At 42.7% G+C, this 72,089-nt stretch overlaps 1 protein-coding gene across 1 annotated transcript; it reads left to right on the top strand.

The window, feature by feature from the left end:
• The first annotated feature begins 14,123 nt into the window (after positions 1–14,123).
• Positions 14,124–67,362, top strand: LOC126994186 (zwei Ig domain protein zig-8-like). Its single transcript, XM_050853442.1, has 6 exons — positions 14,124–15,121; positions 48,643–48,914; positions 52,477–52,681; positions 58,935–59,062; positions 60,130–60,298; positions 61,601–67,362. Exons 1-6 carry the CDS (start codon positions 15,097–15,099, stop codon positions 61,708–61,710), a joined length of 909 nt encoding a protein of 302 aa, XP_050709399.1. The 5' UTR covers positions 14,124–15,096; the 3' UTR covers positions 61,711–67,362.
• The last annotated feature ends 4,727 nt before the right edge of the window (positions 67,363–72,089 follow it).

The following is a 72,089-nucleotide window of genomic DNA, read 5'->3' as shown; positions in this document are numbered from 1 at the left end:
GCAAGAACGGAAATTTGGGTTTTGTACCCCGCGCAAGTCCTGTAGGATTAAGAGCTACTCACCGCGCCTCACCGGGAGCCCCGTCTCGGCAAACATACCTGAAAAGAAGATAACCAAATATAAACACACTTTCATGACACACAATCGTTAAAATAAATCGTCCTCATCCTTCATTATGCCGCAAGAGTTCAGTATTTTTACACTAAGTTATATGCACCTGTTTCCCGCGCATGGTTGAGGGTATGCATACATAATTCTCTTTTTTTTAGGTACGTGTCTTTGTTGATGCTATTTCCCCGCACCGCAACACTCTCCTTCCTTTTATGCAACACTCTACTATTTTCTCGCGGCATCTCCACTTTCCAAAAATCCTCTATTTTCCGGCGCCATCCATTCTCCACTTACCTCAGGCATCATTCTCCCTCGCGTACTCCATCCCGCGACCACCTCCGCCTCCCTCCTCTCCTGCCTCGGCCTCATAAAAAAGTCCTCCCCTTTTTCTTTGCTCTCATCTCCTCTTCCTCTTCCTCCTCCACCCACACACACACATTCTGGCGCTTCCTGCTCCGCCCTTCCTTGCACTTCCTCACCCCTGCACACGTCCCCATCTCACCTCGCACCGCACAGTTTAAAATCTTCGCCAATTAACACATTTCCCTCTTACAGCCCTCGCCCCGGCCCACTTACGACGTCCTGGGCGTGTCTAGCGAGGTGACGGAGACAAGGAGAGGGTGTGGCAATAAGTGTGTGTGCCTCATCTCTCTAAATACCCCCAATGAGTCACACTAACAAAGCCTCTACCTATTCCTTTATAAGTGTTCTTTATATCTCACTGAAACGACTGTACTTCATGAATTAAAATCTATAACCTTCTGAAGAGGGCGTGGCTATAGATATGTGTGTGTCTCTATTCTCTAAATAACCCCAATGAGTCACACAAGTAAGGCCTCTACCTCCTCCTGCTTCATTATTCTATCTCCTTCACACTATTGAACTTCTTGCATTAAAACCTATAACCTTTTGAAGAGGGCGTGGTTATAAGTGTGTGTGTCTTTCTTCTCTAAATACCCACAACAAATCACACTTATGAATCCCCTGCCTCTTTCTGACTCTCTGTTCTCATCTCACTCAAATCGCTGTACTTTTTGCATTAACAGATAAAACATTCTGAAGAGGGCGTGGTTATGAGTGTACGTGTCTTTCTTCTCTAAATACCCCCAACAAATCACACTATTGAATCACCTTCCTCTTTCTGACTCTCTGTTCTCATCTCACTGAAATCGCTATACTTTTTGCATTAACAGATAAAACATTCTGAAGAGGGCGTGGTTATGAGTGTACGTGTTTTTCTTCTCTAAATACCCCTAACAAATCACACTATTGAATCCCCTGCCTCTCTCTGACTCCCTGTTCTCATCTCACTCACATCGCTGTACTTTTTCCATTAAGAGCTTAAACATTCTGAAGAGGGCGTGGTTATGAGTGTACATGTTTTTCTTCCCTAAATTTCCCTAACAAATCAAACTAATGGATCCCTTGCCTCTCTCTGACTCCCTGTTCTCATCTCACTCACGTCGCTGTACTTTTTCCATTAAGAGCTAAAACATTCTGAAGAGGGCGTGGTTATGAGTGTACGTGTTTTTCTTCTCTAAATACCCCCAACAAATCACACTATTGAATCACCTTCCTCTCTCTGACTCCCTGTTCTCATATCACTCACATCGCTGTACTTCTTGCTCTAAGCCACATTACTACAACCTCCTCAGCAAGTTCAACCAGCAGTCGGGCTTCTGGCATCTTAACTGTTACCCCCTGCCGCCATCTGCTGTATTGGCTTAACGCGCACAATGAGATGGCTATTATCCTCCACGACAACAGCGGGGGATTAGTTATTCTCTAATCTAATCGTCAGTGGCTGGAAGTTAAGGCGGGGGAGGAGGAGGAGGAAGGGAAGGGACGGGGGATGAGATTAAGGACTATCTCTACAATTTCCTCGTTATTCAGGACCTTCCCCTTTGTGGTTTTCTCTCGTTGCTTCTCCTGTTGTGGTGTGTGGGTGTCTTTAGGTCTGTTTATGTGGTTGTCCTTATGCGGCCTCCCTTGTTGCTTTTCTTAATATGTATCTGTGTGTCTCCGAGTGTCTCTGTCCGTCTTTCTGTGTCCCTTTACGTCTGTTTCTCCTTTGATTGTGTACCTTTTTTTTTTTTTTTTGGGGGGGTTGTGTATTTTTGTTTATTTATTTATTTGTCTTTGTCTGATTCTTGGTTTCAATCTCTCTCTCTCTCTCTCTCTCCTCTCTCTCTCCTCTCTCTCTCTCTCTCCTCTCTCTCTCCTCTCTCTCTCTCTCTCTCTCTCTCTCTCTCTCTCTCTCTCTCTCTCTCTCTCTCTCTCTCTCTCTCTCTCTCTCTCTCATACAATTTTTTCCTCTTCCTCCATATTTCAACATTTCCAGCCGTGATTTAATGGTCACCGCAGAGCTAAAACATTTTTTTTTTATCTATCTTCTTTCTCTCAACCGGGGTTAAAAAAAGATGCTGGCGACACAGTATTTTTTTCCACCTCCTTTTCTCTTTTCTTTTCGCTTCTCCTTCGTATATTTACACTCATTAAAGCTGTAGAGTGATATATGTGGGTGGGTGTACGTACGTGTGCGTGTCTGCGTGTGTGTGTGTGTGTGTGTGTGTGTGTGTGTGTGTGTGTGTGTGTGTGTGTGTGTGTGCAGGATGTAGATCATTTCTCGGGGAAGGGATAAATTTTTCGTCCTTTGTGTGGTTGATTTGTAGTAGTAGTCGTAGTAGTAGTAGTAGTAGTGTAGTAGTGGGGCCAATGAATTGCTTTGTGAAAGGATATGAGAGAAAATATCGCTCACAACGCAACTCTAATAGATGGAGGCCCGTAGTAGTAGAAAAAAAAAGTAGTAGTAGTAGTAGTAGTAGTAGTAGTAGTAGTAGTAGTAGTAGTAGTAGTAGTAGTAGTAGTAGTAGTAGTAGTAGTAGTAGTAGTAGTAGTAGTAGTAGTAGTAGCAGTAGCAGTAGTAGTAGTAGTCAGGAACTTAACGACTCAAGGCTGGAGACTGCAGAACGCTTAGCCTCAGACCTTACTATTATTTCCGATTGGGGCAAGAAGAACCTGGTGTCCTTCAACGCCTCAAAAACACAGTTTCTCCACCTATCCACTCGACACAATCTTCCAAACAACTATCCCCTATTCTTTGACAACACCCAGCTATCACCTTCCTCAACACTAAACATTTTCGGTCTATCCTTAACTCAAAATCTCAACTGGAAACTTCATATCTCATCTCTTACTAAATCAGCTTCCTCGAGGCTGGGCGTTTTGTACCGTCTCCGCCAGTTCTTCTCCCCTGCACAGTTGCTGTCCATATACAGGGGCCTTGTCCGCCCTCGTATGGAGTATGCATCTCATGTGTGGGGGGGCTCCACTCACACAACTCTTCTGGACAGAGTGGAGGCTAAGGCTCTTCGTCTCATCAGCTCTCCTCCTCATACTGATAGTCTTCTACCTCTTAAATTCCGCCGCAATGTTGCCTCTTTCTATCTTCTATCGATATTTCCACGCTGACTGCTCTTCTGAACTTGCTAACTGCATGCCTCCCCCTTTCCCGCGGCCCCGCTGCACTCGACTTTCTACTCATGCTCATCCCTATACTGTCCAAACCCCTTATGCAAGAGTTAACCAGCATCTTCACTCTTTCATCCCTCACGCTGGTAAACTCTGGAACAATCTTCCTTCATCTGTATTTCCTCCTGCCTACGACTTAAACTCTTTCAAGAGGAGGGTATCAGGACACCTCTCCTCCCAAAACTGACCTATCTTTCGGCCACCTCTTTGGATTCTTTTTAGGAGCAGTGAGTAGCGGGCTTTTTTTTTCATTAATGTTTGCTTTTTGTGTGCCCTTGAACTGTCTCCTTTGCTGTAAAAAAAAAAAAAAAAAAAAAAAGTAGCAAAACTTGACATAATGATTAATATTGCGAATGAAAAACGCGAAGACAAGAAGAAGAAAAAGAGATTGGAAAATAAAAAGTAAAAGAAGATTAGGAAGAAGAAGAAAAGGCTGAATGCTTAAGAACACACAAGAAAGTCTGCGAGGAAGTTTAAGTAAACACCACCGTAATTAAGTCAATTATGCCTCACCATCACCACCACCACCACCACTAACACCACTAACACCACCGCTACCACCACTATCACCACCAACGTTACCACCATCACTACTGAGATGACTTACTCATTACTACCATCACCATCAACAACAACACCACAACCACCACCACCACCACTACCATCACAGTCTCCTCGCTCGGTCCAGAAACCATTACTCGCTATCCCTCTCCACCGCCCTCTCCCCTGCCGCCTCTCGTCCGTCCACTTCAACTCTTTCTCCACCGATAAAACCAGCAAATGAAAAATCTTCAGAGGCGAGGACTTAGAGAGAGCAGGGTCCAGGGGGTGAAACTTTCCCTATTGAATATCTTATGCACAAAGAAAGTGTCCTCCAAAGTTACGCTGGGCATTTTAATAAAGTTATTTTGTGTCCTCCCTCTCAGTGAAAGTTGTCAGAGCCATACGAGTTTTACCTCCACCAGTTTTTCCCTCCACCAGTTGAACTTTGGGGAGCTTATGAGGGAGGAGAGAGAGAGAGAGAGGGAGGGAGGAGGGAGAGAGATGGGGGGAATGCCTGTCTCTGCCTCTCCCTCTCCCTCTCTGTCGGGTGGTGTCAGTTTAAAGGTGCCTGACTCCCGTCTTCGCCGTGCCCGACCCAGGAATGTGGAGTGTCGTTTCTTGGCATTACTACAGAAGACAGCCACGGGGCTTTGGTGATGTACTTTGAGCATTATGACGAACAATAAAGAAGAATAACAGATAAGGAGTTTTTGTGCCTGCAGATGATTTAAAGAATAAAGACCCAGTGAAGAGTGAAATAGAGAGTAAATAAAGAGTTACAGTACTGTGCAGATATGATGAAAAATAGAAGGAATACATATGAGGGATTGTTTCAATTGATATGTATAAACGAAGGAGAGAGCATAGAGTAGAGTGGATAAATGGAAACAAGGGAAAAGCAGACTACTGAACTGAATTAAAGAAAAACGCGAATGATGAAGAAACATCGAAACACGAGAGGAGAATAGTAAACAGAGAAGCAGTTTTGGGAACGGATAGATTAGGTTAAAAGGTAAAACTATATAATACAACAGCCGGTATGAATGTGACAGATCCGATGAAATATTAATGACTCAGAAGAAAACAAAAATATACAGTAAACTATTGGAGATACACAATACTCCCGAACAGAAAATATAAAGAAAGATGGGAATACACGCAACGACGAAAGAAAGGCGACGCGAGGCGAGAAAATAAATAGACGGCGGAGGAACCAAGACAAGGAAAAAGAAATGGAGAATGGCAAAAACGAGAAGAATGCAGCGAAAGAGAGTAAAAGTTGGAATGGAGGACCGAGGGAGCACAACAAGGACGAAGAAGGAAAAGAACGAAGCGATGGCAAAAATAATAGCGAGAAAACAATATAGCAAAGTAAAACGAGAAATACAGGAAAGATATAAATACTCCCCACCCACGCAAGGGAAGGTGAAACTGAAGGAGGAAAGTGAATACATATTAAAACCTCACCTCCCATTACGCAAACGAGTTAAAACACTGATTCTCGCGTCTCTATACAAGATAACTACCACGAGACGGCTTTAACAGTCCCAAGGAAGAACAGAACTCCCTGGTAAGTCCTCTCACGCTCTGCCCTAACTAAAAAAAAAAAAACCTCACTACCAATCACGTAAACGAATTAAAATACTAAAAACTATTTCACGCGTCTCTATACAAGATAACCACCACGATACGGCTTTAACAGTCCCAAAGAAGAACATAACTCCTTGATAAGGCCTGTCACGCTCTGCCCCAACTGAAGAAACGTGAATACATGCTCAAAAATTCACTTCCAAACCCCCAAAACGATCTCAAACCCAAACTCACGCGTCTCTATACAAGATAACTAGCCACGAGACGGCTTCAACAGTCCCAAAGAAGAACAGAACTCCCTGGTAACTCCTCCCACGCTCTGCCCCAACTGAAGAAACGTGAACACATGTTAAGAAAAATCACTTCTAAGCCCCTAAACGAGCTAAAACACTAACTCACGCGTCTCTGTACAAGTTAACCACCATGAGACGGCTTTAACAGTGCCAAGGAAGAACAGAACTCCTTGGTAAGTCCTCGCGCGCTTTGCCTGCTATAGCACGGGGTCAAAAAACGTCTTGCATTCCGGCTGATTCAAGAACCTCGGCGCCAGTAACATCAACATCAGAGGCAGAGACAGAGGGAAAAAGTAAAGGTTAACAAAGCACGCACTCAGGGTAACTAGAAGCACGGTGAACATAAGGTTGGTGCTGATGAAGGAGGTCATGCGTTTCTGCGGAGGGAGTATTACGTTTGTTGTTGCGTTTTGTTATGGTAAGAGTGGCTTTGGTGTGTTAGTTAGTGTTGTTTTCTTCCTGTCATTACCGGTATTAATCATGTTTTCCTAATTTTCTTTTTATTTGTTTTGTTTTTGTTCTCTTGGTTGTTCTTCGTGTTGCTGATTTTGTTCTTGTTCTTCATGCTCTTGTTTTTGTTGTTCTTGTTCATATTCTTGTTCTTGTTAGCATTCCTGTTCAGTTTTTGTCCTTTACTTGTTCTTTTTCCCCTTGCTCTTGTTCTTGTTTTTTGTTTTTGTTATCCTTCTCGTTCTTCTTCTTCTTCATCACCAGCTTCGTCTTTCTTATTTTCCTTCTTCCTTTTTACGCTTTGTTATCATTTTTCATATTCTTAGTCATGTTTCTATTATCAGTTACTTTTCATCATTATTATCATTATTATAAGAGGGTACAAAGTTGAGAAGGACAAAGCTAAAAAGTAAATTACCCCAGAAGCTTACCCCCCCCCCCCTCCGTCTTTATCAGCGGGCGTCATTACCATTCATTTAGGCTTCGTTAAGGCACTAAGCGCTCGGAAAATGTTATGGATAAGTTTCGGGCCCTTTTTTTTTTTTACACCCCAAGACTCGGCCGTAAAGTTAGCCCGGAGGAGTCTGCGTTGCTAATGAGATTCACACTTAATGTCCCCGTTTGTGAGCGTGGGAGGCCTCAGGTAAGGTTCTTTTAATACTAACTTGATTGTAGTAAACGTGTGTCACTCCTGTCTTGGTTTAAATGTACAGTTTCGTTGACGGATTAAAAATGAGAGCGGTGTAAGTAGCTTAGTTTCCCTTTACAAAGAGATTCTAAGTGATATTGATACGATTCTTGCAGGTTTAAAGGTTGGCCAGTGTAATGAACATAGTTTCCTCCAGTACAAAGTTTTAGAGACACATTTGATTCGATTAGTAAAAGAGAGAATTAGTGAATAGTCGAATCTCTTCACGAAAGGATCAGATTTTGAAGTATCTCATCTCAGACTTATATGGCTTGCAAAACGTGACGGAGAGGTGTGATTTCCTCGTTACTGTCGTCACTCATCCCCTAAACGTCTATTCTCTTGTCCTGTTACCTCTCTTAGCATATTGTCCCTCTATTGTTACTTAAATTTGGGTTTTATTATTAACCAAAAAGACATTCGACCTCTACGAATTCCTAGGTTTTACTTCTCGTTCTTCTCTTTCTCATTGCTTCCTTGCAGCTTGTTTTATTTCTCCTCTCTCACCTTCTCTTCTCTCCTCCTCCTCCTTCCTTTACTTTTCCTTTTCCTCTTCCACCTTATCATCGTCTTGTATCAACGGTTCCTCTCTCCTCTAAATCCTTCTCAGACCACTTCCTCGTTGACAACAAGCTGACTGAATGAGAGGGAGATTTTCAGCAGATAAAGGCAAGATGCTACTGCTGTGTTAGGATTAGCAGAGAGGAAAAAGAGTGAAGGGGGGAAAGGAGGAAGGTGGGGCATAAGACGGAGACAAGGAGGAAAAATGAGGGGACGGGTGAGAAGCGTGATAAATGAGGGAGATGAGGAGGAAGAGGAGAGGAGAGGAGGGAAAAATGAGTGGAGATGAAGATAGTAGTGTGTGTCTCTAATCCTCTCATGCATAGGTAAGTGGGTCCCGAGAGTGTGTGTGTGTGTGTGTGTGTGTGTGTGTGTGTGTGTGTTTGTAGTAAGCTTGAAGATAAGAAGAATCCAAAAGAAGCTCAGAGGAGGAAGAACAAAGTTACCACCAATCTCACCACCACCACCACTACCACCACTATCATCACCACCACCACCACCACTACCACCACTATCATCACCACCACCACCACCACTACCACCACTATCATCACCACCACCAGCTAAAGAATCTCATCGCAAGGCCGCCAGATCCTCCACTTTAAGCATCTAAATTGCTGTAAATAAACGCGAGGTCAAATCAATCTTCGTGAGCCTCTCGGATAACCTTCAGCTTTACAACGGACGAGAACGAGAGCCACGATTACATCCTCCTTCGTGGCACTACCTGGGACTTTAACTTTTGACCTTCACGCCTTGAGGGTCATTTAATCCCCTGACAACACAATGGAAACAGGAATTATGAAGCTGAAATCAACCTTAACCTGTCTTGCCGCTAATATCTGTAGAACTTTAGGAGAATAGCGAAAGGAGAATAAGGAAGAGAAGTAGAGTATAAGGACAAGAATTCGCTTATGTTAGGACATATATTAAGATGCAGGAAAGACGATAAGGAATTAGATGAAGAAGAACTGAACCTTAACGTTGACTTTCTAGTAATACCTGTGGGACGTTGGAGACTAGCGACAGGAAGGCGAGAAAAGGAATTAGAAGATAGGTCTAATGACTCGTGAGGATAGTTATTAACAGGCAAGGAAAAGAGACTAGCAACAGGAGGATGAAGAAAGGAAAAAGATAGGACCAAGGACCCATAATAAAATGATAAGGGGAAAGGATAGCAGATTAGCGATGGGAGAATTAGGACGAGATGATTAAGAACCCAAGAACTCGTAAATGTAATAAGAGATATGATGAAGAAAGAAAGACAAATGTGGTGTCAAGGAAGATAAGGAAAGGAAGAAAATAAGACTAAGAACGAAGTATAAAACCAACTTGGTAATGCATGAGGCGAGAAGATTAGCTAGAAATCTCAGCCAAAAGAAAGAATGGAAGGAATGCAACTAGAATAGAAACACAGGACTTGCGACATTACAAAGACGAGGAGAGAGAAGAAAAAGAAGAACTGGCACATGACGAAGAAAAAAAAGCATTGAAAGTGAGAAATGAATAAATGAAAACTACAGAAGAAAAGAGGTGAAAAAATATTGAGAAGAAAAAGGAAAAAAATACCAAAAAATGAAACTACAAAACTGGAAAGAAAAAGAAGCAAAAAAACTAGAGAAATGAAAAAGAAAAACAAGAAAACTTCGAGGTAAGGAACAACCCAGCAAGGGAGAAAAAAAAAAAGAGAACAGGAAACAGAGAAAGAGAAGAAGGAAGGAACGAAAACAAAAGAAAACGAAAAGGAGAAACCAGCGATGGAATGAGAGAGAGAAAGAAAAAAAAGAGAGAATGCAGCACAAGACACGGACAGAGAGAGGAAACAGAAAGAAGTCAAGGAAGAACAGAGATTAGAGAAAGGGAGGAAGAGGCGAGACAGAGAAAAAAGAGAAGAGGAGGAGGAGAAGGACGAGGCGGTAAAGAAAGAGATGCCGAGGAGGAAAGAAGGTCCAGGGAACAGACAGGGAAGAGAAAGGAGAGAGACAGGGGAAATGAGAACGGCGGGGAGAGGGAGAGAGGCAAAGAAAATGAGAAAAACAGAGAAGGAAGCTGAAATAGGATGAGTGGCAGAAATAAAGATGAATGGTGAGAGTAAAAATATAATATGTTGAGGAAAAGATAAAAAATGAGAAGAGGAAGGAAGGAAGGAAGGGATTGGTTGAAGATAAAAAAAATTAAGAAAGGAAAAGAGAGAGAGAGGAAATAAAAATCAACAATAAAAGAATAAGTATATATAACAAATCAAGCACAAATATCGAAATCAAATAATTCAGTTCAGCGAAGGGTAATGTTCAGAAGCAAGGAGGGAACAGAACGTTTGATTAAAAAATTGCATAGAGAATTAATTTACAATATCAACACTGGAGCCTTTGACATGAAGAATTAAATAACATTTGAGCTTTAGATTAAAAAGAGTTAGCTCGCCCCGGAGACAGCGAGGGCGGCGGGAGGGAGGGAGAGGGAGGACGAGGGGACGAAAAAGAGCAAGAAAAAAACGATGACAAACGAGGACGAGCCTGCAAGAAAATGATGAAAGAAATGATGCTGAAGGCAAACATTAGACGAAGACACAAAGACAGTCTGCGACGAGAAGAAACGGGAAGGGATAAGGATTTATGATTACAATATTCAAAAGTTGCTTCATAAGATCATATCAAAGCATCAAACGAAGAAACTAATGAAAAGAAACAGGAGGAGACGAGGACTGAGGATTACAATATAGAAAATAGTTACCTCCCATAATAATACCAAAAAATGAAAAGAAGAAAGAAATCAGAAGTGACAGGAGATATATATAAGCATCCACGATCATAATACAGATAATAGTTATATCTCCTTACAATATTATCAAACCATAATTTTCTCATTCAATCGGTATTCTTAACCAGGAAGAATCTGCTGACATGTTAATATTGAATCTCCTACGACAAAGTTCCTCACCAACGAATGTTGCTTAAATTACAGGCTCACGGAGTAGAGGGTAAAGTTTTGAACTGGGTCAAGGCGTGGCTTAGCAAAAAGAAGCAAAGAGAGCAAATCAATGGTAAAATATCTGACTGGGGATGTGTTACGAGTGGGGTTCCACAAGGCTCGGTATTAGGTCTACTTTTGTTTATTATTTATATCAATGACTTAGACACAGGAATTAGTAGTGATGTCAGTAAGTTGGCAGATGATACCAAGATCGGTAGAGTAATTGAGTCGGATCAGGACGCTAGTATTCTCCAAGGTGAACTAAACAGATTGTATGACTGGGCGGATAGATGGCAGATGGAGTTCAATGTAGGGAAGTGCAGTATTCTGAGTGTAGGTAGGAACAACCCCTCTCATAACTATTGCTTAAATGACACTCACATAAGCAGGTCTGGGTGCGAGAGGGATTTAGGGGTCTTAGTGAGCTCTGATCTCCGTCCAAGGCCACAATGCATTCAAGCTAGAAATCAAGCAAATTGGGTACTGGGATTTATTTCAAGGAGCGTAAACAACAGATGCGCCGAGGTCTTCCTCAAACTATATTTAGCATTAGTTAGACTTCATCTTGACTATGCGGTTCAGTTCTGGTCACCTTACTATAGAATGGATATCAAAATGTTAGAATCGGTGCAGAGGAGGATGACTAAGATGATTCAGGGGTTGAGAAACTTGCCATGCGAGGAAAGACTCAAACAGTTAAACTTGCATTCTCTAGAAAGGCGAAGGGTGCGTGGAGACATGATCGAGGTTTATAAATGGATGAAGGGCTTTAATAAGGGAGATATTCATAACGTTTTGTTGGTAAGAGAACCGGGTAGGACACGAAATAATGAGTTTGAACTGGATAAATTCAGATTCAACAGGGACATAGGCAAAAATTGGTTTACTAACAGGGTGGTGGATGAGTGGAATAGGCTTGGCAGTCATGTGGTGAGTGCCTATACAACTTTCACATTCAAAAATAGATTAGATAAATTCATGGACAGCGATATTAGGTTCAAAGGAGCTGCCTTGTACAGGGCTACCGGCCTCTTGCAGACTCCTATGTTCTTATATCTGAGGCTCAAGAGGAAAGAAACACATTTTTCCTTTTTCTCTTCCTTAATCTCTGACTTTGAAACATAATACTTGTCTAGCACTCAAGAGCTTCCTTGGCGAGGTTTGATATTTTAGGAAAGTCTATATATCCATCAACGTGCCTCTATCTATTTCTTTCTCTATCTCTCAGTTTCTCTCTCAATGAAATGAATAACGACAAATCGACAGAAGAATATATTGTACAAAGTCGTAAACAACAAACAACAGAGAAATCAAAACAATAAACAAAACGGGGAGTGTGACGCGGCTCCTTCCTTACTTTCTTTCCGTCAGAGAGAAAGGAAAGGAAGGGAAACAACGAGGCAAGAAGGAGGAAGACAAGCAGGAAGAGCGGCTGCCAGACACCCAGATGGCGTCAGCTCCGCACCGCCACTTCCAGGAAAGATGCACGCTTGGAATTACGGCCAGAGACGCAAAGCCAGGGCCGTGAGGCAGGCAAGGGCAGCGTAGGTCAGGTCTTTGTCAGCATAAACCTTGGAGTGTTTTGAGAGTGTCTTGGATGAATAGTTTTTTTTTTTTTTACAGCAGAGGAGACAGTGCAAGGGCGTAAAAAAAAAAAAAAAAAACAATAAAGGATCAGTTGATATCCAAACAACTGGCTAGGGAAGTTGAGGAAGATAATTTGATGCCTTTCTTTTTTTTATTTATGTTAACAAAGTAAATGTTGGTTGTCGTGGGTAACTTATTTTGCTCCTGGAAAGTTCGTAAAGTATATAACATCAGCGTTCGTGGAGAGGACACTTTTTTTTCTTTACGTCACATCATAGTTTATCTGTCTAATTTATAATAGAAGTACACAACACTAAAACTAATATGTAACTGGTAGCTCAAAGGGACGGAGATGCACACCGCCGTCACGGGCAGCTGCGGCGTAATTGACCCCTCTTTCGGCCACCTCTTCGGATTCTTTACAGGAGCAGCGAGTAGCGGGCTTTTTTTTATTATTGTTTCCTTTTTTTGTGCCCTTGTGCTGCCTCCGTTGCTGTAAAAAAAATAATGCTCCCAACTTAACCTTCTACTCCTAAATGCCGCACTGAACTATACATTGCTTTGGCCAAATCGATATACCATTTTTTTTTACTTAATGTCATAATCTAGCTCTCGAATACATCACACACGTACAAGGCAATACTAAAACTAATTTCTGGCAACACTCGAAAATGCGATACTGAACTACATTATGACCTTGGTATGGAAATAAAGAATACCTATTTTTTACTCATTATCATAATCTAACTCTCTAATACATCATACAAGTACACGGCAAAAACTAAAACTAATATATAACTAATAACACTGGTGAATGCGACAGTGAACTACATATTATGGCCTTGGTATGAGAATGGAAGGACACTTATCTTTGACTTAATATGATAGTCTAGCTCTTTAATACATCACACAAGTACACGACACGATTAAAAGTAATATCTAATAATGCGGGTGAGGGAGACACTGAGCTACACGTGACCTTCGTATGGGAATAAAACAAAGAGCTAAATTTCCAGCTTCTGGCGCCCATTCATTTTTCCCTGTTAACCTTCCCCATCAGTCATCGTAAAGTATTTCACGCCGCACCACATCCATCACCAACTTCCGCCGCGTCCAGCCACAAATCACAAACCTCAGACGCACTTTACATCACAAAAGTCACTCCTTCCTCTCGACCTTCTCTCTCTCTCTCTCACGTTGGCTCCTTTGACTCGCTTCACCGTCGCGGAAACACACATACCTTCACAATTATTTCCCGACGATTCTGATGACCTTGACAACAAACACACACACACATACACATACACACAAACACACACACACACACTCCTCTATCACTTTATTTTTCCCTCCTACCTATTACGACACCGCCCTTTTTTACGACGCGCGGTGGCTGTGAGGGTGAGCGGCGGGAAAAAATATATAGAATGGGTCATCTCTGCCCTGTCTATGAGTGCGATTTATGAGTGAGTTCCTTCGCTGAGTGACAAGAGAGCACAAAATGAGAGACGGAGAGGCAGCCCCCGTGAGACGAATGAGGTGTGGGTGACGAGGGAGGAAGAGAGACGCGAAGGGGAGGAAGGATTTAGGACAAGGAAAAGAGGGGAGGAAAGTGGAATAGAGAGAGAGATAGAGAGAGAGATAGAGAGAGAGAGAGAGAGAGAGTGTAAATCAAAGAAAAAAACAAAAGAAAAAGAGAGAGAAAGTGAGACAAAGTGAGAAACAGAGAGATAAAGGGAGAGAGGGGGTGAGTGCGTGGGTGTGTGCGTGTATCAGTGAAAAAAATAAAATAAAAAGACGAAAGAGAGCTAAAAACCCATTACAACACTAACTTCCAGTACTGATTGAATGTAGACCCAACCAAGTGTAACAACCGAGCTCATAGGCAGAGGCTGGGTCGGGGCGGACGGCGAGACGGGAGGCGGACCGTCGGGGCGAGCTAGGCACAGGGAGGCGAGGCGAGGCGCTGAGTGGGCAGGTCAGAGGCAGTGTGGCTCCGGCAGGCGTGGAGGGAGGGTGTACTTGCGAGCGTCTCTTACCGACCTCAGCACGCAGTCACGTCCGTCTCGCCGCACCTCATGCCCGGCCAGGGAGAGATATCGTTCGTTCTGGCACGATGGTTGTCTCGAGATGTGCCCAAAACATTACCAGTGCATAAGTAACAGTTCCCGGAGGTCTTCTTTTCGGTGTGTGTGTGTGATGGACCCGTTTGTGTAGCTGTCACTAGATATGATTGATAAGTTTTGACGCTGGAAAACTTGAGTGAACTATAGAAAGGGGACTTCACGCTTCCATGGTCCTTGTTTGCTGGTTCGTGGTGGGCGTCTGTGGGCCATGACAGGCTGAGGCAGAACGGGAACCAAAAGTGTGTGTCTTTGGGAGCCACAGACATCACCTCTGCCTCACCTTCACCGGCATTCCATCACGATAACAATGAACGAAGATAGACTGGATTGCCACTAACGATGATGCTTCCGAGATAAGAAACAGACCGTGATATGCTTCCCTTGACTCCATGGCTGAAGATGAATTAGGCGGAGCAGCCACATGACAGCCAAAGACGAGGACAAACATCGACTTTTGAGTATTTTCTAACACAGTGCCGCATGAATGTGAGTCCCGCCGGGGTGCCACGTGCTCGGACACTGCCTTGACCCTGAGGACATCTGGGCACTGACCTCGGAGGCTGCCGGGGGTCGAGGAGGAGGAGGCAGGAGGTATCGGGTGGGAATCAATACCTGACTCATTACCCATCGCGACAATACCATAATGCTTCTCTCCCTCTGCGTTATAGGTGAGTAATGGCTTCCTCTTCTCACCCTCTTCCCTCACAATCCTTTTTTATAAGTCCCTCAGTGCAGGAAAGGCTGGAATCATGAGCGGATTAATGGGATCGTCCGGGGTTAATGCCTTTCCGATAATCTATAAGGGATCAGGGTAGACGTCCAACGAGTCTCACCTGAAATCACCGTTGGGTCCAGACATTATTTCCTCGGTTTCCAGGGATTTGCTTATTGACTGGCTGCAACCCTCGGCGCGGCGGCTTCCTCCTCTTCGTCTCAATATTCCGCTACTTATCCCGATGTGCGGCAATTATCGAAAACCTGTGCGGAGTTTCTCGTTACGTCGACGACCTTCACCTAAGTCTTCCCTGCACGTGACTCAGCCTCCGGGGAGTGTCATCAATGTGTTACTTCCTGGGGTGGAGTGTCTACAGCACCCACATGAGCGTTAGTCGTGGGTGTGTTAGACTGTGGTAGATTAGGTTGCATTCTTCCATACTATTGGTAGGTGGAGATGATGTTATGACCGGATGAATTTGTATACATTAGAACATGGTATCAAGGTATTACTTCCGGGGCTTAGAACGCCTCCAGCACCTTGACCAACGTTAGTCTTATGTGTGTCAGACTGAGGTGGATTTTTATTTGCATCTTAAACAGGTATTTTCCTGTATTTTGGTAGGTTAAGATAACGTTATGATAGGCAGGTTTGGATACGTTCGAACATGTCCTGACGTGTTAGGATAGCGAGAGGAACCTTCGCTTTGATTGGTTCCCTTCACATCTTTGGCACGTCTCCTATCTAAAACTATTAAAAAAACTATTCACACAGTTTGCCTATATAAAAAATAACTTTTCTTCCTCAAACAATACCGTGTTTTTACGCCGCGAAAATTGAAAACGTAATAACAAATCCTCATGCAAGAATCCATCCCGCTCCGAGGAATGGATTTGTAGAGTTTTCACCCCTAAAAAAAATATTCAGCCGAGGCGGCCCCCGCGAGGAGCCCGCCTCCACGCCTCGGGCCGCGGCGCCGACGAAAAAAAAAAAGCCTGAATAATAAACCCGCGATGACAGCAGCTGAAGTGCCACGCGTGACAGGCAGAATGGGCTAATTATTTAATTTTTGTAAGCCATGTCTCAAAGCGGGGGAGGAGGAGGAGGAGGAGGGGGTGGAAGATGAAAGTGGTAGGAGGAAGGGAGGGGGGAAACGAAGGATGGAAACAGTTGAAGATAAAAAAAAAACTATGGTGTTGGTGGGTGCGGTGGTGGTGGCTGGAGTTGCCTGGGATGAAGCAATAGTTAATACACTAAACAATAATAATATATCAGTAATACATATGCTATCAATATCACAATGTTATTACCGCTTACCAAAAAATATTTTTATAATGACTGTTATTATTGTCGTTATTATTATTTATTATCATTATTATTATTATTATTATTATTATTATTATTATTATTATTATTATTATTATTATTATTATTATTATTATTATTATTATTATTATTATCATTATAGTTATTATTAACATTATCATTACTGTTATCATTACTATTACTTTTGAACATGAAATAATACAATAACAAAAGGCAATAATGACAATAACTTTATTCATAATATGTAGGCGGATGATCATTAACAACTAATTCTACTACTACTATTATTACAACTACAACAACAACAACAAAATCGATGTAAAACTGTATTTTCTGACTGTTTTAGCCCAAAGACTTTCACCAAGAACCCTTTCTTCTTCTGCGTAACGTGCTGTTCTTCTTACTAGTCCCTGTTTATTTTACGCGTGTAGTTGTTCTATGTCATTGAAAACAACAATATGTACACGCTTTTGGATCTAGTCATAACCCTTTGGTATTCGTCTTGTGTTATATCCTGTGAACGGAATGGCAGAGATATATCACAACTTTTTTCATCTCGTAATCGAATCTCCTTAGCAGCAAAGTTAGAAGACATTAATTTCCTCGTTAAAATTCCGGAAACGCCTAAAACTTAACCTCTTATACTCTCTGTAACACTCCTCCACGCCCCTCACCCTTAAACGGCCCCAGCCTGCCTAAGCCTTCCCATCTCGGGGGTAATATCTGCCTCAAATCCTTATCCAAAGCCCTCCGACACACAAAGACCGTCCTTGAGCCTGTATCTAAGCCATCTAATGACATTACCTACATCTACCGACCCTGTTCTTATCCTCATCCGGTTCCCTACTCCCCTTTGTTTTTGTTTTTTCCTGATTTCCACTCCTCCTGTCGCCTGGAAAGGATGGAAGGAAGGAGTGATGGTTTCTGGTGAGAGAGGAAGAGGAAAAAAGAAAGAGAGAAAAGGAGGAGGACGGAGAGGTAAATGAAAAGAGTTAAAGGGATGGTTACCTAAATCTATCCTGTTCTAGTTTTTGGAGAGAGGAAGAAAAAGGAGAAAAGGAGAGAGAGGAAGAGAGGTCGGTGAAGTAGAAAGAAAAGGAAGAACATAAAGGGGACGTTACCTATATATCTACCCTTTTCTTGTTTTTTCGAAAGCGAGGAAGAGAGAGAGAGAGAGAGAGAGAGAGAGAGAGAGAGAGAGAGAGAGAGAGAGAGAGAGAGAGAGAGAGAGAGAGAGAGAGAGAGAGAGAGAGAGAGAGAGAGAGAGAGAGAGAGAGAGAGAGAGAGAGAGAGAGAGAGAGAGAGAGAGAGAGAGAGAGAGAAAGGAGGGAGAGAGAGAGAGAGAGAGAGAGAGAGAGAGAGAGAGAGAGAGAGAGAGAGAGAGAGAGAGAGAGAAAGAGAGAGAGAGAAGATCGGAAGAGAGGAGAGAAAGAAATAAAATGAAAAGGGAAAACCTACATCTACCTTTTCTTTCCTTGAGGAGGTGAGAGGAACAGAAGGAAGAAGGAAAGAAGGAAGAGGAGATGGAGAGAGAGAGAAAAGAGGAAATGGAAAAAAAAAAATAAAGGCGAAAATCTACATCAACCCTCCTCTGTTATCCTAATCCTCTTCACAACGTTTCGCTTATCCATTTTTGTTATCCCTCTCCCTTCCTTCCGTTCCCAATCTCCTTTAGCTAAGTTTATCACCCTCCTCTCGTTTTTATTCCTCTTTTCTACGCTTCCACGCCTCTTCCTCTCTTCTTATCTCCCGTTTTCTTTCGTTTCCGTCTTTCTTTCCCTTCAATCCCTTCCCCCTCCCCTCTCCTCCTCCTCCTCCTTGCTTCATCTTTTCTATGCTATGTCCTGATTCCTTTCATTCTCCTTGCGTATATTATTCTTTATCACACATTCCTTTTTCCTCTTTCCTCCTCTTTGTTCTGTCCGCATTTCTCATTTTGCTGTTATTTTTCTCTCTTGTTCTGCTTTCTTTTATCTTCACCTCCAAGCTTCTTCCTTATACACTTATTCTTCAGACTAATTTTTTTATAGTTTCCTTTCACTTATCTTGCATTCTCCTCCCTTCACTTTCCCTTCCCACTTTCCTTTACCGTTTTCTCCTTATTTTCTTTCTTTCTTTTTTTCATTTATTTTATCTTTACCTTTGCAGCCCTTCCCTTATTCACGTGTTCTTCTTCAGACTAAATTTTCCAGGTTTCCCTTTCATTTATTTTTCATTCCCGGTCCTTCACTTTCCCTTCCCATTCTTCTTTACCGTTTTCTCCTTATTTTCTTTCTTTCTTGTTTTCCTTTATTTTATCTTTACCCTTGCATCACTTTCTTTATTCACGTATTCTTCTTCGGATTAAATGATCTTGGTTTCCTTTTCATTTATTTACATTCTCCTCCCTTCACTCTCCCTTCCCACTCTCCTTTACCGTTCTCTCCTTAAGCTCACCTCTCGCCCTTCATCCTCCTTAATTAATTTACCTTTATCCATCGCATTACCCATTCTTTCCCTCCACGCTTTAGAATTTTTGCTCCTTCTCTCAAGAATATTCGAATTCCTCAACTACCTTCTCTCTCCTTGAACCCTGCAAAGACATTCCTCTATTTTCCCTTCCCCCTCATATAAACTTTACTTCTTCGGTCTTGATCTTTCTCCCCTTCAGCCTCACTCATGAATTCCTGTACCCAGCATGGACTCACAGAGACCCATGTTGGTATGTAGTAGTTTACCTCAACAGCCCTCTCTTCTCCTCCCATCTTCTTCTCCCTTACACAAACTTCACTTCCCTCTTCATCTTTCCCCCCTTCAGACTCACTCATGAATTCCTGTACTTAGCATGGGCTCACTTCGACTCTGGTTAGCATGTATTGTAGTGTTCGTCAAATGTCTTCTCTCCTCCTCCCATCTTCTCCCATTTACAAACTTCACTTCCCTCTTCATCTTTCCCCCCTTCAGACTCACTCACGAATTCCCGTTCTTGGTATGTCCCTAAAACGACTCCTGTTAGTATGTTCTTCCCCTCACCTGGCTAACTTAATGTGTTACCTGAGAAAGCTTGGGTGCATCAAGAACAATTACTCACGAGGGACAGCTAGTCATGCATACCGAGGTGATGGCGTCTCATTTTCGTCTAGTTGGGAGTCGTGGAAACACAAGCAAGACCTCCACCCACAAGTTCCTGGATGTGTGTGTTAGTTGACTCTGCATGATTAGTTTCTCTGTGTGTTGACGTGACTGTCTGACTAGTTGTTGTATTATGTTATAGGCAGCAATAACATCACAAAAAAGATAATGATAATGGTAATGATACTACTACTACTACTACTACTACTACTACTACTACTACTACTACTACTATTACTACTTCTACTACTACTACTACTTTTCCTCCTCGTCCTCGTAGTCCTTCTATCTCCTCCTACGATTACTACTACTACTACTACTACTACTACTACTACTACTATTGATGATAATTATATAAGGATAATACTTGCTCTGCGGGCTTCCTCCACGTAACTTTCCTGCATTACCAACTAAGTTCATAAGCGCATTAATATCGGCCGACCTTACATCAGGATTATTTCAACTTCCGCAAAAGGGCTTTCATCGTCTTCTTTCTTTCTTCTTCCTTCTTATAATTTTCCTTCTTTTTCCTCCTCCTGGTTTTCCTTTTTCCTTCTCTGTCCCTTTTTTTCTTTCTTTCTTGCTCTTCCTTTTCCTTCTCTAACTTCTATTTCCTTTTCTTTTTTTCTCTTCTCCTTATTGTTCCTCCTCCTGGTTTTCCTTTTTTCCTTCTCTGTTTCTTTTTCTCATTCTTTCCTGCTTTTCCTTTTCCCTCTTTAACTTCTATTTCTTTTCCTCTTTTCTCTTCCTATATTTTTCGTTTTCCTCTTCCTCCTCTTCCTTTGTCTTCTCTAACTTCTCTTTCTTATCATGTTTTCTCTCTTTTTATTTTTTTTTCCTCTTGTTATTCTTTCTGCTTCTTTAACTTCTCTTTCTTATCATCCTCTTCTTTGTCCTGCTTCCCTTCCTTATGATCCTCCCCTCCTCCTCCTCCTCCTGCTCCTCCTCCTCCTCCTTTCCCCGCATACACTTTCTTCCTCTTGGCTGTTGTGGAACTTCAGAATTGCGTTGTCTGACTCAAAAATCATCGCCCCACAGTATTTCAGGCCCGCCCATGTATGTCCCAAGGTCTCTGTTCTACCCATATGGTCTTGGATTCCTTTCGTTTTTTCTAGTTTTCTTTTTCATATTTTTTCACTTTTATTTTTTTGGGGGGGGTCAGTTCTATTTTTTTGTGTTTTTCTTTACTTTCTTTTTATTTTTTTGATTTCTTCTACTTCCTTTTCTTCTTTACTCCTAATCTCCCTTTCCCGTTTTACTAATTTAACGCTTTATGTTTAATTTCCTCTTCGTTTTCATTATTTTTCTGCTTCGATTTTATTTTCATGGTCTTTTTCTGCCTTTGTTACTTCTTTTATTTTTATTGTTATTTTGTTTTCATTATTTTTGCTTCGATTTTATTTTCATGATCCTTTTCTGCCTTTGTTACTTCTCTTCTTTTTCTTTTTCTTTCGTCATCTTCTTTGTTTCGATTCTGCTTTCGTGGTCTTTTTTCTGCCTTTGTTACTTCTTTTTTATTTTTATTTCGTCATATTTTTTGTTTCGTCTTTACTACTGGTTCCCTTTCCATATTATTTTTATCCATTTTTCACTTTCGCACAATTTTTCTTTCGAACTTTTCTCCTCGTTCTTTATTTCATTTTCAACATTCTTTCTTTACAATCTTTTTTTCCTCTTTGTCGACCACTAGTCTCCCTTGCTATTCTCGTTTTTAGTGTTAATCCCAAGCCATATTTTTATTCTCTCCTTTGTTTTGTTTTTTGGCTTTCAGTTTTAATCCGAAGTCTATTTTCAGTTCCTCCTCTCGCCGTCCAGGTCTCTGCAACTTCCCCGTATTAAACCTTAACTTTTGTTCTTAATTTTTTCACGTCCCTTGCGCACTGTCCTATCGATCATCGCCCACACACAGGAAACAAAAAGAGAAAGGAAATATATATAGTTAAAGGAAGCTAAAGAAAGAAAACACACAATAAATAAAAGACAGATAGACTGAGTTACACATAGAGACTGACTGATGATTTCAACGCAAAAAAGGGAAAGAGAAATATTTAAAGAAAGCAAAAGAAAGAAAACACACACTAAAAAAAAGAAAGATAGATAAAGACAGAGATAGAGACCGACTAATGATATTCACGCAAAAAAGGGGGAAAGATATAATTAAAGAAAACAAAAGAGAGAAAAGAAATAGAGATAGATAAAGAGAGATGGATAGAAGGATAGACAGATAGATAGACAGAGACTAACCAATAGTATGCAAGAATGATAACCAGACCGTAAGAATGACAATACAAAGAAGACTTATTACAACACAAGGAAACACTAAAAAGCAAGACGAAGAGAACGATGTAAAAGAAAACAAGGTAACCTAATAAGGGCGGCGCCAAAGACAAAGAAAACGAAAAGAAAAAGAAAAAAACGACCAGAGAGGAAGAGGAAATGGATATAAAAGAAACGAGTATAACGAAATGAGGAGGAGAGGAAGAAGGGATGAGATGAGGAGGAGGAAGTATAAATAAAATAATGTTGAAAGAAAACGAAACAAAAAATAACAGGGGAGCCAAAGACGAAATAACACCAAGAAAATATAAATATACGACGAGAGTCTGTAAGGAAAGAAAACAAAGAAAAATCAACACGGGAATCAGGAAAGGAAGAAAAAGAAGAAAATATTAACACAGGAATCAGAAATGAAGAAGAAAACGTGGGAACTTGACCAGCCAACGAGAGGAAAAAACAACAACGATACCGAGGATAACAAAATAAAGACGAGAGAAGGAAGAAGAGATAAGAAGGCGAACGGAAAGTATAAATAAAAAGACATTGAAAATCATATAAAAGAAAGAAAGAGAAAAAAAATGACCAGAGAGGACGAGGAAACAAAACTAGAAGACCCGAGGATAACAAAATAAAGACGAGAGGAGGAAGAAGGGATGAGAAGGCGAACGGAAAATATAAATAAAAAGACATTGAAAATCATATAAAAGAAAGAAAGAGAAAAAAAATGACCAGAGAGGACGAGGAAACAAAACTAGAAGACCCGAGGATAACAAAATAAGAACGAGAGGAGGAAGAAGGGATGAGAAGGCGAGCGGAAAGTATAAGTAAAAGGACGTTGGAAAAATATAAACGAAAGAAAGAGAAAAACATATTGACCAGAGAGGAAGAGGAAACAAAAATAAAGAGACCGAGCATAACAAACTAAGATCGAAAGGAGGAAGAAGGGAAGAGAAGGCGAGCGGAAAATATAAGTAAAAAGACGTTGGAAATTATATAAACGAAAGAAAACGAAAAAAAGACCAGCAAGAGAGGAAATAAAGCTAAAAGAACCGAGTGTAACAAAATAAGAACGAGAGGGAGAAGGGATGAGAAGGCGAACGGAAAGTATAAGTAAAAAGACGTTGAAAATGATATAAGCGAAAGAAAAAAACTTGACGAGCGAAAGAGGAAACAAAAATTAAAGAACGGAGAATAAGAACGAGAGAAAGAAGGAAAATGAAGGGAAATGGAAAGTATAAGTAAAAAACACTGATGAAAGTATAAACGAACGAAAAAAAAGGAATAGAGAACGAAAAAATAAAAAAATAAATAACAGAATCGAGAATAACAAAAAAAAGGGGAAAGGAAGAAGGGAAGAGAAGGGAAGAGGAAAGTATTGGTAAGAGATGTTGAAAAAATATATATATAAACACGGGAATCAGTAACGAAAAAAAAAAAAAAAGGAATTAGAAGATGAAAGAGAATATAGAAAATGTATACACGGGATCAGGAAAGAAAGGAACCACCAAAAAAAAATGTTTATCTGTACCTGTTTACTCACACACACACGGTTTTCTTTTCCTCGTTTATATTTAGTTACGTTTATCAATCAGCATCTCGTCCCTTCCTTGCATATATGAGTTAATGTTAATCTCGCGTCAAGCTTTATCAGAAAACAATAACGAGAGAACATTGGAGCGAGACACGGCGACAGGGAAGCAATTTATCATATTCATTTCTGTCATAACGCGTTCCCTCTTTAATTATCATCCCTTCCTATTTAGAATCCTCCATTTCTCTCTCTTTCTCTTCTCCTCTCTATCAAATAAATAAAGCAGATACACACAACACCAGTAGACATTTTCCCCCCTCACGACCTATCGGACCCAACACTTCGCCTTTTTACCTGACATGCAAAAAAATGTGAGAAGCAATTACTAAGTTTCCGTCCCAACTGACCTCGTTCATGTGTGTTTATCAGGACCGTTTGCTTTGTTTATTAAAATTGAAAATATGAGAGGAGGAGGAGGAGGAAGGAAGACGAGGGAGAGAACGAGGAAGGGATGAAGGAGGAGAAGAGAAGGAGAAAAAAGACGAGGAGGAGGTGGAAGGGGCAAGGACGAGGGGAAAGAACAAGAGGTAGACAGCGAGACAAACTGGAAAATGAAAGGACAGGCCAGGAAGAAGAAAGAGAGGGAGAGGGGAGAACAAGATAATGGGGAGGTTGTCAATGGAACCGGACAGGGGATAGGAAGGAGAGGAAAGATCAGATGCGATGAGGAAGAGAGAAAGATACGGATTTGAGAAGGGAATATGAGGAAACAAAAGGAATGCTTATTGGCGTAACGAAGAAAGGAAACAGGAAGGGAGAAAGAGTCGTGTAGATAAGGTAGGAAGAGGAAATGAAGGTAAGAAAGAGGGAGCAAGTGAAAGGAGATTACGGGAGATATGGAAAGAGAGAAGATAGTAAATTAACTGTTAGGAAAGGGAGGAGAAGAGAAAGGGAGGAGGAAAAGAGACCTGGAAAGGGAGAAAAGCGAATGTGGGGAAAGAACACGAAGTAGAACAACAGGCAAGACTTGATTGATGGGGAAGGATGTTAGTCAAGGGTGAACAAAATGGGTGGAAGGGGAAGTCGAGAGGACGAATTAGAGTATAAGGGAGGGGAAGGTGAAGGATAGAGGTGACGAAGGGGAGAGAAAGAGAAATGCGACTGGGAGGGGAACGGCTGCATAGGAGGTTAAGAGAGAAAAAGAAAGATGAATGGAAGGGATGAAATGGAGTAGAAATTATATATGAGGGAAATGAAAAGAATATATTGACCAAGGTAAAGGAAAAAGAGGGAGGAATAAATACTTCACCCGAGGAAAAGGTAGAAAAAAGAGGTAGAGAATGGGGGAATAGAAGAGATGGGATGAAAAGGAGTAGAAATGATAAATGAGGGAAATAAAGAAATGTAGAGCAAGGTAAAAGGAGAGAGAGAGCAAATGAAAAAGACTTGACTAGAGGAAATGGTAGAAAGAAAAGAGATAGTGAATAGAGAAAGACAGAAGAGAAGAAGAGGGACTGAGAGATATATAAAGGAGGGAATAGGAAAATATATCAAGGTAAAAGAAAGGAGAGAGAGTAAAAGGAAAGGAAGAAATGGCAGAGAGGAAAGAGAAAGGGAATGGGAAGGAGAGGAAGTGGGAGGAAACAGGAATAAAGGAAGGAATAAGGAAGAAGCACAAATGGGAGAGAAGAAAAGAATATATAGCAAAGGTAAAGAAGGAGGAGGCAAAAAAAATAGTAAAGGTAAAAGGAAAGAATGAATAGAGAGGAAGAGAGGAGAAGAAGAGGAAGAAAAGATGAATAAAGAAGGGAATATGGAAATGACACAAATGAAGAGAAAGGAACATAGAGAAAAATAAATGGAGAAGAAGCAAAAAGAAAGAAAAACTCAAAGAAACAGTTAAGGTAAAGAGAGATATTGAATGAGAGGAATAGAAGAGAGGAAGTCGGAGGAAGAGGTAATAAAGAAGGGAATATGAAAAAGACACAAATGAAGAGAAAGGAACACAAAGAAAAATAAATGGAGAAGAAGCAAAAAGAAAGAAAAACTTGAAGAAAATGTCAAGGTAAAGAGAGATATTGAATGAGAGGAATAGAAGAGAGGAAGTTGGAGGGAGAGGTAATAAAGAAAGGAATATGAAAAAGACACATATGAAGAGAAAGGAACATAGAGAAAAATAAATGAAGAAGAAGCAAAAAGAAAGAAAAACTCGAAGAAAATGTTAAGGTAAAGAGAGATATTGAATGAGAGGAATAGAAGCGAGGAAGTCGGAGGGAGAGGTAATAAAGAAAGGAATATGAAAAAGACACATATGAAGAGAAAGGAACATAGAGAAAAATGAATGAAGAAGCAAAAAGAAAGAAAAACTCGAAGAAACAGTTAAGGTAAAGAGAGATATTGAATGGGAGGAATAGAAGCGATGAAGAGGGAGGGAGAGGTAATAAAGAAGGGAATATGAAAAAGACACATATGAAGAGAAAGGAACATAGAGAAAAATGAATGAAGAAGCAAAAAGAAAGAAAAACTCGAAGAAACAGTTAAGGTAAAGAGAGATATTGAATGGGAGGAATAGAACAGAGGAAGAGGGAGGGAGAGGTAATAAAGAAGGGAATATGAAAAAGACACATATGAAGAGAAAGGAACATAGAGAAAAATGAATGAAGAAGCAAAAAGAAAGAAAAACTCGAAGAAACAGTTAAGGTAAAGAGAGATATTGAATGAGAGGAATAGAAGAGAGGAAGTCGGAGGGAGAGGTAATAAAGAAGGGAATATGAAAAAGACACAAATGAAGAGAAAGGAACACAGAGAAAAAATAAATGAAGAAGAAGCAAAAAGAAAGAAAAACTCGAAGAAAATGTTAAGGTAAAGAGAGATATTGAATGAGAGGAATAGAAGCGAGGAAGTCGGAGGGAGAGGTAATAAAGAAGGGAATATGAAAAAGACACATATGAAGAGAAAGGAACATAGAGAAAAATGAATGAAGAAGCAAAAAGAAAGAAAAACTCGAAGAAAATGTTAAGGTAAAGAGAGATATTGAATGAGAGGAATAGAAGCGATGAAGAGGGAGGGAGAGGTAATAAAGAAGGGAATATGAAAAAGACACATATGAAGAGAAAGGAACATAGAGAAAAATGAATGAAGAAGCAAAAAGAAAGAAAAACTCGAAGAAACAGTTAAGGTAAAGAGAGATATTGAATGGGAGGAATAGAACAGAGGAAGAGGGAGGGAGAGGTAAATAAAGGAGGGAATATTGGAAAGGCAAAACATAATGGCGTTGTTTACCTCCACGGCTAAATACACACGAAAATACAGTGTGTACGTCCATCACAAACATTCCTCCGTGTACGTATAAATAACGCACACACAGCCAGTACACACTAAAGGCTCACACGTACACATGACCACGCACACACACACACACACATACACCCACATCCTCGCAGACACATGTGCACATAAACAAACCGGCCCGCTAAAATTTGTTGACACACACACACACACACACACACACACACACACACACACACACACACACACACACACACACATTGTAGTTGTTTATTAGATGTGTTTCAGTGTTTTTAGCTTGTTTTAATGGTTCCCAAGTTCCTCTGGGGTAAGTGAGCGCCATCAGCTATGTGTGACCTTACTATCTTTGTTCTGGAAAATGACCATAACGCAGGACGCTAAAAAAAAAACTCTACAATTCTTTCCACTCACTCTTTTTATAAGAAAGTTTCGACTCGGTGACATCTCTCTCTCTCTCTCTCTCTCTCTCTCTCTCTCTCTCTCTCTCTCTCTCTCTCTCCGTCTCATTTTCACTCTCACCTTTTTTTTCTTTCATTTTTTATCTCTTTACATGAAAATATAATAGTATCTGCATCGGTAGTAGTAGTAGTAGTAGTAGTAGTAGTAGTAGTAATAATAGTTGTAGTAGTAGTAGTGGGAGTAGTAGTAATAGTAGTAGTAGGAATGGCAGTAGTAGTAAGAGAAGGCAAAATAATAAGAGAGGAGGGATGAGGAGAAGGATGAAGAGAAAGGGGAGGTGGAAGATGAGGAAATAAAAGGAGCAGTAGCCGGAGTTGTAAAAAGAAAGTCACCCTACCATTTCGGCAACTTCATAAAATTAATTAAGGGCCATTTGCCACGACCTGTTATTTTCTAATTTAACACATCCCTCCATCATCACGTTGCCCGCCTTCCCTGAGCCAGCTGCTGCCTCCTCCCCCTCTTCCTCCTTCTCCTCCTCCTCCTCCTTCTCCTCCTCCTCCTCCTCCGCCCCCTCGCTAGGCATAAAACCCAGGGAGATGTATTTCCCTGAAGAGAAGAGAAGAATAAGAATTTTTTGAAGAGAGAGAGAGAGAGAGAGAGAGAGAGAGAGAGAGAGAGAGAGAGAGAGAGAGAGAGAGAGAGAGAGAGAGAGAGAGAGAGAGAGAGAGAGAAGGAAGACAAACAAAAAATCAAACAAAGAAGAACAAAGCCAAATCAACATAGGCAAAGAAAGAAAGACAAACACCAAAACAAAAAAGAAAAATGAAAAAAGAAAAGCGGTAGTAGTAGTAGTAGTAGTAGTAGTAGTAGAAGTAGTAGTGGTACCATTAGTAGTTATAGTAGTAATTAAACTCATACGATCATCTATCCTGTACGTTACAATAATCTCTACCATACGTTAAACTCCTGTCAGACTACCGCCATTATGTCCTTTACCACCACCACCACCACCATTACCACCACCACCACCACCACAAGCACATCCTCAACAAACATTAGCACTGCTCTCTCCCAGTTTCTTTCCTCCTCACTCCTTTTTATATACTCTATCAACACTGGGGGAGAGAGAGAGAGAGAGAGAGAGAATGGTGTCGTCCCAACTTAACGTCATTCTGAAATCTCTGCTCTTCCTTTCTCCTCACCTAAATCTCCTCCCTCCTCCCTCTCTCCCCCTCCCTCTCTCTCCTCTCTCTCCTCCCTTTCCTCCCTCCCCTCTCCCTCTCCCTCCCACTCCCCTTCACCACCTTCTCCTCCTCCTCCGCCTCCGCCTTCGCCTCCTACAAACTGACTCTCTCTCTCTCCCTTACGCCAGACGCAAATATAACGATTCGTTCAAGGCAAAAGTGGCGAAACTCTCAATAAAGTGCAGCAAGGACACGACACAAACTCCAAATGGGGAGAAACACGAGCAAGTTTTGGGAATTCTAGGAAAATTTGGAAGCGTAGTGCGGCGCCGGTGTTTGGGGCGCGCGGAGAAGCTCTTCTTATCCCCCTCACATGTTCCTGCTCCCCTTTTTGTTGCTCTCTCTCTCTCTCTCTCTCTCTCTCTCTCTCTGCCTATAAATGAAAGAAACTTCATATTCTTTCACCGTTTTCATTTTCGTCACCTACATTCAGTGATTAAGCCGTCACAGTAACCTTCTTTTCTCTTTCTTTACCTCTCTTTCTCGCTCTCTTTTTCTCTCTTTCTCCCCTTTAATACAAGAAAAACGTGTAATATTTTCATCATTTTCATTTTCGTCCTCTACTTTCGGTGCCTCAGCTGTTAGTGATTTGCTAAAGGCAGCGTTTCAAACAGCAGTGAGCGTTATCAAGCCTCGTTCCCGGCAGCGATCGGCCTGAGGTAGCACGCGCGGGATTGCATTAGGCTGCATCATCGGCTTTAGGACCAGTGATCGCCGAATTTTCAACTGCTCCGCCTGCCCATACGTGACGAGGGTGTGAGGCCAGGACTTACATGCGGCATGATAGATGACGTGACCAGTCCGTGATGTGATATCCTGTGACGGCGCGATGCACACTCCACGCAGACGTTCAGTAGGAGGGAGAAGCGAATCACAACTGCCATGCTATACGCTGACATTCCAGACGTGGAGGAAGTGAAAAACGGTGAGGAGTGAGTAGAGAGAAACATCGATTGGTCTCCGTAGAAGAATATACAATAAAGAAAACAGAAAAAAGGAGGCCGATACGAAAGCATGCAATGAACTGAAGTGAACATTGCGCTCGTTTTGAACCGGAGAAGCAAACCACTTAACATACAAGGCTTGGAATTGTAGAAAAGACCGCCGAACAACTTACGCAGAAAGAAACAAATCAGAAAAGAAGAAGAGAATGAAGAGAACAACAATCCTCCATAACCTAAAATGAACTGAACTGAGCACTGAGCGTCCCCAAGACCTGATAAGACACCTTCGAGAAATGAAAACGCCATATTTGCTTACATATATGCATGAACTTCCTTCGTCTCGATTAGCAACCCAGAACTCTGCAGCCGTGAACACCCAAAGTGGAAAATATCAGAAAATCGGCGAGCAGAAAGATTCCAACCCCGTCCTTAGAGGTTCTCGTTCACCGGTGTGCGTGTGTGTGTGTGTGTGTGTGTGTGTGTGTGTGTGTGTGTGTGTGTGTGTGTGTGTGTGTGTGTGTCGCCAGATCGTGAGCATGTAGTGTTCGATCCCTTCCACCAGACACTCCCACACACACCCACACACACACACACACACACACCACGCTGCTTCAAGCTAATTCAGCCTTTGGTGGTGGAGGTGAGGGTGGTGGTGGTGGTGGTGGTTGGGATTGTGGTGGGAATGGGTTTGGTGGTTGTGACGGTGATAAAAGTTGAGGTTAAAGTAGTAGGGTAGTGGAGTCGGTATATGTGGTGGTGTTGGTGCTGATGGTGTTGGTGTTGGTAGTGGTATTGTTAGTGGTGGTGATGGTGGTAAAGGTATAAGCAGAAGTGAAGACGGTGGTGGTGATAGTTGTTGTTGTGGTGGTGATGATCAGAGTCGTGGTGGAGTCGGCACGGAGGCTGGGGGATGGTGGGGGGGTGAACCTAAACCCCCCCAGCCTGGCGACACAGCTCCGCCGCCACACACACAGCAAGGACCGCTAATGACACGAAAGGATACGAGAGACAATGGGGCTCATGATGACAAGGTTGCTTATCATGACGATGGTGAGAGAATAACAAATATGATACTACTACCACCACTACTACTACTACTACTACTACTACTACTGTTAATAATAATAATAATAATAATAATAATAATAATAATAATAATAATAATAATAATAATAATAATAATAATAATAATAATAATAATAATAATAATAATAATAATAATAATAATAATAATAATAATAATCTTAATAATAATAATATAATGGTAATAAATTGTTAGGAGACGATGAACAGGAAAAACTAAAAAAAAAAAACAGAACTCAAAGGAAAAAGATGGAAGAGGAGGAGGAGGAGGAGGAGGGGAAAGAGGAGGAGGAGAAATAAGAGGAAGAAGAGGGATTAGGAGGAGGGGAAGACTCATCAGATACATAACCCAAAAGATATCTAAAACCTTACTAACCCAAAAGATATCAAAAACCTCACTAAACTGAATTCATATTAGCATTATTATCACCATCACCATCATCACTATCATCCTCATCACCGTTATTACCAACACTCAGAACCTTCACCAGTACCAACAGAAAAGGATCGGCGTCAAGGATAGGGGAGGGAGGGACGAGGCGGGGAAAGGGACACCTGGCTCTCGTAAAGGCGGTGGGGGCGGCAAGGCTCAGGTTTCTTAGAATGGGTCTTCCACGCGGCGACCTCCGAAGAGAAGCCTTTAAAGGGGAGGCAGCACCGTCTTCTTTCCCTCCCTCTCACCATCCTCTAAGCCTTGCCCCTTCCCTCTCTCCTCCACCTTCCCTCTCCTTCCTTACCTACATTCCTCTACTTCCCTTACTCTGTAGCTCTACTTCTCTTCCTCCCTTTTCCTCTCTTTCCTCTCTCCATGTAGGTTTAACTCCTATCTAGGTTTAGGTTTAGCTTTACTTATGTTTAACGACAGGCCACCTAGTATGGATGATAGGGTCTGTGTGGTCTGGATATCTATGTAAATCTATGTAATTTTCATATCTTGTTCCCTCTCCTTCCCTTCCTCCGTCCCTCTCTCTCCTTTCCTCCTTCCCTCTCCTTACTTTCCTCCCTTACTCTCCTTCCCTTCCTCCGAACGGATAGCGAGACGGCCCCGCGTTCAGGAGGACGCGAGTTCAATCCCCAACCGGTGCCACCAAGCTGGGATTTTTCAGCCGCCGCCGAGTGGCTTAAAACTACCCACATGCTGTCCAGAAGACCACCTATCAACCCGGACTCTAGATTCTAGGATTAAAGATGAGCTCCGGGAGGGCAGCATGAGCCAATCCAAGATGGCGCCACTATAAACACTCGCCTGCGCCAGAACGGGCTGGGCCGACCATCAGGCCCCACCGGGATGAAGCCTTGGTCCGACCATTAGGATCCACCGTGAAGAAGCCTACCGGCGCAATAGGCCAAGACGTAAAAAAAAAAAAAAATAAATAAATAAATAGATCCACCCCTCTCATTCTTTTCCTACATCCTACTCTTTCCCTTTTTCTCTTCCCCTCCTTCCCTTCCTCTCTCTCTCTCCTTCCCTTCCTGTCTCTTTCCCTTCCTCCTATCTTCCTCTCCCCTGCAGTCTAAGGTATATTTCTCTCTTCCTGCCCTCAACGGTATCTCATTCTTTTTTATCTCTGTTTTTTTTTTTTATTCACCAATTTTCATCCTCTTAACATATTAGCTTCATTTTTTCTTTCTCTTGGTTCCAATAATGTTCCATCGGTTCTTTTTTTTCCACTCAATTTAAACTATTTGTAATTTTCTTGTTCTCTTTTCTGGTATGGTTCTAATATTGTTTCATCGGCTCTTTTTTTTTCACTGAATTTAAAGTATTTTTCTAATTTTCTTTTTTTTTCAGTACCTTTGAATGGCTATTGTCGAGGTTCCTAATTCCGGGTCAACGAATTCTCTTTATTATGGTAGTGTAAGTTTCACCTTCATATCCATTCTTTTATATTCTGCGTCTGCATGATCTCCCACTCTCTCTCTCATGCTCCCATTAACATAATCACACATTTCATTAGATTCCATCCATTCTTTTCTTTCGTTGCTGGAAGACTTTATTTTCATGGATTTCTTACTCTGTTTTCTCGTTTTCTTCAATTAATATTTTCTAGTTTTTCTTTTCTATACTCAGCGTCACTTATTAGATTCTCCTCCTTTTATTCTCCTCTATGTTCCATCTCTTTCCCTACCCTCTTTTCTCCTCCTCCTTCTCCTCCTCCTTTTCTTCCGTCTTCTCCGCCTCTTAGCTCTCACCTTCAACTGACTCCTTCGAACGCAAAAGAAGAAAAAAATCAAATGATGTAATTTCAGAGCCATTCCTCACTGTCTAGCACTCCCTCCAGCCTCCCTTCTGACCTTCACTCCATCCCTTGTTCTTTCGCCTTTACTCGCTGCTCCTAACACCCCTCCACCCCTGACTCCTCCACTTCCCTCCTTACTGCACCTTACCAGCCTCATCTTCCTGAACCAGCCTCTCACTGTAAACCACCTGCGCTCAACCTGCCCCTTTCCCGCCCCCTCTCTCGCTCCCTCACCTCCACTTGATTCACCTGCCGGAAGGAAACCAAGATGTGAATGGGTCTGAATTACGAGCGAGGAATATTCATACACCTTGATGAATGCACGGGTGAAGGAACAGCCGTTGATAATTAACATTTCAAGAGGGATCAGGACGGGGTGATTTGTGATGGTGGTAATGAGGATGTTTGGGTGAATGTGGATGATGTTAATGATGTAGATAATTAACATCGCGAGAGGGTAGGAGGACGGGATGCTGGTGATGAGGATGTTAGTAAAGATATGGATGATGTTAATGATGAAGATTTTTTTTGTTTCCCCAAGTAATTGAACTCTAGGTAAGTGGTTACGGGAATGTATGGTTTATGGGAATACACATGTTCGACTCCCACTAAAGGATTGACAATAAACTCATGAAAAATTGTGTAAATCCAAAACGTGAAAACTCTAAGAAATACTTGTGTTAATATCGAGTCCCGCTGAGAGGCAATTTCATGAAAGCACCAGCATAAGGACACACACACACACACACACACACACACACGCACACACACACCTTCCCCCCCCACACACATATGAAACCTTCCCGCCCCCCCACCCACCCCGACACACGCACACGAGTACCAATTAACAGGGCCGGTACTTGACGTGCTATTAACCCTAAAATAAAACGACCTCATTTACGAGATTTGCCAATTAGGAATAAACACAAACTTATATAACAGCAAACCCTCGCAGCGGAGCACAGGTGACTCCGCGGAACACCTCGGAGGGGAAGCGTCGACCTGTACGCTCATTAACGGCAATACTAATTATGTCATTATCATCATCATCATCATCACCATCATTATTATTATTGTTATTGTTATCATTAGTATGTTATTGCCTCTATTTACTGTTATTCTTTTTCTTTCCTTCTCCTCAGTATCATCAGGCGTATATTGTTGTTATTTTCTTTTTGTTTCCAGCGTTGTTTTAACCTTTTTGCTTCGTAGCATTGCAATTTTATGGTCTTTTTTTAATGTTTCTTCGTTGACAGACATTTGACGACCTTTCCTTCTTTTTACATTATGATCTTCGGCGTGGTTTCGGTTGTACGTAAAAAAAAGGCTTCGATTAAATTTCCTCACCGTAGCATTTACATTTTACGGTCTTTTTTTAATGTTTCTTCGTTGACAGACATTTGGAGGCCCTTCTTTCCTTTTACCGGACAATATCTGCGTGTTTTCGGATATGTTAAGCAAGAAACGAGTGATATTAAGCAGCAGCACAATGGTCTCAAAGGCACACCACGACACCACTTCCACGAACCTGAATAAACGAAAGGAGGTGATACAGAGAACACGTGGCGGCTCTCAGCGCCTCGCCCAGCCTCACGCCGCGGCCCCGATGGACTGATGACAACCTGCGGGGCCGCATAACACACCACACAAAGCTCCCGCGAGGGCCATGCAAAACACATTCCCTCCTCTTGCTCTGAAACGTGGCAGGAAAATCTCTTGCTCGTGGATGTGAGCGAGTGAGTGAGTGCCCTTGAGAGTAAATTTAGTGAGGATGAATATTTAACTGTCTCAGCGTCCGGCGGAAGATACTTTTTTGGTGCGCTAACGTCTGGTCCGTAAAAGTAGATGCAGAGCCCTTAATTAGTGATGTTTTCCCTTAGTCTTTTGCTCCTCCGTCCTTGAAGCTCGTTGGCCACTTCCGCCTCGCTCAAAGGGCAACCCGGTCACTGCTTAGCGTTGGAGATAAAGCCGTGTGGCGAGTAAATGCTGTGATTGAAACGCAGCGAGTGTAAAGAACGAAGCTACTCAACAACGAAGCCAGGGTCAGGTTAGTCACGTCCCGCGGCCAAATTGTTTAACCCAATCGTTCTTAACTTAACCCTGGGCAAAAGTAGACAACCCAATTAACCAACCCTCCTTAACTTAACTCAAATGAACCCTCCTTGCCAAGTCACTCTCCTCATGTCAATTCAATTCAACCATCCTCAAACTCAACCTAACTCAACCCTACTCAATCTCAACTCAACTCAGTTCAACGCTTCTTAATTAAACTCAACCGGACTCAACCCTCCTCAAACTCAACCAAAGTCAGCCCTCTTCAAATTCAATCTAACTTAACTCTCCTCAACTCAACCCAGCTCAACCCTCCTCAACTCAACCGAACTCAACCTTCCTCAAATACAACCCAACTCAATCTTCCTCAAATTCAATCTTGGTGTCTCGCTGCCTTGTGGATGCTTCCGCGGCGCTATTCAGTAACCCAAGTATGATAGGCTTGAGCTGACTGTGCTTTTGTTCGCCTTTCAGTAAAAATAAGTTACATTCCGGACATTCTACGGTGCCTTTGATTGCCTTGTAAGCCCAGACACTCCCGCAGCACAGCCCAGAATGCCTCCACCACTGATCTCCCTAACTGGTGCATAAACGTGTTCCCTGACTCCCTCCAGCCTCCTCCCTCCTCCTCTTAATTCCGCTCCCCTCGTCCACCCTTTCCCCTCCAATGCTCTCCACTCCAATAACTCTTACTCTCCCTCTCGTCCCATTGCTCTTCCTCCTCCCCTTTGCTTTTAACCCCATTCCCTTTCCCCTCCTCTCCTACCCCACGTGCTGGTGAGACCTTCGTCCGTCACGCAAGCTCCAACAGGCAAACAAATTTTCTGATTTTGTGCTGCCGTGACTTTCAATGAAAATGTTTTGCTGTCCAGCCACCGCGCAGAGTCGAGGGAGGGGAGGGAGTAGGTATGAAGGGAGAGAGGGAGAAGGCACTGAGGGAGGGAAGGGAGGGAAAGCACGGAGGGAGGGAGGGAGGGAGATAGTATGAAGTGAGGGGAGGGACAAGGCACGGAGGGAAGGGAGGTAGAAGGCACTGAGAGAGGGATGAGAGAAGGTACGGAGGGAAGGGAGGGAGAAGGCACGGAGGGAAGGGAGGGAGAAGACACGGAGGGAAGGGAGGGAGAAGGCACGGAGGGAGGGAAGAGAGAAGGTACGGAGGGAAGGGAGGGAGAGGGCACGGAGGGAAGGAAGAGAGAAGGTATGGAGGGAAGCGAGGGAGAAGGCACGGAGGGAGGGAAGAGAGAAGGTACGGAGGGAAGGGAGGGAGAAGGCACGGAGGGAAGGAAGAGAGAAGGTACGGAGGGAAGGGAGGGAGAAGGCACGGAGGGAAGGAAGAGAGAAGGTATGGAGGGAAGCGAGGGAGAAGCCACGGAGGGAGGGAAGAGAGAAGGTACGGAGGGAAGGGAGGGAGAAGGCACGGAGGGAGGGAAGAGAGAAGGTACGGAGGGAAGGGAGGGAGAAGGCACGGAGGGAAGGGAGGGAGATGGTATGAAGGGAGAGGAGTAGGGAGAGATTCAGAGAGTCCTCCATTTGAGAATAAACACATTTGCAGCCGCTTGATGCTTCACTTAAAGAATTTGCCTAAACAGAACCTTTGTTGCAATTTCGTGGATGAATTCAACACTGGCTTTAAGGCATTTACGTATATCTGGCACGGTTTCATTTTCGTTATTGAGCTCAACACCCCCGCCCCCGCGCATGTTTCGAATTAATGAGTTTAAAAGCGATTATTAATGATCTTCCTTAAGCGTAGAACATTGTCAGGAGAAAATGGGATAAGAGCATTACTTGATATAAAGGATAAAGTGCAAAGTTCTAATGGATGATCTACAAAGCTGTGTCTAGGAATATGACGCTCGTGATAAGAGAAAGGAAGAAAAAGTATGTGTTTGCTTGTAGGTGCATTCCTCTCTCTCGGGTTGCCATTTTGAACAAGCGAGAGAAGGACAATGAAATACAGACAGGCAAAATAAAACTGAAACAGACAAGAAAAACAGACCGACAGACCGACAGACAATGACCCCCACACCACACACACACACGGCCTCGTAGTTCCTCGCCACAGTCAATTACTATGCACGCCGCGCCATAAATAATACAGTGACCGCACTAATAGATTACACACGTGTTTGGGCCACACGGTAAAACTTATTTTGATAATGACTCAGCTTCACATTACTCAGTACGTGGTGTGGCGGGGCTGCGGTGGATTCAGACTCATTAATGACAATATTCGGCTTCATAATTACCTTTTTCATGTAATTTTATCATATCACTGAATATGTACTCAACCGACTGTACGCTCGTATGGTTTCCTTCTACTATGGTGTTTTCCTTCGTCTTTATATGACTCTTGCAGCCTTAGACACCATGTTCATAGGCTTAAAAAGGATTGGATGGTACAAAAATTATGTTATTATGGTTGTTAGGACTCCACAGAAAGATGCTGCACACACACACACACACACACACACACACACACACACACACACACACACACACACACACACACACACTTAAGCCTAAAGGAATGGTTAAAGCCTTAAAGTGTATGTAGCCTTCGCAGTATCGATGGCGTTGAGAAACACCTGGCGACATCGTGTGTTACCTGTCCATTGAAACATTTTTATATAAGCTGTAATCATCGATATACAAAAAATCATAATGGAAAACACTTATCTTTAAACAAAACTGCCTTCAATCATAAATTCAATCGGTTTTCATTTTGGTACACTGAAATATACTGAAAAACATTCTCTGATAAATTGTAATCATCATTATACAAAAAGATCATACGGGAATAACTGCTCTCTATAAAAAATTAGCCTTGAATCACAGAAATAGTCGATTTTTTATTATAATATTTCATACACACAAAAAAATCATATCTTGCATTAGCGGGCTTTTTTTTTTTTTTTTTTGCACTCTTTTTGTTGCCCTTGAGTCGTCTCCTCTGTTGTAAAAAAATAAAAACTATCCACTGAAACACTGTAATTTTCTATCACTACGGAAGAAATGACTCTTGAGAAACATTTACTTAAAAAAAAACTGCATTTAATCATAAAAAGTCAAATATTGCTTTAAAATTTCAGATATGTAAATTCTTAATCATATTCTACACAGGTTTGGGTGCTGACGCATGAGTGTTTATTGTGCACGTCGTTATCATCACAATGCAGGGCCGGCGTGTGTATGGGAGGCGAGATTGTGCCTTTACAGCGGCGTCTATGGGAAGCCTTGCCGCTCACACACGGCGCTCCCCTCTCAACACAGGGACATAACACGCTCTATGGCGCAGATGAAGAACGTGTGTCCGTATGAGATCTTTCGCCGAGGGGCAGTGATCGAACTCGTGTATCCATATAAACATGACGTCGGGTGTACCGCCGCGCCGCCACCTGCCTATCCGAACTCAATAACAGTTTACAGGTAACTGATATATCAATAACAGGTTGTCGGTTATTACGTTGTCCTATCCACTACTCAGGGAACACTGCTTTCGCTTTAGAATTCCATGTTTTCTGTCTTGTTTTGTCAGTATATATTTATTATACGATTCGAGGCCCTTTACTTATCACTTCAAAGTCACTCTGCACTTCTGCCAAGCAAAATGTTATAACGTGTCACTTCTTTGCTAAAACGGTGTTAATATATTAGTGTAAACAGTTTTCATAGTACAGGATTCAGCTCTAGGGCGAAATAATCTATAAAGAGTTTTCTCAGAGTAATTTTCCAGACGTTCTAAACTCTCCACCGTTTATCATGTGAGCCATAACGATTCACAGTTCACTCTTCACCTACCTACGTACGTATATTATTCGCCAAGTGTTATTAACCCGAACTGAGTTTCCTAGTATTCTAAATCTAAACATGACTCTTTATCTGTATGGCAAAGACGCTCTGACACCGGTTTCTGGGCGCCCTCCATTGCGATTCACCATTCACTATTCACTTACGTATATTCGTCACCAATTCTTATTTACCGGAATTGACTTTCCGTATAATCTAAACTTTTCACTATTTTTCTAAGGAAAAGAAGACGCGCTGGAACTATTTTCTGGGCGCCTTCCATTGCGATTCACCGTTCAATATTCATTTTCTTATGTATATTCTTCACCAACAGTTATTTACTCAGAAAGGACTTTTCATATTTTATAAACTATTCACTCCATCTCTGAGGCGAAGAAGACCCGCTGGAACCGTTTTCTGGGCGCCTTCCAGGAAAGATCCATCACGTTATTAGTGTTGAGTCCTGACCGGCTAATTGTGATTTATTAAAGATGGAAACCCCGTAATAAAGGCAGGGATTGGGTCATTACGTATTCCCAAGAGACCTGCGCCAGCCTTCAGGGGTCCCGCCGTGAAGAGAGGGGGGCTCGGTCTCTCTCTCTCTCTCTCTCTCTCTCTCTCCCCAATCACACATCATCCGTCCTCACCTTCCTTCCCCTTCCTTCTCTTTCCTTCACTTCGATCATTTATCTTCAGTTTCACCTCCGCACCATTTTTCATCATCCATCTTCCATTTCCCGACACTTTGCAGATCCGAATCCGAGCGAAAGAGAGACGAAACTAAAGAGGAAACGGAGAAGAAAGAGAGCAACGGAGGGAGAGAAAGAGTGTTAGAGAGGAAACACCAGCCACACACACACACACAATGCCTCATCACAAGACTCGCTATATAGTGCCACGTGTCTTGTTATCTCCATCAAACCTTATAATATTCCTTCATTAATGCAAACTCGTTATCTCCGGGGCGGGCGTCGTTTATCTCCGCCTTATCATCATCGTCCCCTCGTGCCTCCCTTCCATTACCGTGGGACGCCCTTGCTCCCTTACCTTCCCTCCCTTCCCTCCTCTCCCTTGCCTCTCGATCCCCTCCCTTCGTCGCTGAGCTCAGTCAGGGTCACCGTCACCCCCAGCCCTGTCCAGATAGCGTGATGTGTGTGTGTGTGTGTGTGTGTGTGTGTGTGTGTGTGTGTGTGTGTGTGTGTGTGTGTGTGTGTGTGTTGCTGTCTGTCTATCTGTCTACCTGTCTGTCTGTCTTTTTCTCTGCTCATATGTGTGTGAAACAGATAAAAAAGCATAGTAGATAAGCCGACACACCCACAAACAGACATTTTGACAGACAAACAGACAGGCTCATTATAATACCTACAGAGAGACGAAAGCAGGTCACGCCGAGTCAAACAGTCGCATTAAAAACTTGCTTGCATTGGCCAAACGAGTGAACGTGCGTATAATTCCTGCAAATGACGGCGTGGCTGGAGGCTGCTACTGGTCTTGTCACATTATTAAACATCGTCACAACTGTTTACACGATTACACTGCCGTTCATATGCTGTGACATTTCCACTTTGCGTAAAAAATTTTTGTGTGCCTGTGATTTTAGTTTTCACGTAAGAATTTGAGGATCGCGAGGTAGTACAAAGGAGAAAATAGCATCACAACTGTTAACATGATTACACAGGTGTCAATGAGCTGTGTCATTTCCACTTTCTGCACCTGTTAGTCGCTATGAATTTAGTTTTGACGTAAGAATTTGAGGTTCACGAGGCAGAACACAGGACAAGACATCATCACAATTGTTCACATGATTATTCTGAATTTCATGAACTGTGTCATATTCAGTTTGCGCAGTTGTTTGTCGCCGTGATTTTAGTTTTCATGTAAGAATTTGAGGATAACGAGGTAGTACACAGGAGGAAACACGAGGAAATATGTTCACACGATTACTCTGGCGTCCATGAGGTGTGACATTCCTACTTTGCGTACTACCTATTTTTCGCTGGGATTTTTAAGAGCCGTATTCCAAAGCATTTCAGGGCTCACACACCCACATTTGGTAAGGCTTTCGAAGAGGCTGTGTTAGTATTTCCATGGGTAGTAATATAAGCGTAGCAATAGTTTGGCAAGAGCTTCCGCACCATGAAAGTGGAAGTATGCTCTTGAGAACCGGACTAATATATTTCTTGGCCTTTGGAAATATCTGTTGTGAGAGCCGAAAGCGTGTGAGAAGAGGGGGATTATTTTCACGCAAGACACACACACACACACACACACACACACACACACACACACACACACACACACACACATTCAGATATTTAAGGAGATCTAAACAGCAACAAGTAGGATCAGTCTGTCGTTGCATTACTTTCTTGCATTGATATTTCCTTTATTTATATCCGCTGTCACTTTCATTCCTTTAAACTCACTTATTTTTGTGTTGCTCTCTCTCTCTCTCTCTCTCTCTCTCTCTCTCTCTCTCTCTCTCTCTCTCTCTCTCTCTCTCTCTCTCTCTCTCTCTCTCTCTCTCTCTCTCTCTCTCTCTCTCTCTCTCTCTCTCTCTCTCTCTCTCTCTCTCTCCTCTCTCTCTCTATCTCTCTCTCTCTCTCTCTCTCTCTCTCTCTCTCTCTCTCTCTCTCTCTCTCTCTCTCTCTCTCTCTCTCTCTCTCTCTCTCTCTCAATCATCCTTATCGGGCTCAAGTCTTCGCCCTCATCCCTCACCGTCACCGCCTCTTAACTCATCTGAAGGGCCTCTGGTTTTCTTATTTCCTCCCTTCTTTCCTCGGCATTGTAAGCACCACGACGCCGCCGACTTCATGGCAGGCAATCTCGCTTCGTTTTCCTATCCAGACAACCTGAAGCATCCCTCCCAGGACTTTTAAGGCGACCGGGAGGGTGGAAGGGAAAGGAAGGTCGCTCGCTTGGACACTGGAGGACGCGAAGGAGGGAGAGGAAGAGCAGATATTGGTGCATGAACGGGATAATAGAGAGGACAGTGGAGATGAGACGAGGGGGGGAAACTGTACGAGAGATGAGGATAGGAGGAAATAGCATGAGAAAACGGTGATAAGAAAATGAGGCAGAGATGGTATTAGGATATCTGAAGGGGGGACGTTGTCTTGAATAGGGCTAATGGATGACAGAAGCAACCTAATGGAAATGACAATATAAGCAAGAGTAAGGCAGCAGAAAGGACAATTAAGAGAAGAGAATGGAAAAGGTAAAGGTAAGGTTAGAGGCATACACTATAGCTACGCATGGCCTCAATGCTCATCTCCGTCACATTGCCTTCTGAAAATGGGAAATAATGAAAGGTGGACTGAAGCGCTTGTGAGGGTAAAAGAAACCAGGGAGAGAGAGGTCTGGTAGATAAAAAGGGGTGAGAGATGGGGTGAAGGGAGAAGGGGTGAAGGGAGGGGAGGTACAGAGGCCGTGGCTAGTCTTTTGAAGGGCTGGCGTGAAGGGAGGCGAAGGGAGGGTGACATGAGATTGCGTTTCAGGGGGAGAGAGAGGGAGAAAGAGAGAGGGAGAGAGGCAAAGAGAGTACTCCATAAAAGGGTCTCAGGAATGACAGACTGCGGCAGAAGATAGGTGGAAACCCTTTGTGTGTGTGCATGTGTGTGTGTGTGTGTGTGTGTGTGTGTGTGTGTGTGTGTGTGTAGAAGGGGGTATTGTGTATGTGTTTGTGTATGGGTCACTGGGTGCATGTGTACGTATGTTTGTGTACCGAAAAGGGGAAAGAGAAATAACGAGAAGAGGGAGAGGAAGGGAGGGAGGGAGGGAGGGGGATAAAACACACAAACACACACACACAAAAAAAGGAAAGAGGAGGGTGGAGGAGAGCGTATCATCCTAACGGTTTAAGGCTCCTCGTCTACTGCACCAATAAAATCAGGTAACGCAATTGGCACAAAGGGTGAGACTCCTAAACGCCGATTGTGACGCTGGGAACAGAACAAACCACCACCCGTACCACAACCACCATGGCACTCATAACATCATCATCAGCAGGTATTCCTCAGGTGTTCCCTTATCATACCACTCCTGCAGACGCTTCCATAAGGCGCGCACGCTCTTGGGAAATCTTTGGAACGAATTTTTCTTCCCTTACTTTATCTTTTTTTTCCTCTCGATTCGGACACGTGTCGAGGATTTGCAGATTTGAGCCTAGAGGGAACGACACAGCGTCGAAAGGGACGGGGATGGGAAAATGGTGAGGCATATTTACGTCGTGTGTGCGTGTGTGTATGTGTGAGTGTGTGTAGGAAGGAAGAGGAGGAGGAGGAGGAGGAGGAGGAGGGCGGAACTGGGAAGGAGGATTGAAGAGGAGGAGGAGAAGGAAGGATGTACTCGTGAAGGATCTTGAGGGAGGATAGATTTTGATCCGCTGGTTTCCTCGGAGCCCAGAACACCGCGGGGTCGAGGCTTGAGGTTCCGTGTTTCCCGAGGTTATGGCGCCGCGCGAGAGCCCCTCAAAAATAGCGGACGTGATGGACGATGCAAACATTCCCATAAACTCCTTTTTTTTCCCCGCCCGATACACTAAATCCAGTGGAGTCGTTTTGCTCTTTGCTCTATTTCCCCTCTTGTTATTCGCATCATGTCTGTCTGCCTTTTGCATTTTTACTTAATTTCTCTGTACTTGTATTTTGAGAAGGTATTATTTTCCCTTTATTTAACTTCCTATTATTATTTCACTCATTGTTAATTACAGAAATATTCCCTCTAGAGTTACATGCATTGAGTTCTGTTTTCCGTTTGCTGTTATATTTTATTTCTCTATACTTGTATTTTGGGAAGGTATTATTTTCCCTTTATTTAACTTACTATTATTATTTCACTCATTGTTAATTACAGAAATATTCCCTCTAGAGTTACATGCATTGAGTTCTGTTTTCCGTTTGCTCTTATACTTTATTTCTCTGTACTTGTGTCTCCGAAAAGTATATATTATTCTCCCTTTATTTAACTTATTATTATTATGCCACTTATTGTTAATTGCAGTAATATTCCCTCTAAAGTTACATGCATTAAGTTCTGTTTTCCGTTTGCTGTTATACTTTATTTCTCTGTACTTTTGTTTTGTAAAGGTAAATATCTCTCTCCATATATCTATCTCATTTTTGTCATGTCTTCCAATGTTTAAATCTAATCTGCCCTCTCGAGTTACAAGCACCACGTTTTGTTTTATGTTTGCACCTTTACACTATTCCTCTGTACTTATGTTTCCTAAATACACATCTCACTCTCCATTTATCTATCTTAATGCTGTCATGTCTTCCAGTGTTTAAATCCAATCTTCCCTCTCGAGTTACAAGCATCAAGTTCTGTTTTCCGTTTGCTCCTTTTCTTTATTCCTCTCTACTTGTGTTTCGTAAAGGTATATATCATTCCCCATTTATCTATCCCAATTCTGTCATGTCTTCCAGTGTTTAAATCCAATCTTCCCTCTCGAGTTACAAGCATCAAGTTCTGTTTTCCGTTTGCTCCTTTTCTTTATTCCTCTCTACTTGTGTTTCGTAAAGGTATATATCATTCCCCATTTATCTTTCCCAATTCTGTCATGTCTTCCAGTGTTTAAATCCAATCTTCCCTCTCGAGTTACAAGCACCACGTTCAATTTTCCGTCTGCAACTTTTATGTTATTCCTCTGCACTTGCATTTTGTAAAGTTAATATATCATTCCCCATATATCTATTTCAATTCTTTCGTGTCTTCCAATGTTTAAATTTCATCTCCCCTCCCGAGTTACAAGCACCACGTTCTGTTTTCAGTCTGCAACTCGATTTTATTCCTCTCTACTTGTGTTTCGTAAAGGTAATATGTCATCCTTCATTTATTTATCTTCTTTATGTCAATTCTCTCGATTCTTATATCTTACATGTTTTACTTTATTCCTTTATACTTGTTTTGTACCAGTATATCTCTCGCCATCCATCATATTTTCATACTCCTTTCCAACGCTCATCTTCTCACAGTTCTCGTCTAGTTATGTTATCTCCAGTAATATTCTCTCCTCATACTCTGTTTTCTGTCCTCATTTCTACTTTATTCCTAGATACTTCTGCCTCGTAAATGTAAATGACGTCCTCTTTTTCATTTGTCTTATTTTTATCCTTCTTTCCAATGTTTATTTTCTCACAGGCTAAGTCTATTTATGCTATTCCCAGTAATATTCTCTCCTCATGCTCTGTTTCTGTTCTGATTACCACTTTATTCCTCGATACTTCTGCCTCACAAATATACAAGTCGTTCTCTATTTCATTTCTCGTATTTTTATCATGTCCCCCAATATTTATCTCTATCGCTCTATCGCACTCTTTTTACCTTATTTCCAGCAATGTTCCTTCCAGAGTTACATGAATTATTCTTTATTACTTTCTTATTTACACTTGTGCTTCCTAAAGGTATATATCTCACTCTCCATTTATCTATCTTATTTTTATCATGTCTCCCAATGTTCTTCTGTATCGCTGGATTATTCTCTTTACGTTCCTGCCATTAATATTCCCTCGATCAGCGTATCCAAACGGTACATTCATTCCCCGTTCCAGCCTTACACAAATAGTTTCTCTTTTACCCTTGATTGTTCTGCATGTAAATTTTCCTATAACCGGATTTTCATTTGAGCGCATATCGGGTTTTATTGGATTTCACTCTTCCTGTAGACACGCCTTAAAACGCTGAATGGCTGACCTGAACCTGATGGATGGGAGAGAGTGAGTGAGTGAGTGAGTGAGTGAATGGTTAGGGAAAGTGAGTGAGGGAGTGAGGGAGCGGTGAGGGAGTGAATGAGTGCAGTGTGAGTGAGTGAATGGGCGGTGAGGAAGGGTGAAAGGCGAACAAACAGTGATGGAATTGGAGTAAAGTTTCCGATGTCTGTTTGAACGAGAGAACAACGTCAGTAAAAACGATGGAGCGAGAGAGACTACTGCATGATGATGATGATGATGGTGATGATAATGACGACGACGATGAGAACGATAATGACAACAAAAACAAGAATAAAACAACATCAAGAACGCACAAAATTAAAGAACAATGAACAAAGAACACAAGATTAAAGAACAATATCATGACGTTACTTCCATCGACGTAAATAATTCATAAAAAAAAAAAATACATGCACACATACACATACGATTTTTTTTCTTTTGCTTATTCTTTCATGTTTTGCCCTACAGCTGCCTCCGTTACGGTAAACAAATGCACACACACACAAAAAAAATATGGATATACGAACACCAGAGGGACGGATCGCTTATTTTCTAGTACGTCAAGCCCAGCAAAGAGGAGGTTAAGCTAGCGTCGAATATTCACACATTTACTAAAACCTCACGACCACTACAGCCACCCACCTACTTCTCGCCTCTTTAAGGAAACGCTCCCCGCGACCTTGGCCCTGATGCCTCGCCGTTCCAGCCCCAAGATAATGGACCCAATGAGCCTTGAGATATCATTACCTGGCCGAGACGTGAACCCAGGCCGCTCAGGTAAAACGCTCCCACGGCTCTCCTTCGCGTCTCTAACATTCTACGGCCGCATCAAGTATATTTTCCTTATTTCGGCGGGTATTTTGGGGGGTCCAGCTTCTCTTTTTGAATGTTTTGTTACTTTTTCTTCTTCTAGTCTACGTTTAATTTCTTCTAGTTTCTTTAGTATAGTCTAGAGTAGTTTTGTTCTTGTTTCTCTTTCTCTCTCTTCTTTATTTCTGCTTTATATAATTTTCTTTACATTTATCTTTTTTTCATTAATGTTCTGCTTCTCTTCCTCTTCTTCTAGTATTATGTTTATCACATCAATTTTTTCTTTTATTTCTCTTTCATTTATCTCTTCCTTTCGTCCATCTCTTCTAGTCTGTCTTATTCCTTTTTTTTTTAATTTTCATGTTTTCTTTTTCTCCTTTTTTTATCTTTTTTATCCTCTTAATGTCCTCCTCAGTACTCCCTTCCCTCCCCCTCCTCCTCTTCCTTTCCCATATCACGGCCAAACAATCATCCACAATCACACACATCGCCATTATTTCTCTCTCTCCCTCATATCATAAAACACAATCTCGAATATATATAAAAAAGAGAAAAGAAAAGGACTTCTAAACTACCTTTGATAAACGAGCCACATTCTCCTCCTCCGCCTCCTCCTCGTCCTCCTTCACATTCTCCTTTAACTTTTTCCCTCCTCCTCCTCCTCCTCTTCATCCTCCTCCTCTTCTTACTTCTTCTCTCCCTTCACGTAAACAAACTGCTTGCATCTCCAGACTCGGCGGTGAAGAAAACAACAAAATCCAATAGTAATCGAGGTAGTTTTTCTTCTTCTGTCCTCTTTCTTCCTCTCTCGTTTTCCTCTCTCTCCTTTCTACTTGTTCCTGATACTTTTCATTTGATCTTCTTATTTCTTATTCATTTTCATCTATTTTTTTCTCATATTTATCTTCTTGTTCTTGCTCTTGTTCTTCTTGTTCTTGTTCTGGCTTCCCTTCTTCGTCGTCTTTTTCGTCTTCTTTTTCTTCTTCTCCTTCTTCGTTTTCATCTTCTTATTATTGTTATTGTTATTATTACTCTTTATCACTGTCATTTCTTTTATCGTCACTATTATTATATTTTCCTCCTCCTCAATCTCTTTCCTATTTTTTTTCTGTTTTCTTTTCTCTCTCTCTCTCTCTCTCTCTCTCTCTCTCTCTCTCTCTCTCTCTCTCTCTCTCTCTCTCTCTCTCTCATCCGCAGGGTAGGTGGAGGAGGAGGAGAAGGTGGATCAGGAGGGCGCGGAGGCACATTGAGGCTTCCACACTAACAGCTTTGCCTTCCTTCTCCCCTAGGTATTGTCTTCTCTCGGCTGGCTTTCTTCTTTTTTCCGCCGTCTCTTCTCTACGTCGCGTTTTTCGTTGTCTTTTCCTCGTGTATTTCTTCCTCAGTGTCCCCCGGAGCCGTTTTCCCTGGCCCAGCCTTCCGTTTTTTCCCCCTCTTTCGCCTTCAAGATCTTTTCGCTTCTTCAGTTCAGCTGTTTCTTTTTTCGCCTTCTTCCCTTCCCTGACTTTCTTCTCCTCCTCTCCTCTTTTGTTTTCTTCTCTACCTCTGCCTTCAACTTCTCTCAACTTTCCTTCATTGTTTTTCCTCTCCGTGTCTCACTTTCAAATCCCTCAGTTGTTAACCTTCCTTCCTTTTACTATATAGTTTTCTTCTTCCAGTTGTACATCTCTATCTCTCTATCTCTCTATTGCACTTACTTCTTTCAACTGTTCCCTTCCTTCTCTTCACTCTCTCTTCCTCCTTCATTTGTTTTCCTCTCTATCCCCGCCTCTCCCTCTTACTCAGCTGTTTCCTTTCCCCCTTTCCACTCCTTCTCCTTCTTATTCATTTATGTTCCTCTCTGTCTCTGTTTCTCTCTCTTCTGCTTCTCTCAGGTCTTTCTTTCTTCCTTCCCTTCACTTTCTCTTTTTCCTACCTGTTGTTTATCTCTCTCTGTCTGTCTCTCTCTTGCAGTTGCTTCTCTCTCAGGTGTTTTCCTTTTACCTGACTTCCACGTGTTTCACCTTCTCCTCTCTTCCTATCTCACCTCCGATCTTCGCTTCCCCTCACTACCCTTGCGCCATCTTCACCCCTTCTTCCTTACTCTCCTCTCCTTATTCCCCTTCAGATCGTTCATCTCTCTCTCTCTCTCTCTCTCTCTCTCTCTCTCTCTCTCTCTCTCTCTCTCTCTCTCTCTCTCTCTCTCTCTCTCTCTCTCTCTCTCTCTCTCTCTCTCTCTCTCTCTCTCTCTCTCTCTCTCTCTCTCTCTCTTTACAGCTATTATCTTCCTTCTTCCTTACCTCCCTTCCTCCTCCTCTGCTCCTCCTTCTTCCTTAGTGTCTTCTCCTTATTTTCCCCAGACCGCTCCTTCTCTCCCTTCTCTCCCTCTCTTTACCTCACTTACCTCCCTCTCTCTCTCTCCTATCTCTCTCTCTCTCTCTCTCTCTCTCTCTCTCTCTCTCTCTCTCTCTCTCTCTCTCTCTCTCTCTCTCTCTCTCTCTCTCTCTCTCTCTCTCTCTCTCTCTCTCTCTCTCTCTCTCTCTCTCTCTCTCTCTCTCTCTCTCTCTCTCTCTCTCTCTCTCTCTCTCTCTCTCTCCCCCCACCCCCCGTTCAGGTAAAATTCTCTACTCCTTCGTCAGGTGGTCTCTCTTTTCCTCCCTTCAGGTGTCCTCGCAGCGGGTGCCAGCGGAGGCCCAGAGGAGGTGGAGGCCGCCTACCCACTAACGGGGATTGCTGAGGGCACGCAAGGCTCCTACATCAGGCTGACGGGCGTGGCGGAGGACGAGGAGGAGGACGAGGACGGGGTGGACGATATTGATGATGAGGTCGAGGAGGAGCCCTACTTCGATGCCTCCATGTCCCCGACCTACACCGCCTACCTGGGCAAGACAGCGACCCTCACCTGTATCGTCCACGCCGCGAAGAGTGACAAGTCGGTGAGGATGGGGGAAGGAAGGAAGGAAAGGAGGGAGGAAGAGTAAGAGGAAGGAAGAGGAAAAGCGATGCGGGTACAGTGGGAGAGATTGAAAGAGGAGGACGGAAGGGGAGGAGGGAGGAAGAGGAAGAAAGATGCTGGTACAGTGAGGAATATGAAGGGAGGAAGGAGAGGAGGAGGGAGGGGAAAGTAAGGAGGGAAGGGAAGGAAGAAGGGATAGGAGGAGGAATGGATGCGATGAGGGAGCATTTGTGACAGGAAGGAAAGAAAGAGCAAAGGTAGAAGGGAATGGGAGGGAAAATGGATACGGAAAATGTGGTAGTAGGGAGGGAGGAAGAGATGAATGAAGGAAGGAAGGGATGAGAAGGGGGAAAGGGGGGAGTGACTGGGAGGAAAAAATGGGTAGAAGGAAAAGGGAGGAAAAATAGATGAGGGAAAGGAAAGAGAACATAGATGCGGATGATGGGAAGAAAGAATGGGTTGGAAATGGAGAAAATGGGACGAAATGTGGATAAGGAAAATATGGGAGGAGGGAGATGTGATAAATGAGAGGAAAGAAGTGGAGACGGAGGAAGGAATGGGAGGGAAATGGATGAAGGAGAAAAATATAGGAACATAAGAATGTAAGGAGTCTGTAAGAGGCCGGTTGGCCTATACAAGGCAGCTCCTGTAATCCTAACCCCACCTTTCCTCACTATCCATGAATTTGTCCAACCTCTTCTTGAATGTATCTATGGTATTGTCACCCACAACATGACTGCTAAGCCTGTTCCATTCGTCCACCACTCTAATGGTGATCCAATTCTTGACTATGTCTTTGCTGAATCTGAATTTGTCTAACGTAAAACCATTGCTACGTGTCCTACCTGGCTCTTTTACCACCAAAACACTATTGACATCCCCTTTATTAAAGCCCTTCATCCATTTATAGACTTCGATAAGGTCACCTCGCAACCTTCGTCTTTCCAGAGAGTGTAAATTTAAATGCTAAAGTCTATCCTCATAAGGCAAGTTTCTCACCCCTGAATAATTTTTGTCATCCTTCTCTGTACAGATTCTAACATCTTGATATCCATTCTGTAGTAGGGTGAACAGAACTGGACCGCGTAATCAAGGTGAGGTCTAACTAGGGCTAAGTAAAGTTTGAGGATGACCTCAGCGCTCCTATTGCTTACGCTTCTCGAGATGAGACCAAGTACCCTGTTTGCACGATTCTTAGCCTGAATGTACTGGGCCCTTGGACGTAGGTCAGTTCTCACTAAGACTCCTAAGTCCCTCTCACACCCAAACCGGGTTAGAGGAGTGTCATTGTCATTTAAGGAGTAATTATGTGAGGGGTTATTCCTATCTACACTCAGAATACTACACTTCCCATCACTGAATTCCATCTGACACTGAGGGAGAGATAAAAGGAAAGAGAAGGAATAAGGAGGAGTGGATGAGAGGAAATAAGAGGAAGAGGAGGAGAAGAGGAGGAGAGGGAGAAAGAAATATAAGAAAAAAGGTATGAATAAGATGGAAAGAAAAAGGGAGGGAAGGAGGGAGGGAGGAAGGACGAAAAAGAGACGGCGAGTATCAGCAGAGAGAGAGAGAGAGAGAGAGAGAGAGAGAGAGAGAGAGAGAGAGAGAGAGAAAACTGGATGGAGAGAGAGAGAGAGAGAGAGAGAGAGAGAGAGAGTGAAGGGAAGAAAATGAGCGTCAGAAATACGGTGATGGACGGCAAGAGAAGGAAGAAATAAATTATGACAGCAGGAGGAGAAACGAGAGAAAATAAACCAAGTGTGAAAGAGTTAAGTAAAAAAATATACGAGTTAAGTAAAAAAAAAAATAATGATAAATGTTGAAGAGGAAACTTAGGTGAGAAGAAAATTATGAAGAAAATACTAGAAAAAATAAAGATAAAAGGAGTTAAAGATACAGAAAATAAGAAAAGACAGATAGATAGATAGATAGAGATTAAGAGTGAGATAGAGTACTACATATCCCTAATTAACACTTCAGGTAGGTCATTAGGACGTGTCAGGTGGGGAGGTGAGTGTCTCTGGCGGGTGTTTCGACCAATGGGGAATCAGAACCCTTATCCCCCTCTCCCTCCGCACCTAACTCCATATCAAAGAGGTTCGAAAGGCTTATCTGATACACCAAAGAGAATCGGGTCTTTTTAATTGTTCTTTGTAGTTCAAGGCGAGCAAAAGGAAAATAGACTAATAAAAAAAAAAAAAACATTTGCTCACTGGAAATCTGAAAACAATAACAAGAAAATTTTAAGGGTATTTCGTTAACAATATATTATAAACTACATAAGTAACAAATCAAAGTAAACGAATAGCTAACATAACTAAAAGAACTAATAAATGATAATAAAAGCATATATTAATAACTACATATAAATAACATCTATATAAATAACAATAAACTATGTAAATAAATCCCCATAACAATAAATTCATAAAAAATCACGTGTTCGCTGGAAATATGATAAAACAATAACAGTAGAATTTATTGGATATTTCGTTTTGCCTTTGTGGGTTTTTTTTTTTTTCATTTTCTCGTCTCTTGTTTTTGAATGTTTTGTATCCTAACCAAACACACACACGTGGAGTCTTTTATGATTTCTAGTTTATCTTTCAGTCTGCTTTATCCCCTTCTTTCCTTTCTTTCTTTTTTTATAGTCTCCTCTCTTCCTGTTTTCCTAATGTTTTCTATCCTAATCGCACACACAGAGGAGTCATTTATGTTTTCTAATTTATCTTTCAGTCTGTCTCGTCACTCCTTCCTTTCTCTCCTTCCTTCTTTATATATTCTCGTCTCTTTCTGTTTTCTTAATGTCTTCTATCCTGGTCAAACACACACAGAGAGAGGCTTTTGTATTTTCTAGTTTATCTTTCAGTCTGTTTCATCACTCCTTCCTTCCTTTCCTCCCTCTATTTTATATATATTTTCTCGTCTCTTCCTGTTTTCTTAATGTCTTCTATCCTAATCAAACACACACAGAGAGGCTTTTACGTTACCAAGTTTATCTCTCAATCTGCTTCGTCACCACTCTCCTCTCATTCCTCTTACTGTCTCTTCAAAAATATCTGCAATATTATTAGAGCTTACAATTTATCTTTCCATTCTTTGTCCACGTCCCGGGTTTTCCATTTCTCTGTCGTCTCTGTCCGGTTTGTTTTTTATGGCCTTATATCAATATTTTCTTCGATATCGTAACAGTTCATCTTTCTAAAACACTCGCTCCGCTTCACTTCACTTATTCTTCGTTTAGTTGGCAGGACACACAGTTTTCCACCCTTCACTAAGTTTATATAATTCTCTTCGTCGCTATGTATTTAAATCTACACACACATTGATTTAGGTACTTTTCATCTCACTTAACTCTACCCAACTCCTCCCTTTACTGTTCCTACATTATATTCTACTGTGCCTATAAAAAACGCTTCTTTCTTTGCCTTAATACTCACGCCCTTTCGTTAGCGTCTTACCAAACTAACACCTTTCTCTCACTACCTTCCTTGCGTCTCATCACATTAAGAACTCCTCTCTCTCTCTCTCGTCTCCCTCAGGTGTCATGGATCAAAGACCTGCGGATCCTGACTGTGGGTCGCTACACCTACACGACGGACCTGCGATTCGAGGCGATCCATCAGCAGTCGAGCACCGAATGGACGTTACGAGTGAGGCAAGTCGAGCTTCGGGACCAAGGGAACTACGAGTGCCAGATAACCACCAAGCCTATACGAACGTTCACCGTGTTCCTCAAGGTTGTAGGTGAGTGTTCAGGGAAGGAGGGGACAGGGAGGAGAATATGGATGAGGAATAGATGGGAGGATTGATATGTGAGACAGAAGAAGTGGAGAGGGAGAAGGGAATGGGAGAAAAGAATTGATGAAGGAGAGAAATATGAGAGGAAGGAAAGGCTAAGGGATGGAGAGATAAGAGGAAAGAAAAGGAAGAAGGAGGATTGGATTGAGGATTGAGGAGAAATAGATAAGATGAAGTACTGAAAGGGCCAGATAGCCACCAAACTCTTAAAAACTTTCATCGTGTTCAAGGTTGTAGGAGAATGCCTGGGGATAGAAGGAGATGCAAGGAGGGATGAGGGCAGAGGAAGGATGAGACAACATGGTTAAGGAAGGACAGAAAAAAATCATATGTTGAACACGTTGAAATATACGATAAGAAAATACGTTGAAAGAGGAAACCAAAAGCCCAAATGACATGTATGGTGTTCTTTAAGGTTGTGGATGAGTCGCACGGGTAGTGGATGATGAAACGCCTCTGGGAAGTGAAACATTTGAAAAAGGAAGTAAATTAGTTAAAGCCAGGCGAAACTAGAGACCTGGTAGAGGGTGGTTAAGAATCTATGTGAATGAGAGGCGACGGAGAAGGAGAGGGGGAAGAGGAGGCAGAGGAAGAGAAGGAGGAAGTAGTAATTAGGGAAAAAAAGTAGGAATATTTATGAAAGTAAGGAAATAAGGACGGGAAGTCGAGTAGTTCTCAAAGAAACATGACGGTAAGGAAGCAAAACACAGAAAGAAGTTATGACATTCTATACTCTCGGCGGCAAAGTCTTGACAAAAATCCAAAAAGTTATCCTTAATACACTCTTCAAGATCTTTGTTAACAGGATTACGGCAGACACCTTCCCCCTCATAATGTAGAAAGTTATCCTTCAAGATATTTGTTAACAGGAAAACATTGACCAGCTCCCCTCACCAAAAAATAAAAAGAAAGACAGGAAAGGAGCAGGAAAATTCTTGCACACAGCCGAGCGGAGGAGTCTAGTGAACTACGAAGAGCAGCTACAAGGCCGCAACACATCAAAACAAAGTCAGACAGGCGGAACAAAACCCACGGCCTTCACGAGTGGCCAAGTCACATCCCGAGGTCCTCCTTCCCTCGAGGCCTTCGGAATTTATTTTTACAGGAACTTTGACCCTAACAGAGGCAAGGCTGCTGCTCTCTCAGAACCAACGCCAACTTTCCGCTGTCCTCGAGGCCTCAAGTGCCCGCGAGACTTCCACCGATGTTCACTGTCAAGTTTACGTCGACAGGTACACGGAAAAGTTTGCAATTAGATATAGCGAGGCCTGACATTCCCTCCTACACCACCACCACTCCCTACACCAACGCTATCACCACCACCATATCTCCAGCAACATCAACACCACAGCCACGTCGACAGACACGATCCTAGCACCGCAAAAATATTCAGTAAAACATATTTCTTGCCTTTCTCTACCCCAGTCAACTCTACACTTGTTCATTGCTAAAGTTCACTCGGATAGATACACGGATAAGAGTCAAATCTTTTTATACGATACAGCAAACAGGTCGAAGGGAAAATAAATATATGTATAGAAGAATCATGTAACACGTAGCTCCACATACAAGGAAACAGAGGGTTATTGTATAGAGGATTCTTCGGCCACAGACACGGAGATCAATATAACTACTTGGCTCTCCCTTAATAAATGCCACTAATACGCTTGGTGATGTAAAAGGAGATAGAGAGGGTTATGATATATAGGAATCTTCGCCCATTACCACAGAGACAGAAAAAGCTACTTGGCTACCTTTCTCTTCCTTCCCTATTTTTATCTTCGTCTGGAAATGGGTTCAGTTTATAGTCTTTTTTGACACTCCTTATTTGGTTGCCTTCCTCTTCCTTCGTTATTCTCATCTTCGTTTGCCAAGGAGTTCAGTTCAAAGTTTTTTTCTGCCACTCCTACTCATTTGGTTATATTCCTTTTCCTTCACTATTCTCATCTTCGTCTGGGAAGGAGTTCAGTTCATTGTCCTTTCTGCCACTCCTTATTTGGCTACCTTCCTCTTCTTTCACTATTCTCATCTTCATCTGGCAAGGAGCTCAGTTTCTTTTCTTTTCTGCCATTTCCTTAATATTTGGTTACCTTCCTCTTCCCTCACTATTCCCATCCTCGTCTGGTAAGGAGTTCAGTTCATCGTCTTTTCTTTCACTCCTTCTTATTTGGTTATATTCCTCTTCTTTCGCTCTTTTCATCTTCGTCTGGCAAGGAGTTCAGTTCATTCAGTTTCTCCTGCCACTCCTCCGTCTATCTTCTCCTTCCCTTACCTGGCGATTCTAACCAACAAGGCGAAGTGGATTACAGTCGCGTGTTCTAAATTAGTGTTCAAATATTCGGTGACAAGAAACATGCGTCCTTCAGTCATCCAGGAATGTTATCTCTCTCTCTCTCTCTCTCTCTCTCTCTCTCTCTCTCTCTCTCTCTCTCTCTCTCTCTCTCTCTCTCTCTCTCTCGTTTCATTGAGGGCACAAAGATCAATTATTATAGGTAAAGCACGCGAGAACGGACACACACACACACACACACACACACACACACACACACACACTGACGAACACACCAACACACACACGATAAAGAGCCATCGCATAATTTCGCAGTGATTTAAACGAATGATTTATTTTAATTCGGTTCGCGGTACACGACTATTTTGCTTCGATTTCCTGCCATTTACGAAATCCGGAATTTATTTATCAGGGGCATTAAAGAGACACCAACACGCTTTTAGTTCACAAGGGACAGAGGAACAGACAGAGAGAGGACCAGAGAGACAGACGGTCGTATATATTCTTTTTACTTTCCTCTGAACTCTCAACTAACGTCCATGCTTCCTACCTTTCCCTTTCTTTCCCTCTCTCTCCCTCTGACAGCCTATCATATCTCCCCTCCCCTTACTTTCCTCAACTCTCCCTCTCTCTCCTCTCCTCTCTTTTCCTCTCCTCTCTCTCACTCTCTCTCTCTCCGTATCCACTTTCAACTTCCACATGGCCGGTTCTTTTTTTCTAATTTTTCTCCATTTCTTTTTTTGTCTTTTTCGTCCAGTGTCCATCCTATTCTCTCTCTCTCTCTCTCTCTCTCTCTCTCTCTCTCTCTCTCTCTCTCTCTCTCTCTCTCTCTCTCTCTCTCTCTCTCTCTCTCTCTCTCTCTCTCTCTCTCTCTCTCTCTCTCTCTCTCTCTCTCTCTGTTTCTTTTTGTGGAATAAGTTTTCACTTTAAGAGAACTCATTTCGTGAATTTGTGACCTGTACGTGAGTGAGGAAACACACACACACACAGAGAGAGAGACAGGTCAAAGATACAGGATGATATAAGAGACATTGAGAAAGACCACTATATCTCCTCCTCCTCCTCCTCATTCTTTCTCTATCTCTCCTCCACCTTCTAAGTCTAAGTGTGATCGTTTCTCTGTCTCTTTCTTACGCATCTTATTTCCTGAAAGAGATTAATCAAGGATACGGAGAGTGTAGTACAGGTGCTCTCTTTCTCTCTCTATCTATCTCTGTTTCTCTCTCTCTCTCTCTCTCTCTCTCTCTCTCTCTCTCTCTCTCTCTCTCTCTCTCTCTCTCTCTCTCTCTCTCTCTCTCTCTCTCTCTCTCTCTCTCTCTCTCTCTCTCTCTCTCTCTCTCTCTCTCTCTCTCTCTCTCTCTCTGGTGGTCTTTACACGCCGAACATCCGCCGCAAAGGACCAGTTAGCATGATGCCGCGCCGTCTGGATGACCGCTGCGGCGTGAAATACAACCTTTGTGGGGCGAGGAATGGCGAGCTGACACAGAGGGAGCCGAGGGTAAGAAGGCGCGGGGAAAAAGAATGGAGGAGAGCTATTGTTGTGATGTGTATTCGAAGACGTGAGGTGATGGGAGGAAAATTAAGGAAGCAATTGAACTTCTGTATGAGTAGAAGACGAAAAATGAGAAAATATAGACTGAAGAAATGGACGAATAGGAGAGACATATTGTTTTGATGTGTATTCGAAGATGGGGTGATAAGAGGAAAACTAAGGAAGCAGCTAGATGGTGGTACGTAAGGTGAAGCGCGTGTATTAGATGGTGAAAATGTTAAAAAAAGAAATGAAAGAATGGAGGAAATATATTGCATTGACGTACATACAAAAAAAAAGCGAGGTAATGTGAAGAAAATTAAGGGTGCGTTGATTGAATGTATGTATAAGTGATATTGACCAAAAAAATGAAAGAAATAAAACTGATGCCTATGATATGAGAGGATACAAAACACATATTGGATAGGATATTAATGCATATATATAAAAACATTGCGAATTTATGCTGATACAACATTGATGAGAACAATATGAAGTAACGGCTGAGAGAAAATGGAAATAAGAAAGAGGGCATGAAGAGAAGGAATTAGATGGACTACAAATAACATGTATAACCAAATATAAAACACGAGTATGATTATGATTTCATGCTTTTTCGAGGAGGTGATCAGGCAGGAATAACACACTAAAACGAAGCACTAATAGCATCGACGAGAGAGAGAGCGAAGCCATGATGGATTCGAACACAAAAGCGGATTAAAGGAGATGAAAGTGATAAAAAAATAAACAAGTGCATAATGTGTGAGGGGATAACACAACCTTCCGTCACTAATGAGATGATGATAGGTGAATAACGCGACATAACGAGATTTATGAGACTTTGACGAGGAGGAGATGCAAACGAATGGAAAACGAGAAGCAAAAGAGATCAAAAGAGGAAGGGGAATTGAGGAAAGAGACAGTAACGAAGGGAAAGCGAGAACCAGAGAGAAAAAAAAGAGGAAGAGGAACTTAAGAATGAGATAAGAACGAAGGGATAACGAGAAACAGAGAGAAATAAGAGGAAGAGGAACGGAGGAAAGAGATACGAACGAAGGGAAAATGAAGCAGAGGGAGAAAGAAGGGGAAGATGAATAGAGGAAAGAGATACGAAGGAAGGGATAACGAGAATCAGAGAGAAAGAAGAGAACGAAAGGGAACCGAGAAACAATAGAGAGAAAGGAGAGCAAGAGGAGGAGGTGGAAGCGACGAAGCAGGGAAGCAAGCAACAGACCAGAAGGAAATATGGGGGAAACATAAAACTTCCCGTCATTAACAAAGTGATAATATGATAACTTTGGTAAAAGGTAAATGGGATGGAAGGAAACCGGGCACACAAAGAGGACGAAGAAGGGGATAAAAAGGGAGCGAGAAACGAGAAGGAAAGGCAAGAAGAGAAGACAAGGAGACGGAGGAAATGGAAGGGATAATGGAAGCAGCGAGTAAAAAATGAAAAGGGAGGCATAAATAAAAGGAGGGGGAGGAGGAGGAAAGGGAGAGGAAAAATACCGAAGGAGTAGAGAGGAAGAGGAGTAGGAGGGCGAAAAAGCCGAAGGAGTAGAAGGAGGAAGAAAAGGAGAAGGAGGAGGAGGAGGGAGAAAAGCCGGAGGAGTAGAAAGAGGGAGATAAGAAGGAGAAGGAAGAGAGGGAGAGGGAGAAAAAGCCGGAGTAGAAAGAGGAAGGAAAGGAGAAAGAGGAGGAATTAGAAGAAGAAAAGGAGTAGGAGGGAGAGGAGGAGGAATACATAGGAAGAACAGACACCAGAAGACCTATCGGTCTATGGCGAGGGTGTCTGTTTACTACCGCTACTACTAGTAATCTACGTGTGGTAGGACAGGACAGAAAAGATGAAGACTCCTCCCCACCCACCTCTCCCTCCGGCAACGTGCCGGCAGGAAATAGTTAGAAGAGAGCACCATGTACCTTTAAGGAAGAAAGGGACATGGAAAGTTTACAGTAAAGAGAGAAATAAGAGGAAATTACTACCCTTAACTTACACTACTGGTAACCTAAGCTGTGGGGGAAAATGACTTCATTACATAAGAACATAAGAACACAGAAATACAGGGAGGCTGGAAGAGGCCGAGTGGCCTGCACAGGGCAGCCCCAGAATCCCCCCTAATACTCACGATGGGTGAGGTTTTATATATAGTTTCAGGGGCACAGGTGGAGGCTTGATCCTCGTTTTACCGGCGGTACTAGGCACGGCACCAGTAACCTGTCACCTTACTGCACCCACACCTCACTCCACCTGTCATGCGGACATTAACTGTTGCTTTACTCTATTGTTGACTTTCGTTGTAAAAAAAACAGAGAAAAAGAAGACCTATTTCCAACGCAGACTAACCCGGTTCTTTCTTTCTTTTCTCTTAACACAGAACCCACGGTGGAAATCTTGGGCGCCCCCGACATCTACGTGAACCGCGCCAGCATGATCAACCTCACCTGTGTTGTGTACCACGCCCCCTACCCCCCCGAGGCCATCACCTGGTACCACGGCAACGAGGTGAGACAGACAGGTGTGAGGGACAGAAAACGGACGGGCAGACATACAGACAGACAGGAAAACAAAAACAAAATGACTGAATATGAACACACAATATGGACACACACGCATACAACAGAAAACACACACACAAACATACACACACCTACCTAATGATCCTCACTTACTCATGCAATCTGAGGCCAAAACCATGAAAAAGAAAACTTACTTAACCATAAAAATAAAATAAAACAGTGACCTTGATGATTATACGAAAACGAAATGAAAAAAATAAAGTTGAATTGCGAGACGGACTCCGAGGCACCCAACCACATCCAGGATACAGACAAATGGGCAAAAAACGTACAAAGAGAGAAAGGGAGAGGGACACAGAAATAAAATGGAAATGGAAACAGCAGAGAGGGGAATAAAGACAGACGAATAGCAGAACACAAAGAGCAGGAAGCGAAAAACAGCCACCCGAATATTCACAAAGAGAGAGAGAGAGACGTTGTTAAAAATAATGCACAAACGAAACATGGACTGAATAATACAAACAGACAACCATAGAGGAAAATAAACATATATACACACACATAAACACTAACAAACAACAGAGAAATACCAGAAAGCGCCTCCAAAAATACTCGTGTCAAAATATCAGGACAGGACGCATCACACGGAGAGACAGATGGAAAGACAACAAGAGGCGAAAAGACACACAAACAGCCGCAGAGAGAGACGGGAAAACACTGAGGCTGGGACAGATCAGGACGCCGGGCTAACGCATCACTGTCGCCTTGCTTCCTTCCTCCCTTCCTTCTTGTTCTTGTTCTTGATGTTCTCACTGTTCCTCAATTTTTCTTCTTCTTCCTGTTATTGTTATTGTTCTTGTGTTTCTTTCTCTTCCTCCTTCTTCTTCTTCGTTTTCGTCTTCGTCTTCTTTCTCCTCCGCTTTGTATCGCTTCTTATGTCAAGTTGATCCTTCTTCACACCTCGATGCTTCACTACGCACTAAGCTCTCTCATTCCCATTTGCTTTCCTTACACACACTTTTAGTTTCCCATTACCTTTTTCCTTCCCCTCAGACCATCAGCTACACTTCGCCGAGAGGGGGCGTGAGCGTCGTGGAGGAGCGCGGGGAAACCACCACAAGCTTCCTCCTCTTGCAAAATGCCAGGGCTTCAGACACCGGCACCTTCACCTGTCAGCCGGAGGGGATGGAGCCGGCAATAGCTAACCTCCACGTTCTTGATGGTGAGTCTCAGGGCAACGATAGGCGCGAGGTGTCACAGAAGGGGATAGAAGGGTAGTGTGCAGGGTGGGGAGGGGATTGATATATGTCAGTGAGAAGTGATATAACGAAGGGGATGTAGAGATACGTTGACGCTACAGAAAGAACGAATGTGAAAGTAAAAGATGGTATATATATTAGACAAAACGGGAATAAAGGAAGGGACAAGTTCGTGGAAAAATGAGAGAAGGGTGGAATAGATGTATGACTTAGGGGAATGAAGTAGAATATGTTATAGAGGTTGAGAATTACAAGAAGTATGGCTTAGGGGGAAAATAAAATACGGTATAGGGAGTTGTGAATTGTAAGACACATACGGTGCGAGGAGACAAATGAGAACTGAAAGGGAAAGGAATGTAATAGAAGTTTTGTACGAATTACTAAATCCAAGTCTACGAAGATGGAATATAAATAATGAAAATATGGATGTAAAAAAGAAGGGTTATATGTCTGAAGGTGGATTCTAGTTGCGTTAATGAAGCACAGAAGGGAAGGAAGGAAGGAAAGAAGGAAAAAGGGGAAGAGCTTTGTGAGAGTGGAAGGAAGGGATGAAAGGGAGGAATAGATGCACATAGGTGAGAAAAAGCGGAAAAAATATAGATTGAGATTTAGGTGCGAGGTGAGAGGGGGAAGAAGTGGCCGACGAGTAGTGGAACGAGGAAGGGAGACGGAAGGGATGAAGGGGACTCGACAGAAGGTAGTAGAGAGTGGCCAGCTGTGAGAGGGTAGAAAGAGGGCCTTGATTTGAGGGCCGAGTAGATGAAAGGGGAAGGCAGTAGAGTTAGGAGCAGGAGGAAGTGGAAAATTATGAGGAAGAGCGAGGTTTCTGATTTTGACAGCGGGGACGAGAAGGAAGAGAGGCGAGGAAGGGGCGTAATTAGGATGTTAGAGCAGTTAGCGAGGGGTCGGAAGGTGATAAAAGAGATATAGAGGCAATATGGTGTCAGGAGGTAATTAAAAAGAAGCGAGGGTATAATCAAAGAGCATACGGTGGAGTATATGGAGATTAAAATAAAAGGTAATTAACGGGCAGGCGGAAAGGGTAGGAGTAAGACTATAAACGTATAAATGAAAATATCAACACACTAAAAACTGGTTTCTAAAAAAAACAAAGTAATTACAGGGCGCAATATCATGCAAAGGTCGTAAATAAAATGGGTATTGTGATAAAAGGTGGGAATAGCATGCGCAGTTGTTATAAAGTAGAAACTAACAAATATTCTTCTGTGTGCGTGTGTGTGTGTGTGTGCGTGTGTGTGTTGCAGGAGAGAACAGGGCGGCCATGCAACACAACTCGAGCTGCGTGTGTGTTCCGCGGCTCTCCACCATCATCGTCGTGGCGGCCCTCATCGTCACCTGCTGCGTCGTCTTGTGAAGCCCCCGACACCACAGGGTTCCCAAGACCGTTATCAGTCGACCGCCTTCACCCTTCTTCCTCCCCGGGCCAGAGAGGTGAAGAGGGGGTGGGATTCAGTTACATATGAGTCACAAATCGCTCGTCACTTGCTACGTCGTCTTGTGAATCTCCACGACGACACCACAGGGTTCCCACGGGCCCCACCAGGTGACCGCACTCAGCCTTTTTCCTCCCCCGGACCAGAGAGGTGAAGAGGAGGTGGAATTCAGTTACTCATGAGGCACAAATCGCACGTCATCTGCTGCGTCGTCTTATGAAACCCCAGACGGTGACATAGGGTTCCCAGGGGCGTTACCAGGAGACCGCCTTCACTCCTCTACCTCCCCAGGGACAGTGAGTCAAAAAGGGGTTGGGATTCCGTCACTCAAGAGTCACTAATCGATCGTGAGTCAAGTTTTCTCAGCGTCACCGACTTTCTTCTCGGCGGTTTTGGAGGTAAATGTAGTGCCGCGGAAGGAGACTCGGCAACATAAACGATAAAAACGAGGATGGAGGGAAAAAATAATGACAATCGCAAGAGTGGCTTTTGTGATTGCCGGCGCAGTTTTAGGGTTTGGCACGGCGGGAAAAGTTTCTGACTGGCGACGTAAAAATGCTCTCAGACGCCGCCGGTGCTGTGGCGTGGTGTTGGCGGGTCGCTTTTTTGTGGGTAGAGGGAAGCGAAAATTGCGTCACCTGTTTGTATGCTCAGTTAATTATGGGCGAGCGGATTATGAGCTCGTTCACCCGCAGGGCCGCGGCTCGATCGCGCGGTATTTTTCGGACAACATTTTTGCATCCAATGACTAACAATATTACCGGGAAAATGTAAAATGCAAAGAGCAGGACGTTGTTCCCTTTATAATACATTCATAATTTAACTGCCATTTGTTTTTTGTCATTGATTAAAACACGACAATCGCATAATTAATGTAATATCGATAAAAATTCTAATATGGCAGCTTTTTTTATCATTTCCACTATGTGAGTTTATTAACACCGTGTCGGCGAAGTGAAGTTGAAAGTGTAATTATGAGTTATAAAAGTCAAGCCCCGGACTGGCGGCGGCTGCGATACGTACAAAAAGTCAGCCTGGAGCCTCGCCCATGACAGCAGCGCGTCAGCACGTCAACGGGGAGACACGAGCAAGCCAACACGAACATGGGAAGCCGTGACGCCCGCCGTGAGTAAGCTTAAACGAAACAAGATTAGAGCAAGGACGCAAAGAAAAATCATAAAGCAGACGAGAGCTCCCCTCCAAATCAATACAAAAGTACTTCAGAAAGGAAACCTAACATTTGCTCTGAGGGGAATAGCCGCGAGGAGGCGAAGGGAGGCGAGAGACTTAACTCCTCTTTTCTCCTTCACCCCTCGACCCCCGACTCCCCACAACCCGGTATGACGTATCTCCGTGTCCTCCAGTCTCGTGTTTTGTGCATCCACCTCCCTGTGTCCACCTGAGAGTGAATTTATCATACTGTTTATTGATATTCTCTCTATCTATCTATCTTTCCTGTGTCCATCTGAGTCAACTTATCATACTTTTTACTGATATTCTCCTTCTCTCTCTTCTTCTCACTCTTTCCCTCCTTCTTTCTCTCTCTCAATGTCAAGATGAATAATAAAGGTGTAATGTCAACGCCTCACCTGTCTCCTCGTCACGGACAGGTATGAAACGTGTTCCGCCTCCCACACACGAACTTCAGCCACTGTCATTTTTTTTTTTCCAAACTTTTTAAAACCCCTCCGAAAAAGCAAAAGAAAAAAGTCTGACAAGCGAGGGAATAAAAGGGAGAGTCTATGTTGTTGACTCTCCGATCAGTCTGAGAAACTTTTAAGGTTAGTGAAACTGGTTGATATTTGTGAGGTTTTAAAGAAGCTTAAGTCTGAATCATTGCTTTCGTTCAAGGCCGCTGCTCTGTGATATTAAGAAATGATTATGTTAAAACAGACAACGACGGGACGTAAATCTCCTACTTTAACTGATTTATTGCCTCTCATTTTAGCCACAACGAAGCATTATCACGTCAGCTTCCTTCCTCTCCACACTAATTCCTTCCATGTTTTCCTTTATCCTTCCTGACCCATCTGCAGCTGTCTTCCGTGGCCACCCATCACAGTACATGTATGCAAGGAACATTCAGAACTACGATAACCTTTCCTACCCAACGACCGCATGCACACCACCACGACAGCTTCATCCCGACCAGTCAACACAAATCAAACGACCGCTCACCCTTACTGGCTTGCCCTGCGCTTTCTCCATGGCAATACCCAACACGTAACACCCGCTATCTTCACCTACACGCCCTACGCTTTTTATGACACTTACATAACTACCCTGATTAGCTTGCCACACACACTACGTTATTTCCACCAGTCAAACACTATGGAGAGAGCAATTACTGAACCTACCACCTCCCTATCTACACTAAAATTTCCCTCATACCAATAATTGAACCAGTATTAACTTGACATACTTACACTTATTGCACTGATAAATAAAAATACAAGTGACCAAACATCTACCTCCTTAATAATAACAAAGGACTTAGTTTTTTTTTCCATTCTTTCATGTCCCTTTACATTCACAACCCTACCCAGCGACTCTTCTTTCCCCCTCAAGCAGCATTGCCCAATAACAACACACATAACAAAGTATTCCGACCACTAAGCTTCCTGGACCTCAAAACTCTACTCGTACGGACCTCACCCTCGCCGCTACCCACAGTCAACACGCAAACAACCCGCCCCCACAGCGTTACAACAATTAACTCCACCACTCAAACACAACTCGGCCTGCCGCCCTGACTTCGCTGTTAGTTCATCCCCCTCCTCGCCTTGTCCACCCACACAGCTGCCGGGAGCACAGCAACTATCAGCCAGCCCTTGATTATCCCATCTTTTCCCATCACCACATCACAAAAGCACAACCACCACAGCGCCCCATCACACCATTACTGCCACACTCAACGTGATCTATCGCTTTCCATGGCTCTTTCACACAACACATCTGCCCACAACACTGTCCATTCCCCCTATAACCCCCTCTTTCCGAACTCACAATTACCACATCATAAGCTTCAAACACACCGACCACTGCAACACCCAACGTAATCTATCGCTGTCTAGTGCCCTTTCACATGACACCTACCCGCAACACAGTAGTTATTCCGTTCTCCCTCCATCCCCCTCTTTCCCCCTTCACTATTACCAGGTTTACAACACCACAAGCTTGCCACACCCCAGCCATTGCCACACCCAACACCAATCTATCCCTTTCACACAACACACCTGCCCGCAACACAACATTATTCCACTCTCAATCTATTTCTCTTTCCCCTTTCACCATTACCTCCATTACCACATCACAGGCTCGACCCCCCCCCCCCCCCAATTACCGCCCCACCACCTCAACCACCACTACCACCACCACATCACCGACTAGCCAGCCACATGCAGGTCGGGGTTAATCAGAATAATCCAGCGCACGATTTTTTTTTTTTTTCAGTGGTTTCGCTCTTTTTTATTTTTTTGTTTTTTCATCCATGGCGATCGCGGGAAAAAATCAATTGCAATGCTTGTTTGGGAGTGAATTTTATTGGCAGTTCCGGGTTCTCATTTGCTTTTTACAATGGCGCGGGTGAAGAACATTGCCGAATTACCAGCTGATTTTTTTTTTTTTTTTTACACGCACTGCGACAAAACTCCAGCGACGGCAGTTGTTTAAAGTACACGATATTGCCATATAAAAAAGTGTGGCATGCGCTAAATAATAAAAAGTAACCAGTACATATATCTATTGCACTGAGCCAATCAAGGTGTAAACGTTATTCCTACCAATATTAGTGACAACTCAAAATTGGAACTCCATCTATAATTTTGTATTACCAACCTTTCTGAATCATAACTAACCTCTATGGCAGCATAAAAAAGAATATATACCTATCACCCTAAGCCAGTCAGGTTCTACACGTTTTTCATACCAAGATTACCAACCTCTCAGAACTGTAACACCATCTATTTGTGTTCTATCACCAACCTTTCCGAATCATAATTAACCATGTTGAATAAAAAGAAATAAAAAAATACATATACCTATTCTGCTTAGCCAATCAAATTCTGCACGTCATTCACACAATTATCAGTAACCGTTCAAAATTCTAACTAACTCTATTTCTCTATTCCCAACCTTTCCGAATCATAATTAACCATATTAAATAAGAAAATAACTACATATATCTATTATATTTAGTTAATCAATTTTTACACGTTATTCACACTATTATCAGTAACCGTTCAAAATTCTAACTCAATCTGTTTCTCTATTCCCAACCTTTCCGAATCATAATTAACCATGCTGAATAAAAAACATCTACATTATACCTATTCCGCTAAACCAATCAAGTTATATACGTCAGTCACACAATTATCAGCGACCGTTCAAAATTCCAACTCACTCTGTTTCTCTATTCCCAACCTTTCCGAATCATAATTAACCATGTTGAATAAAAAAAAAAAAAAAACTACATATATCTATTCTACTAAGCCAATCAAGTTCTACACGTCAGTCACACAATTGTCAGCAACCGTTCATAATTCTAACTCCATCTATCTCTCTATTCCCAACCTTTCCGAAGCATAATTAACCTCTATGTCAGTATTCCACACCCTGCCTACATTTGCCGTGATATATTCGCATCATTTGGCCTATTTACTTTCCATTCCCGGGGCGCCGTAATCATGCAGCACACGCCGGGGACTCATGCGGACGTTCACAGCCTGGCCATCATTGCAAAAAACAGCGCATTTATCAGCCGCTCGGTTATATATCAATCCGCGAAGTCTGACACACCGCCTATATACCTGTCAGGCCTCTCAGGTGTGTGGCGCGATGTATTTTATCACGAGGACACTTTCGTGGTGGTGCTGGATGCGGTGGTGGTGGTGGTAGTGGTAGTGGTAGTGGTAGTAGTAGTAGTAGTAGTAGTAGCAGTAGTAGCAGTAGTAGTAGTAGTAGTAGTAGAAGTAGTAGTAGTAGTAATAATAGTAGTAGTAGTGGTAGTAATAGTAGTAGTAGTAGTAGTAGTAGTAGTGGTGGTAGAAGTGGTAGCAGCAACAACAACAGGAGCAGCGGCAACAAAAATAGGCGTGTGCGTGTGTGTGCGTGTGTGTGTGTGTGTGTGTTCCTAACTCTGTGTACGTAATAACCGCGTCGTTGTGGTTATGTACGCGGCCATGAACCTTTATGATGACATTAGTAAACTTTTTTTTTGTATAATTCACTTTCTCTGCAAACTTCATTCTATTTTTGTTTAACGTCCTGAATATGTATGTATGTATGTATGTATGTGGGGGCGTATAAAGTTGTCCTATTATCATACCTACACGAAGAGCCATAAAACGTACATACATGGCGTTCCTTGTAAATATCGACATGCAAGCACAAAAAAGAAGTGTTCAAGTGTGCGGAGGAAGATAAAAACAATGAGTGGATTTCTCTGCGAGTGTTTCCGTGCGGGCGTGTGAGCATCAACGCCCTCACAACATTACCGTGTACATACCTCTGTGTTCGTTTGTTCGACTGTCCTTGTAAAATATGTACATATGTAATATATATTTGTATATGAAATAAAATAAAGGAATTGCTGCCCCTGACTTCTTAGCCTCAACACGGAATGAAGGTAATGTGTTGGCAGGGGGGAGGAGAATGTGTGTGTGTGCGTGTGCGTGTGCGTGTGTGTGTGTGTGTGTGTGTGTGTGTGTGTGTGTGTGTGTGTGTGTGTCGCCTTCTGGACTCCAAACTTAGTCGCAAGAATTACAACATGTGACTCCTTAACCTCAACACAAAATAAAGATAACTTGTGTGTGTGCGTGTGTGTGTGTGTGTGTGTGTGTGTGTGTGTGTGTGTGTGTGTGTGTGTGTGTGTGTGTGTGTCGCCGCCTGGAGTCCAAACTTAGCCCCAGCAGGCGTCGCTATAGTCGTAAATCGTCGCGGGATGACCTCAGCAGGACAACACAGCAATAAGTTTTTTCTTGGCCATCCTCCTTGACCCTCCCTCCTCCGAACTCTTCTACTTTTATCCTTTACCCTATCTTTTACACACATTTTCCGCTAACACTCAAAACATCCTTATTCTTTTCCTCCTCCTCTTTCTCCCTCTTCAAATTCCTCTACTTTCCTCTTTCCGTATTTTCTTTAACACACATTTTCCGCAAACACTCAAAACATCCTTATTCTTTTCCTCCTCCTCTTTATCTCTCTTGAAAATGCCTCTTACTTTCCTCTTTCAGTATTTATTTTACTCACATCTTCTGCTAACACTCAAAACATCCTTATTCTTTTCCTCCTCCTCTTTATCCCTCCTCAAATTCCTATACTTCCCCCTTTTGGTATTTCCTTTTTCACACACATTTTCCGCTAACACTCAAAACATCCTTATTCTTTTCCTCCTCCTTTTTACCCCTCTTCAAGTTCCTCTACTTTCCTCTTTCGGTATTTCCTTTAACTCACATTTTCTGCTAACACTCAAAACATTTCTCTTTTTTCCTCCTCCCCTCTATCTCTCTTCAAAATGCCTCTTACTTTCCTCTTTCCGTATTTCTTTTACTCATATTTTCTGCTAATATTCCCTTTCTTTACCTCAAATCCTAATACCCTTGCTTTTAATCCTTACTTCTCCTTATTCCTTACTCTTTTACTCTTACGTTTACTCCTTCAACCTCACTTTTACTCACATTTTCGTCTAACATCTTTCAAACAACTTTTTTTATCCTCCTCCCTTCCCTTTACCCAGCTTCCTAATACCTTTTCTTTTTCCCTCCCTCCTGCCACCGTACCAATGTTTCTAGTTTGCTATCTTCCTCCCTTCTATCTCCCTTCATCTCTGTTAATTTTCCTCCTAACGTTCTTTCTTTCATATTCTTCCTCCCACGCACGCTGTCGCCCACACACTCCCGTAACACTTCCTGCTACATGATTTTCCCTTCTCTCCCTCGCTCCTCGTCTCTCCTTCAGTACTCTCGCTTCCTCCGTCCCCTTTCTGAGTCCGGGATAATAGTTCTCCCTTGTCCCGCCCTGGAAGTCGCTTTTCACTACTTGCATCACTCGGCTCTCATCCCAACCTCCCGCAGGAAGCCTCGGGTATTATTCTGCTTGCAAAATATGTGTAGAGACTTACTAAATAAACATGAGCGAAAGGGTTTAGTAAGTTAATGCCGGTTTTCCATCCCAAATACCTCACAAGGCTTCTCATGTTTCTTTATGGCTGTGTTGTGTTGTATGTGTGTGTGTGTGTGTGTGTGTGTGTGTGTGTGTGTGTGTGTGTGTGTGTGTGTGTGTGCGTGCGTGCTCATTAAATCTATGGGTTATGTTCATCGATAGTGATATTTTATACATTTTATGGTAATCGCTCATTAAACAAATTGATATAGATCGCTTCATAGCTCCCACAATAATAATAATAATAATAATAATAATAATAATAATAATAATAATAATAATAATAATAATAATGACTACTCTACCGGCATGGCATCATCATACTCTGCCCTATGCAACCTTCCCTAATGCCGGCAGGAAAAGAAAAAAAAACATCCATCAAAATTATTAAATCAAATGTGTTCTCTGCATGGGTGTTTCGTTATTTTCTGCACCTGTCACTTTTATCTTCCATACGTGTCATTTTTGCAGGGAAGTAACAATTATGATTAACAGCCGCTCTCGGAAAACATGTATATCGGGCAGTCAGTCAATAGCTTTAGTTACAAATGGAATACATATACTCCAACGTGTGTAAGTAAATGGCAGCTGCGAGCGAGGGAGAGCAAAAGTGAACCAGAAATCTGCTATTGAAGTTGCGAAAAGTAGAGCAGAAGGAAAAAGGGCGTTGGAGGAGGAGGAGGAAGAGGAAGAGTGGGAGGAGGAAGGGGAAATGTAGGAGAAAGACGGTGGATGAGGAGGAGGAGGAAGAGGAGGAGCAATGGTAAATGAAGGAGAAAGAGGAAGAGGAGGAATAAGGTAAAAAGAGAAGGAGGAGGAGGAGGAGGAGGTGGCGGAAAGAACGAATGAAGGTAATGGAGGGAGAATGAAGGCGCTTGGAGGGAAGGAAGAAAGAATTGAAAGGAAAAGTAAGACATTAATGATAAAGTGAGGGTGGAGAGCTTACCATTACGGCGAAGAGTAGGAGGAAGAGGAAGAGGAAGAGGAGGGAAGAGGATTAAGAGGAAAGCGAAATACGGGAGGTGGAAAAATGGAAGGTAAAGTAAACGGGTGTGTGAAGGGAAAGAGGAGAAAGGAAAATAAACTGAGAAGAGATATGGCGGAAGGAGAAAAAAGTGGAAAGGTAAAGGAATGGAAAATGAAGGCAAAAAGGGAGGAAAGTGAAAGATAAAGTAAATGGAGGTACGAGGCGAAGGCGGTAAGAAGGAAAAATGGAGAATAAACTAGAGTGAGGAACGGCGGAAAGAAGTTAAGACGAAAAATAGAAGATAAAATGCACGTAAGGTATGGAAGGCGGAGACGCGAAAAACAGAGAGAATATAGTGGCGGGCGGCCTTTCTCCACCACCACCATCACCACCACCGCCACCACAACCACCACCACCTCCAGGAACCACAACTAACACCACGTCCATCAACACAAACTTAACCACCACGACCCAACTAACACCACCACCACCACCACCACCGTCACCACTACAGCTACCACCACCATCACCATCACCACCATTACCACGACCACCATCACCAGGAACCACAGCTACCACTACGGCCATCACCATCAGCTTAAGCAACACCACTCCCACAAACACCAACACCAGGACCACAATCACCACCACTGTGTCCACCACCACGATAACCCCCACTCAACCACCACCACCAATAGCATCTCTAACTCCACCTCCACCCCAAATCACCACCACTCTTCTTAACACAACCTTCAACACCACCAATAACACCACTTTCTTCGCACCACCGTAACTAACACCACCCATTCCACAGCACCATGTCTCCTTAACCACAATCAACACCATATGCTCCCCCCCCCCCCCTCTTCCCACCACCACCACCACCACCACCATCACCACCAAAAACAATGCATCGTCATCTTCCTTCACTCCTTCCTGGCTCCCCCTCACACCCCTGCCGCTGACCTCACACTGAATCGAGACATCGACTTTACGCCCTCCTTGCCCATGGGTGTTTGTCGCCTGCCACGCCTTCTCCACCCGTGGCTCAGTGGAACTTCCTGGTGGAGTAATGAAAGAAATAATGGAGCACTTGGGTTTGTTTCCATGACGTGGAGTAAGCCTAGTTTAAAATGGGAGTCTATATTGAAGAAAGGGTTTTCATGTTTCACTCCCCTACTGAAAACTCTACGGATCTAGGAGCGAGATTTTCACTTACTATATTTTTTCTTCTTCCTCTTTCTATTTTTTTCTTTCTTTCCACTCCCCCCGAAAACTTTACTGATCTGGATGGGAGGTTTTCATTATTAATTTTCTTCTGTCTCTAATTTTTCACTCCCCCTAAAACTTTACGGATCTGAGAGAGGTTTTCACTTACTAGAGTTGTTTTTCTTCTTTCTCTCTCCTTTCTCTCTTTTTTCTTCATCATCATTCTGGTTTACCGTAAAGAAAGGGATTCCCTACGCCCCTAAAAACTGCAGAGGAAGTGTGTGTGAGAGGGAAAGAGAAAGTGAGAGACAGGCTTGCATTTACTAGGGAGGTGCTTTCTCCTTCCCCTCCCTTCCATCTGTCTCTTTCACTACGTTTTTCTTTCTTTTCTACTTCTTTGCTTCGCTCCAACGCCCGCCCTGCCTGGTGTGAGTGAGAGCGGGTCAATCTCACTGTCCCACTGTTTATTTTTTTCATAAGACTCAAAGGGAAGGAAGAAAGAAGACGAGCCGAGGGGGATGAAGGGACGCAGGAAAGAAGGGACAAGAAGGAAGGGAGAGCCAGGCCATTCACGCACACTGCCACAAACCTTCACTGATAGGAATATATGAGATTTCTTTTCTTTGTTTTGGGTTAGACAAAGCAATGGCTGAGAATACCAACACAATCTCAGGCTCTCTTTACCTTTCTCTCTATTTCTCACACGCACGCACACGCACACCCACACCCACCCACACACACAACACACACACACACACACACACACACACACACACACACACACACACTCACACACACACGGAAACTAGGAACAAATGACAAAGCCTCCGACACATACGTTTTTCATTTCCTTGTTAGAAGACAGTAAACACACATTTTTCAACACGTGCACATTTTTCCCCTCAACTCTGTGGCTCAACCTTTTTAAACTGTAAATGCACACGCACACACACACACACA

Source organism: Eriocheir sinensis, unplaced genomic scaffold (genome assembly GCF_024679095.1).
Source record: "Eriocheir sinensis breed Jianghai 21 unplaced genomic scaffold, ASM2467909v1 Scaffold741, whole genome shotgun sequence".
Taxonomy (NCBI): domain Eukaryota; kingdom Metazoa; phylum Arthropoda; class Malacostraca; order Decapoda; family Varunidae; genus Eriocheir; species Eriocheir sinensis.
This window is presented reverse-complemented; position numbering and strand designations above follow the sequence as displayed.

Excerpts from the sequence above, each read along its gene's own strand:
- LOC126994186 (XM_050853442.1), top strand. The coding sequence starts at position 15,097 with ATGCTTCTCTCCCTCTGCGTTATAG. Across the intron at positions 15,122-48,642 it reads TCTCTCCCTCTGCGTTATAG|GTGTCCTCGCAGCGGGTGCC; the intron begins GTGAGTAATGGC and ends TCCTCCCTTCAG. Across the intron at positions 59,063-60,129 it reads CCTGGTACCACGGCAACGAG|ACCATCAGCTACACTTCGCC; the intron begins GTGAGACAGACA and ends CCTTCCCCTCAG.